General features: G+C 46.6%; 2 pseudogenes across 2 annotated transcripts; one reads left to right on the plus strand and one right to left on the minus strand.

Annotated features, from left to right (window-relative positions):
* Nucleotides 1-6,178: 6,178 nt before the first annotated feature.
* On the minus strand, nucleotides 6,179-15,543 carry LOC309663521 (nucleoporin p58/p45 pseudogene; annotated as a pseudogene). Its single transcript has 2 exons — nucleotides 15,313-15,543; nucleotides 6,179-9,078 (listed from the first exon to the last, which is right to left on the minus strand). The product of its transcript is annotated as a nucleoporin p58/p45 pseudogene (transcript).
* Nucleotides 15,544-22,723: 7,180 nt separating this feature from the next.
* On the plus strand, nucleotides 22,724-26,413 carry LOC309663523 (nucleoporin p58/p45 pseudogene; annotated as a pseudogene). The gene is made up of 2 exons: nucleotides 22,724-22,747; nucleotides 23,402-26,413. The product of its transcript is annotated as a nucleoporin p58/p45 pseudogene (transcript).
* Nucleotides 26,414-72,089: the final 45,676 nt, after the last annotated feature.

Consider the following 72,089-nt stretch of genomic DNA (forward strand, 5'->3'; position numbering starts at 1 on the left):
TTTTGGAAGGCAAGGACAAAGTCTCATTTATCTCTAGGCCTCAGCACAGCCCATCCCCATCATCCATGGAATTTAAGGAATTCTAATGCTCTAAATTGGCATCAGGGCAAGGCTCTCAGGCAGGAATGACAGATATTAGAGTAGGGGGAAGGACATTAGAGTTCTTTCCCCTAAAAATTAGCCTTAATATCCATAAACATTAGTTAGCACTTTCATAAAGAAATAGGGAGTGGGAAGAATGGTGGATTCAATGTCCCAGGAGCAAGAGCATGTCCCAGCTTTGCCAGGAGTGGCTGTGAGGCCTGGGCCCACCTCTTTATCTCTAATGGGTTTAATGGGTCTAATTGTACTGCTCTTTCCTATCTCCTACGACTTTCAATGCCTCAAATGAAATCATCTATGTGAAAGGCATTGAAAATGGCACACAGTGATGTTGTTAGTGACTCTACCAGACTAGACAGAGCTGGAATCAGGTTAGATAAGAACTTCTCCTTCCCAGGAGGAAGGCTGGACTACAGAACCAGCCTGACATTCACCACACCGCGATGGCCAGGCAGGGTGCAGGGTACAATGCTTTCCAATCTTCCCTGACCATCAGAATCACCCGAGGGGCTTGTGAAAATATATAGATTTGCTTGGAGAGTCCTCTTTCTAGATCTCTGAATCAGAATCTTCAGGGAATGTGGAAATGAATCCCCGAAGGAGAAAGTAATTATCAGCCAGCTTTGGTGCTAGACAGACCTGGGTTCTGTTTAAATTGCTTAACAGTGGTTTTGTGACATTGGTCATATTACTTCTCTGAGCCTTGGTATCCTTATCCATATAAAAGGAGGTGATAGTATAGGACGGTAAGGATTTAAAATAGCAGTTTTAAAGTGCTTGGGACCTAGCAGAAACTCAATTGCTATTGTTGTTTGTGAGATAGAAACCCAGTGACTCAGTGATTAACACAACCTCAGTTTGGCCAGCTATATGATTTCGTTTGGAAGACTAAACAGGACGTAGATGGAGGACTTTGCGGTAGCTCAAGAGGCCCAGGTTCCTTCCAGCTGCGTCCTCTCACACCCTGCCCATGGCCGCCCACCGTGGGCCTCTGCCTTCTGAGTCATCCCCACCTGTGGGGGGGTTCTCAGCTTTTGCAACCCCCCTCCTGGTCAGATTGAGAAACCCTTCCTCATATTTCACTTGCATTTGTCTAAACAACTCCCCTCTCGAAAAAAACCCAACAGCCATTTCCTCTTATTTCCAGCCCAAGATAATAGCTGCCCTGGAACCTCTCATTACCATTAACTGCATCCGCTATGATCTCAATTTCAAGCGCCCCACGCTCTGACCACCATCTCTCTTTCCAGCTCAAGGACCCTGCCGCCAACAACTCCGTGCCCACATTGGGACTGCCCATCTGTGAACTGTCTTCCCTGTGTCTCCCAGCCTCGATTCCCTCCTTAACCAGCTCAGATCCATCATTAGAATCACTCCATTCCGTTACCCCTCTCTGCCTTGTGGTACTCAGCAGGCAAAACTGCAGCTCTGCACCCACATACTGAAAAGGAGGAGAAAAACACGCAAGGCACTGACTGATCTCACTCTGAGTTCAGAAGACTTAGGTTCCTCTCCTCCATTCATGTTAACATTCCCATCCACACTTTCTCCAGTCTCTTCAAAACTCCAGCACCTGCTCCACAGCCTCACTCTCAGCCTTGACTTTGCTTCCTATGTCACTGAGCAAAGAAAAGAACTGCCACCTGTATCTCCACTTGGCTATCTAATAGCTGACCGCTTCTCAAAATTTATGTGCAAACAGATCACGTGGGGATCTTGTTAAATGCAGATTCTGCTGCAGTAGGGTGGGTGGGGCCTGAGAGTCTGCATTTCTAATGTGTTCCAGGTGATGCTGGGCTGCTGGTGTGGGGACCACTCTCTGAGTGGTGAGGTCATGGGCATCTCAACCTTAATAGGTCCAACATTTAACTCCTAATCCCTACCCCCATCCATAGCCCAGTCTGAATGAGGATTCTCGCGGCTTCCTCCTTCTCCATCAAGGATGCAAGATGCACAGGAGGGGATGGAGGGAGGGATATCAAAAGGAACTCCAGCTTTGTGAGTGCTGTCCAACAGAAATATGGTGTGAGCCACATGAGTAATTTAAAAATTTCCAGTAGCCACACTTAAAAAGTAAAAAGAAACAGGTGAATTTAATTTTAGTAATATATTTATTTAACCCAACATATCTAAAAATGTTATTTCAACATTTAATCAGTATAAAAAATTATTAATGAGATTTTTTTCATGCCAAGTCTTTGAAATCCAGTATGTAGAGTACACTTACAGCACATCTCAATTTGGATGTTCAATTTTCATCAGAAAGATTGAATCTTTATCTAGATTTTATAAAATGTAGAGTTGAAAAAGTGAATTGACATACAAAGTTTGTTCCAAACATATTTGAGTGTTTTCCAGTAACTGGAACAAGTATCGATTTTTATATTTAAATTTAAATGAATTAAAATTAATATTAGATTTCTCAGTTGCACTAGCCATATTTTAAGCATTCAGTGCCTAGTGGCTACCATATTGGACAGCACAGACCTAGAGCAATTACACTGTGGTCATCAGTTGGGAGAAGACTCTTGGGGTCAGGGTCTATGCTGTAATTCATCTCAGAGCCCACCACCTCAGATGCATGGCCTAGGGCCTGAACTCAGTACTTTTTCCTGGAAAGAATTTATTCCCCAGTCAAAAATTGACCTCTAGGAAGACACGATCAGTTTCCAAACATGACCACTAGGGGGCAGGATCTGGCTATCATCCCTTGGCAAGGAAAGGGGGACCCTTAACAATTTTCTAGGTGGAAGATCATTCAGCGCAGCGTTTTTCATGCTGCTGGTCATGACCCATTAGTAACATCAATTAAGTGGGTGATACCTACATTCAAAAAAAGACTAGAAAAAAATGAGAATATAAGCATTGCTATTGTTCTGTGTAACTTTGTTTCAGTTTTATTTATATATGTATTGTGTATGGGTCTCCATGTAAAAAAAAAAAATGTCTTTCTTAACTGTGAGTCACGGTCAAAAAAGTCTTAAAATCACTTTAATCTCCCTTGTCTACAGATAATGCAACCAAAGCCACAAGTTGACCAGTGTTGAAGCTAGAAAATGGGGACATGAGAGCTCCTTCTCTTTTCTCCTCTTTCTTCACATGTTTTACATTCTCCATAATAAAAAGTTAATTTAAGAAGAAACTGAGCTCAGAACAGTGAAATGTCATCTGATGGGCTCACAGTTAGGAATGGCAGAGCCAGGACTCAACCCAACCCTTTAATACTAATTTAGCAGGTATTTCTGAGGGGCAGACTATGTGTCAGGTGCTGTGCTAAACAACGGGGAGACAGGAGTGGATGAAATAAGCACAGCCCCTGCCCGCCTGGAGCTTGCAGACCAGTCGGGAAGATAGACATTAATCACTAACCTCACAAGTAAATGTACTGTTACAAACAATAATACCTGCACTGAAGGACAATGGACTCAGCACCCAAGAGAACAGCACACGGGGACCCCGCTTAGATTGGAGAGGCCAAGGCAGCTGCTCTGAGAAGCTGGCATCGAAGAGCAGCCTGAGTCACACAGGCTGTGTGTGTGTGTGTGTGTGTGTGTGTGTGTGTGTGTGTGTGTGGTATGGGTGTATATATGGTGTGTGTGTGGTATGTGTGCATATACTGTGTGTAAGTGTGTATAGTGTGTGTGTATGGTGTGTGTATGTATGAGTGTGTATGATATGGATGTGTGTATGGTATGTATGTGTGTGTTTGGGAGTGTACATGGGTGGTATATATGTGAATGTGTGTATATGTGTATATATGTACATGTATCATATGGGTGTGTTTATGGTATACGTGTGTATGTGATATGTGGGTATATGTATGAATGGTGTGTGTGTAGGGGTATATGTGTATATAGTGTGTGGGTATAGGTGTATGGTGTGTGTGTGTGTGTGTGTGTGTGTGCAGTGACAGGCATGCTGTTATTATTCCCTGAGTGAACAAGCTATGTGAAGGCGGTGGAGGCTACTCGAAAGCTGAAAGAGCTTGGGGTGTTCCAGAAATTTCCAGGAGACTCGTGTGCCTGGAGAGTGGTGAGCACTGGGCATGGCCTAAGAGGAGACGGGGGAGGTGGGCAGGGCCAGATCTGCAGGACCTCCTGGGTCTTGTTAAGGATTTGGAGTTTTACCTTATAGGGAAGCCATTGAATCGTTTTGAATAGGGGAGGGACATGATTTGGGCTGTATTTTAAGAAAACCCTCTGGTTCTGAGTGGAGAATGGGTTGAGGGGTGGAGCATGGGAGCAGGGAGGCCGGTTAGGAGCTGTCTCAGTGAGTGGGTGAAAAGTGGTATCCGGCCTTCACCTCTGAAGGGTCAATACGCCCCCAAACCCACATATCTTCTTTGGCCTCATTTGGCTGCCTACCTTCCATTTGTCCCCAAACCCATCTCCACCCTTCTCCACTGTGCTCAGGGCTGGCCTGGGTGGACACAGCAGGGGGCCCTTTGTCCTCCAGCTTCAGCTGGGTTTGGCCAATGGAGAGCCCCACAGGAGAGGGTCGGCCAGGAGCCAGTGGGGCTGGGGTATTTGTTCGTCTCCCGCCCAAAGGGTCATCCCACAACCAGAGGTCAGAGGTCACAACTGCGGTCAGGTGGCCCTGTCCTCGAAACTCTGTCCCTCCAAGTTCCATAACTGCTCACTCCCCGCACCTGTCAGGACCTAGAGGTGGTGACACAGTCCCACTGTCCCTAGCCCTGGAGAACTGCACTGTCCCTTGTGTTTCCTATCCCCTGCCCATCACCTGTAGAGTAGTCCTTCCATAAAGTTCTCCTCCGGTTACCACTCTAACCGAACCACTTCCTACCCCACTCCCTACTCCACTCCCTACCCCAGCTGGCAAAACAGTTTCAGTGGAAAGAGCCTGGACTCGGGTCAGATAAAACCAGGACTGGACCTGGCTCTGTCATTTACTAGCTCTGTGTGGGGTGGTCACAGCCTCTCTGAGCCAGTGTGTTCATATTAATGTAAGGACACCATTATCTTAGGACGCTGAAATAACACATGCGAGGGCTTGGTGCATGCCTAGGGCGTAACAGACAGTCATACACGCTAGTTCCGTTCTTCTTCCTTGCCCCGCACCGAGCAAACACTTATGCCTCTGTAATGGGTCGGCGCTAGGTGCTGGGGTGATGGGCACACCAGGAAGCACAGGGCACCACTTCTGCCTGCTCGGAGGCCACAGTGGCTCCCCCAGCTCAACTCCTCCTAATTCAAAGTGGAAAGTAGTGAGGGTAACATTTCAAACCATTCATTTCTTTTTTTTTTTTTTTTTTTTTTTTTTAAGATTCAAAGCAACTGACACAGTAAATTTTATTGTTTACATAATGACAGGCTCTGGACAAAGTGGAGACAATGGACACAGTGACGACACATTTAAACTCCTGTCACAAATTGATCTGTTACAAATTCCCAATGGTCAACATATTAAAATGTAAAATATATAAAGAAAAAAACACAAGAAATGTAAATATCCAGACTTTTGCAGCACAATGCAATGTCCTTTTTAAAAAAAGTTTGTTGTAATTGTGTATTTAATTCTGACAGTAATTCAAAACACAAAACCACATGTTTTCCTACCCTTCCCCAAAACCTGGATCTGGGGACCGCAGTATTAGGGAAGTATGCAAAAATAAAAACAACTTTCATGCTCAGAAACAAAGCATTTTCCTTATTTTAATGCATCAAGGCGCAAAAATTTCAATTCCAAAAGCCAATCATCGCTATATGCATATAAATAAAACAGATTTGACAACACTTTTATAATCAAACCCAACTAACGTTATACTAAAATATATGTGTGTGTGTGTGTGTGTGTGTGTGTGTGTGTGTGTATGTAATACCTATTTTAGAAAAAAAGGTGCCTTGGTGAAAATGATTCTGAAAATATTCACTTGATGCACATTATGTACAAAACCTTCTATATAAAAAAATTAAACTATTTTCAATGAAATTCCACGTTCACATCCCATCTGAAAACTGCACTTGAAAGATAAAATAGGTCTACCTAACGGTTTCTGTCTGAAATCATGGCTAAGGCAGTTCTCTTTCCAAGGGCTCTCTTTTTCACCCACTCTCTGTCACATACTAACACAAATGACACACAGATGCAACCTGACATGTCTATATATCTTATTACCTGGAGCTCTCTGTTCACTGTTAAAACGGGGGATAGTTTACTGTTGCTACAAAGAATACTTTTTTTCTTAAAATATACTGTTCCTTTATTCCAAATTAAGCACTTACTTAAGACATAGAAGAGGCTGATAAGCGACTCCATTTGGTGTCAACATCAATAGCCCTGTAAGAAAGAACTCTCTATTGGAACAGCGAGAAAAGTTTCCACTGAAATAATAGTCATCCTTCACCTGCATAGAATCAATTTGGCTTAATAGCTCTTTGCCCCCAGAACACCAGTCTGGAGTTCAAATATGCTCTTGAAGGTTCATCTCAGATATGAGGATACATAGGATAATAAAGTTGTTGAAATCGGTTTGATGAGTCTCAGCAGCCCTCATCTGGAGTAGCTGCTAAGATTAACATGGCAACAAAAACGGGCAAGACTGGGGGCAATGAAGTTGAGTTGGTCAATATTTACACCAGTAACCATTTCACTAAGTCTTTAAGCAAATACCTACAATGACTTGGTACCTTTAGCTCCTTGTTCTACAAGCACTGAGGATTTGAAGCATAAAAGGTGAAAAATGGAATACCCTTAGAAAAGGGGAACAGTCTGAGGCAAAAGTTGTAGGTCTGTAAATATATATTCTATATGCACACACAATTGTGTGTATTATCCTGTATATATTTTACATACATATTCACAAGATGCCCTGCAGTGTAGTTCAAAAGGCCTTTTATCAAGGAACAAAGTGATTCTGGTACAGGCCCTAGAGTTCATACCACCTATATAAGAAACAAATGTGCATGTATTCACGTAATGTAAACCTTATCAACAAAAACATTGCTAAAACACTAGGTTAAATAGTAGTAGGATTTACCAATCAGCGATGTAATATTTCTTACACTGAGAATCAAAATAATGAAAAATACACAACTAGGTTTCAAATACACAAGAGAAAAGTTGTTTAGCATGGCAAACAAGAACAGAGTTCAAATTTCAGAAGTAAGGAAAAACTATCAAAACTTCGTAAATCTCCTGGGATGCAATTTAGTTACTGCATCAACTTTAGAAAAATAGACTCAGAGAATGAACGATGCTGCTACGGATTCTCTCAACACATCAACCCATATGTTTATCTTTTTCCTCTTTTGTTTCCAGCTGGAGGTTTCTTCAACTGAAGGAGTTGTCCTCCTGTTTCAAAACCTGCAGAGGCAGGATTGGACACCCCAAATGTCAAACCAGCTGATGCCGTGATGCCAGGGTTGCTGAAGTTAAACCCAGATGTACTTGAGCTGCCAAAGCCTGCACTAAGACTTCCTGAGGGTTTATTTGTTGTTCCAAATCCAAATGTGGAGGCCCCTGTGGTGCTGCATCCAAAACCAGAGCTAGCTGCAAAGCCTCCAAGGTTTGAAGAACCTAGGCCACTTGACTGCAAGCCAGTGCCAATACCTGAGCCGAATGGCGCTCCAAAACTAACTCCCAGAGATGGCTGTGGCCCTGTAGCAGGCTGTTGCTGCTGTGTAAGTGTTGCAGCCATGGCAACGGCTGCTGCGTTTGGCATGTTGCTGAAAGGGGTGGGTCCAGTAGTGACTCTGGGCGCATTCTGCCACTTCTTGGCTTCTGCTCGCCTGGCTTCAAACACATCCACAGCGTCTCCCAAGAACATTTTCCTGTAGCCAAGGTACTGTTCTTTGAGCACCTTCACATTTTCATGAATAGACTGAAGTTGTGCAGCTAAAGCTACAAATGTTTGATAAATTTTCTGCATAGCCATTGACAAATCTTGAGGGGTGATATGTGAATTGTTCGCTTGGGTGGCAAGATGGTTTTCCAGTTCTTCAATCTGTTGTCTGTACTGCTGGAGCTGCACCTCAAACTGCTGAGCCAGGATTCTGAAGTAGTCAGCAGGAGCTGTATTTTCATGTTGGAGTCCAGGTGGTGTTTTCTGGGTTCTTAAAGCTATTTCATCATTTTTTAACTCCTGAGCAGTTTCTATTTTCAGTTTGTCAATACTGAGAGTGTTCCTCTGCAGCCCACTGGCAGCCAGCGACAGAAGCTGCTTCAGAGCTTTAATAACTTCCTGCACTTTAAGCATCGCTTTTGAAGACATTCTACTAATTTCTTCTTGAACTTGTTTTTGTTCCTTCACAAATTTCTGCAGGCTGTCCACGTCCTGGCAGATGACGGCAGGCAGAGTCTCGTCCTTCAGTGCTTTACTATCCTCTGGTCTTGTTCCTGTTTTATCACTCTTTTTATCCGATGAGCTGCTAAACTCTAACCCTCCAAGGCCTTCGTTGCCTGCAGATGAAGTAGCTGCTGCAGTTCCCAGAGACAGACCTAAAGCATTCTGTCCAAGTCCTGCAGGAGTCGACGTCAGAGCAGACGAGAGCGTGAGACCGCCAGCCGAGGCAGACGTGATGGGCAGCGCAAACGGTGTGGCGGACGCCGCGGGTTTGCTGAAGCCTAAGCTGAAGCCTGCCGTGGACGCAGACGTGGTGGCCGGCGGGCCTGTGTTCGTTCCTCCTAGAGTGAACCCAGTGGCAGGTTTAGATCCAAAGAGCCCGGTTCCAAAACCACCAGAAGGAGCAGATGTTGTCACTGGAGTCGCGTGCTCCCCAGAGTCCCAAAGCTGAGCCCCACAGAAGGGCTAGACGCCGCGGTCCCGAAGGAGAAACCGCCGCCCCTGCCGCTCCCGCTGGCGGCCACGGTGGAGGAGCCCAGCGTGCTGCTCCCGAAGGAGACCCCCCCCGGACATGGCTGCGGGCTCGGCGCGGTCGGCAAGCTAATGGGTCGGTTCGCCGCTCCCGCCTCAAGGCCCAAGCGGGCCGGGCAGCATCGCTCCCGCCCAGCCGCGACCTTGCGCGAACGCGGAGCCCAGCGGCCGCGAAGACCGGCCCGAGGATGTGGAGATGGCGCAACGCAGGTAACCAGCGCCCGCCCGCACGCACCTCCCCATTCATTTCTTTTTGACTACTAGGTGGCAGGCATTTTTCCAGAGTCTGGAGGTAGATTAGTGACCAGGCATTGCAAAGAGTTGTGGTGATCAGAGGGGCTTCAAAGAGGACGTTGCATTTACTTTTAGCTTTAAAGGAACTGTTACTTAAAGGTAGGGGCATATCAGTCTCCCTGGTCCTGAACTTTACCCTCCTTCCTTCCTCCCCCTGGGAGAGCCTGCAAAATTCCCCAGACTGAGAACCTGGGCCTTAATTAGTTACAGTTACTCCTGGAGTGTCTTAGATCATGTGTGCTGGGGTGGAAGGCATCTTGAGAAGTGAGCCTTAAAAGACTTCTCCAGGTGTGGTAAGGCAGGTGTAAGGGGGCAAAAGCACAGGACAGTGACCACTGCAGGCTGACTGAAAGCTGGGGACATGGAAGGGAGAGGTGGGAGCACAAAACACTAGAAAACTGGGTTGAGACCATATTGCTAAACCAAGCCATGTGAATTTAATGCTGCAGATACTGGCTTTGAGCAGGGGGCAGACACAATTCAGAGCTGGGCTTCCAAAGCCTTTGTCTGATAACCTAAGTAAGGTGGACAGGGGCTGGAGGTGCCCACGATGGACCACGTGTTGGGACTCAAGTGCCCAAATTTGGGTGATGGCTGAGCACTCACGAGGACCAGACCTTGAAGTTGCAAGAATGATACATGGTACAATAACATCAGTGAACATTTAGTAAGTACCCGTGATGAACTTGGCACTATGTCCTTTACTTGGGTAATTGTGGTTAATCCTTAGTAAATAGCTCGGTGCAAACTATCAGTCCTTTTTGCAGAGAAGAGTCTAAGCCCCTCACCCCCTACACCTGCCCCACCACCCTTGGAGATGACCAGAAAGAGGATGGGCATTTAGGTTTGGAACTCCAGGGGGAAGCTGGGGTGGACATTTCTCTTTGGGAGTAATGAGTGATATCAAGTGATTGCTGAAGTCAGGGGAAGCAGTGAATGTGAGGGACAGCAGCAGAGGGGGAAGCATCTAGGGATGCGAGAAGAGAACCAGAAGACACTGTCACAGGGAAGGCGAAGAAGAAAGAAGGCTCTGCCCGGAGGTTAAGTGACAAGGACTGAACATTGACAAATGCGTTTGAGGTTCAAGGGGTCAGAGCCAAATTCGGATGGAATGGTGAGGGCAGAGGCTCAGTGGGGTGGCCTGAGAATAGATGGGAAGTGAAAGTAGAGGCAGCAAGGAGGACACTTTCTTTGTTTTAATAAAATAATACTTTTAAAATTAAAATAGTATTACCTTCTCATCATAGACGGTCAGAAAATATCTTTTTATGCAAATGTGATTTTTTTTTAAGTTTTATTTATTTTTGGCTGAGTTGGGTCTTCGTTGCTGCACGTGGGCTTTCTCTAGTTGCGGCAAGTGGGGGCTGCTCTTCATTGCGGCACGCGGGCTTCACATTGCAGTGGCTTCTCTTGTTGCGGAGCACGGGCTCTAGGCGTGCGGGCGTCAGTAGTTGCAGCACGCGGGCTCAGTAGTTGCGACATGCAGTCCCTAGAGCACAGGGGCTTCAGTAGTTGCCGCACGTGGGCTCAGCAGTTGTGGTGCACGGGCTTAGTTGCTCTGCGGCAGGTGGGATCTTCCCAGACCAGGGATTGAACCCGTGTCCCCTGCATTGGCAGGTGGATTCTTTTTTTTTTTTTTTAGCAGGTGGATTCTTAACCACTGCGCCACCAGGGAAGTCCCCAGAACATATTTTTAAAGTATAAAAAAAATAAAACAAGTGATACCACATGAACCCATCAATTGAAGATCATCACTGATAGCATTTTAGACATTTTTATGCATTTTTGCTTATAGCAGTCATATCAATTACACAAAATTTATACTGCTTTTCCTCCCACTTTAGATTAAAATGTAAAATTTACCCGCAGTACTAGTTTGGGTGCTTTTGGCTGCAAGTATCAAAAAACCCAACTAAAAGTGGCTTGAACAATAAGGACAATTTTTATCTCACATAACAAGAAGTCCAGGGGCCAATCCAGACTGGTTAAGTTAGGGGCTCAGTTATGTCTTCAAGGACATTAGTTCCATCCCCACTTTTGCTCTGCCATCTTCAGCTGTTGGAATAGCCTCTTAGGCTGCTTACTCACAGTCCTAAAATGCCTGCCATAGTTCCAGGCATCACAGGCAAATGACAGCACCCTGGAGCACGAAAAGAGCATAGCCCTGTATATCCCGTTTTTTTGTTTGTTTTTTAAAAAAATAAACTTATTTATTTATTTATTTTTGGCTGCGTTGGGTCTTCGTTGCTGTGCGCGGGCTTTTCTCTAGTTGCGGTGAGCGGGGACTACTCTTCGTTGTGGTGTGCAGGCTTCTCATTGTGGTGGCTTCTCTTGTTGCAGAGCAAGGGCTCTAGCCACGCAGACTCAGTAGTTGTGGCATGCGGGCTTCAGTAGTTGTGGTGCACGGGCTCAGTAGTTGTGGCACATGGGCTTAGTTGCTCCGTGGCATGTGGGATCTTCCCGGACCAGGGCTTGAACCCGTGTCTCCTGCATTGGCTGGCAGATTCTTAACCACTGCGCCACCAGGGAAGTCCCTATATCCCGTTTAGACAACTAGGAAAGGCCTATTTAGAAGGCCTCCAACCTATTTCCCTCCCCATCTCAACCTGGAGCAAATCACCGTGTGACCTTGTCCATCCGCAGAGGCCAGGCGCTTTCCACTTTCTCAGACATTCTCAAGACATTCCCAGCCTAATTCCCCATTCACCCCCCTCCCCTCCCCACCCCCTGCAGACAGGCTCTGCTCAGGGGCCCTTTCTCTACTCAAACCTCCTCAACTACCACTGAGAAGGCAAAGGGGCAAAAGGGAAACTGAGGCATGAAGCAGGAGGCACACATAGGGGAGCACACACTCCGGATCCCAGCCTCCTCAGGCACACCCTGTTCCTCCTGGGGGAAACTGTCATGCCCTGCCTCCTGCCACTTAGGGTCCCTTTTCACATGCTCCTCTCCCCGACTCCTTGAGAACGGCGACCAGACTCTGCTCATATCAGTGATCCCACAGTCTCGACCCAGGGCAGTTAGGGGGGGGTCACTGAACGAATGAAGGGATGTGGGATTTCCTGATGGGTACATGGGCAGGATAGACTTGGAAGACAGGAGTAGAAGCATGTAAGGAAGCTCCAAAAAAAAAAGTGAGGGACTTCCCTGGTGGTCCAGTGGTTAAGACTCCATGCCTCGGGCTTCCCTGGCGGTGCAGTGGTTAAGAATCCACCAGCCAATGCAGGAGACACGGGTTCAAGCCCTGGTCCGGGAAGATCCCACATGCCGCGGAGCAATTAAGCCCGTGCGCCACAACTACCGAGCCTGTGTGCCACAACTACTGAGGCTGGGTGCCACAACTACTGAAGTCCGCGCACCCTGGAGCCCATGCTCCGCAACAAGAGAAGCCACCGCAATGAGAGCCCCATGCACCACAACGAAGAGTAGCCCCCAGCTCTCCGCAACTAGAGAAAGCCCGTGCGCAGCAACGAAGACCCAAGGCAGCCAAAAATAAATAAACAAGTAAATACATTTATAAAAGAAAAAAAAAGACTCCGTGCCTCCACTGCAGGGGGCACCGGTTCGATCCTTGGTCAGGTAACTAAGATCCCACGTGCCGCATGGTGCAGCCAAAAAAAAAAAAAAAGGAAGTTGACAAGCTATCTGGGCGCCTATTTAAAAAAAAACAAAGGAAGCTCCAGAAGGAGCCATGGCCCACCGCCATGTATCCTCCCTCCCACCCATCCCTCATGCTATAGAATGAGCAATTGCTAACATTTCCTGAGCACTTACTACAAGCCAGGCCCTATGTAGAATTTCATTTGATCCTCACAGGAGCGCTGTGAGATAGGCACTATCACCAGGCCCGTTTACAGATGCAAACAACTGAGGCACAGAGAGGCTGAGTTATTTGTCCAAGGTCACGTGGCTACTAAGGCACAAAAGCTAGGATTCAAAAGCAGATTGTCTGTCCCCACATGCTATATGCTTAACTACTACACGCTGCCTCCCAGGCCCCGCAGAGTCCCAAATGTGTGTGTCTGCCTCAGACTAGCCCAAATCAACCCTGCATTGCGCCCAGTTATCCCCATCCCAAGACAATGGTGGTTATGTTTGAGGAAAGCCCTTAATAACGCTGTCAAACACCAGTGAGTATTGTTATTAATGATAACATCAACAACGACTCCTCTCCCAGCCATTGCTTCCTATCTCCATCATCCACTTTCCAGCCTCCAGTAGAATCCTCTACTTGTGGTCCTCTCAGCCACACATTTAGGGTGGAGTGTGCCCATGCGCTCTGCCCCTCCCATCATGTCCTGACCCATCCTGTCCCCCTCCCTCTCCATCCTTCCTGGAGGCACCCTCACAGCATTGACACCTGCCCATTTCCCTCAGACCGTTTCCTGCTAACACCCCCTGTCCCTCCCAGCAGCCAGTGGCTTCTCCCCCAAGGGACTGGACTGATTGTTTCCCAGACCCTGGAGGGGCAGGATCTGGGATTCTGATTCCAGGCACGCCCTTCTGCTCTGCAAATTTGGGGAGTTGGTTCCAAGGCAACCTTGAAATCCAGCCACAGGAAAGCCCACAGAATACTGAATTCCAAAGAAGCTCTCTGAGAATTCCAAGTTTGAGGATTTGGAAACTCCCAGACCCCAAGTTCTAGGAATAGCCAAACCCTCAGGATACTGAGGTGGCGACCTTGGGAATTTTGATCTCAGGACTTCTGATTCCAGTCTCTTGTGGAACCTTTATTTTTCACTTCCTCAGGCCATTTGTGTGATTTCAATGTTACCAATTTTGAAAGCTGGAAGTAGATTTAAAAATCCCTCCCCAAATAGAGCAATAAAATTTCTATAAATGTTGTAAGGAGAAATTTTTTTTTAATCCTAAATATGCAGATATTTGAATATTTGTAAATCTCATTATTTTAATGCAGAGCAGTGGTGACTTAGTCAGAGCATCACTGAGAATGTGACCAATGTTTGGGCTATTAGAGATGCGAATGCCCCAAAAGGCACATGTGCAAGATTCCCCCCCAACCTATGTTTTTCCAGTTTTCCCCCCACTGGGCCCTTATATCTCTTTGTCTTAGAGTGAGTGTGAGCACAATCCTAGGGGTGAAGCTTCTGGGATATCTGGGGTGGTCGGGGAGGAGGGGTGAATTGTACAATGTCTTCTCTGAAACTCAGGAAATTCCCGGCTTAGGTCCTCCCCCGAGCCTGGCCTGGGGCCAGGGCTCCCATAGTTCCCAGGCCCAACATCACTGTCCTTCAACTGGGGCCTGAGGTCCTGCCCCCTGGCCCTGCTGGTAATGGGAAGGGGATAGAGACCCTAGGAAGCCTTCCTCTTGTGGCTCCTTCGCTGACTCTTAGTGTTTCTGTGGCAGAACAGGGCTGGTCGCCAACCTTGCTTGGCCCAGGAAGGAGTCGAAGTAGCTGGAAGGGAAGAATGAGGACTGGGGTGGGAGTGGGGGGTGGTCAGAAAGGAAAAAGTCATTGGAGGTCAGTGAACCAGCAACAAGTCAGGCTGAGTGATTAGGGTCGGATTTCACAGCCTGAGGCTTATGACTGGGGCCAGGATTGGTGGGGGAGGGGACTGAAGGAAAGGGACAGACTGACCGACAGAGTTGGGACTCTCTGTTGGGACAGAAGAGCTTACATTGAATGGTAGGGAATTGAGCGATGGGGAGGGGGACAGGGACACATGGAAGGGGTTAGCGGTTTCACGTGAGACTTGGACGGTCTGAGACATGCCTTCTCACCAGCACCTGCCACTGGAGGAACTTGCGGGGGTGGCGGGAGCCCGGGCTCCTGCACCTGCTCTCTTTTTCCAGCTCCCTTGTCTCCAGCCCCTCATCTGGCTCTTTTCTCCAGATGTCCTCTCAACGCCCCCTTTCTCTGGCTACCCTGGCCTGCTCCCCACACCCCCCCCCCCCGCCGCAAACTGCTTTCCCCAGCCCAGCCCAATTTTCCACCCCCAACTTCTCTTCCTCAGTCCCCCCAGATCAGTGGCTTCTCCAGCCTGCCTCTCCGATCGCTCTTCTCTGGCCCTGGATCCCCTAGCCCTAGCCCCGTCAGAACCCCTAAACCCTCCCCCGGCACCCTTCTCAGTCCCCCTTTCCAGCGCGACCGCTTTCCCGAGCCCCGCATCCCGCCGGAGCCCGGCACGAACCCGATTCGGAAGAGCAGCCGCTGGCTACGCGCCGTGAACAGGCTGCGGAGGGTCCGCCGCGCTCGGCAGCTGCTGGGGCTCACGAGCAGAACGAGGACCAGGAGCAGCAGCCCGCAGCTGGCGACCCACAGCCACGACGAAGGCCAGCCTTGCCAGGCCATGCTGGGGGTAGGCGCCCGAGGCCGCCCAGGGGGCGGGGCGGGGCGTTGCTAGGCGACGGCTCGGCCCAGGCCCCCACTTGGGGAACCTGAGGGGTTGGGGCCACGCCCCCTGCACCCGCAAGCTGGGGGACTGGGGGCGTTCTGGTCCGGCCCCTCCATTGGCTCGCGTTCGCACCCGCCCACTCGCCGCCCCTGGCCTGGTGCACGCCCGGAATATCACCCGGCTGCAGGCGGCCTGGCCCCGCCCCCGGCTGGCCGATCGGGAGGCGTGGCCGGAGCCGGCTTCTGATCTGCGCTAATCCCGGTATAAAATCGCTGGAGTCCGGGGCTCGGCCCCACACCCTCCCACCTTCCCCCAACGGGGAACTCTGAGAGAGGCCCTGGAATGGGCCTCTTGGCGGGAAACCGTAGCCTCATAAACTTTTTCAGCTGGAAGGAACCTGGGAGATCACATGGGTCAGCTGCCATTCATTCTTTTTATTCATTCACTAAATTACTTTTCTGTGTCCTCCTTTGTGCCAGGCACTGTGCCAGGCTCTGAGAATGCAAGGGTCAAAGACACACAATCTCTTCATTCCTGGAGCCTACAATCTAGAATCCAGCAGAGAAACAAACCAAATGAGCAAACAAATATAATTATATATGTATTTATCTATACTTACATATACGTGTATATATACACATACATAGCTACCTGTGTGTGATTACAAATTGTGGTGCTATAAAGAAATCGAACAGAAGGGGCAATGATATGGAGGACAGAGAGGGCCAATTTAGATGGGGGAGGGCCTCCCTGAGCAGGTGACATGTAAGCCATGCCCTGAAGGATAAGAAGAGGCCACAGAGGCTGAGGGAGTGATTCGACCAAGATTATACAGCAATGGATGGCAGAGGCAGGACTAGGACCCAAGGTATCCCAAGACCAGTGGGGTTTCCACCTCATTAACCACCGCCCCTCCACACCATGCTGCCTTACCAATGAGTTCTAGAAGTTGTTAAGGTCAGTGGGTTGGAAGGAATTGTAAAGACAGGTGTGGTGACCTCTACAGATTTGGGCAAACCGGAGCTAAGGTTGGGCTCTTTCTGGCTCCAGCTCTAGCCCTAGCCCAGCACAGGGAGGGAAAGAAATCTGCAAACAGTGAAGGTAGCTATCTCCCCAGCGGGGAGATAGTTGGGGAGGGAAGCAGGGGAGGCACTGCTCTTGTTTTCTTCTCTTGCTTTTTGGGCTTCGGCCTGTGCTCTGGCCTGAGAGAGGCTAGATAACCTGACCCCCAAATCACACTTTTTCTCTCCCTCTGATGTACCCTTATTAGATAGCTGAATCTAAAGACTGAGTCCCCAGTGTGGAGAGTATAGAGGTATAGGATCATTACACACAATGAACTGGAGGCCTCATTCCTCCCCCCGCCCCAAAAAAGCCAAGAGGTGGGTTAAATTATCCCCAATGAATTGTAATCCCAACACCAAATCCTGGGTTTCATTCAGTAACCCCAGACATGAAGTTTCTCTTATGTGGATACATCTTAAAGGCCGGAGCTATAGCCTGCTCCCTCCCTGTCTCCTTACCCACAATTCAGCTTCTTCTCAGTGTCTGGCACATAAAAGGCTCTCAATAAACAAAAATCAGATAGAATTGAATTAAACCCCTGTGTATGCCGCAAAAGAGGCGGGAGTGAGAAGACTGACAAGCTAGTTTGTAGAAGGCCCTTCCGGGCCAAGGGAGCTTGCATGTCTCTAAATCCGTGTCTATACATGCAAAGTGAAGAATTACAGAACCTCATCAAAAGTCACTGTGAACACACTTTTCTGCAGGTAAGGCTGTGCCAGGCATTATATTGAGAAATTAAAACACAGTCCCTGTCATCTGAAACAGGAAATGCAGGCTCAAGCATGAGCCTGCAGAGATACAGAGACGACTGAATCCTAAATCTAATCTCATGCTACACACACATTTACAAGATTATAGCTAATCATCCAAGATACATTTTAGGAAATGCAGGGAGCTGGACAAGGCTGGGGATAAGGAATGAGAGTGGGTGTTTTGGGGGACTCATGCAGGGCTAGGAAGCCACCCTCCCCTCCCCCGGCCTGTTCTGGAAGACTTCCAGAACGAATCTGCTCCAAATCTGCTTTGGTTTCACCTCCTCTCCCATGAGAATCTTCTGCCCCAGCCAGACTGATGCTTCATTATTCACCCCCTCCTACACTTTATACCTGATAATACCTCATTGCTTGCAGACATTTGGCTTGGGGGGCACTGTCAGGGTTAAGGTCTGCCTCTGTTTGGCAGATCTTTTACTTTGCTGAGATCTCCTCTCATTATCCACAGTTGTTATTGGAAACCTCAGGCCCAGCTCCAATTCCTTTGCTTTCAACAAATATGCTTTTTAGGGTAAATAATTTCTGTGCCCACCCACCCCTCCACCCCTTTTCTCACTCTATATAAGCAAACTCGAGTACCTCCTTGCCTAAAAAACTTCTCTTGGGGCTTCCCTCGTGGTGCAGTGGTTAAGAATCTGCCTGCCAACGCAGGGGACAAGGGTTCAAGCCCTGGTCCGGGAAAATCCCACATGCCACGGAGTAGCTAGACGCCTGTGCCACAACTACTGAGCCTGCGCTCTAGAGCCCGCGAGCCACAACTATGGTGCTCACGTGCCACAGCTACTGAAGCCCACGCACCTAGAGCCCGTGCTCCGCAACAAGAGAAGCCACCGCAATGAGAAGCCCGTGCACCACAACAAAGAGTAGCCCCCGCTCGCCGCAACTAGAGAAAGCCCACACGCAACAACGAAGACCCAACGCAGCCAAAAATAAAATAAAGAAATTAAAACAAAACAAACTTCTCTTGACCTTGGGTCCCTATCTAGATTCTGTTCTGCCTTTATCTTAACACAATCTAGTTTCCTGAAAGACTGTTTCCGTGGGTGTGGTAGACTGATTGCATTTCGGTTCTCAATTCTTCATCTCTCCCTGAAAACACACCCTTCACCATGTGACTATGCACCATCTCCATGGAGGTGAAATATTTCTCCCGCACCACTGATGTTGGGCTTGACCTTGTGACTTGCTTTGGCCAATGGAATGATACAAGCAGAGGTCTTAAATGTGCTATTACAGTTGAACTTGGTCTCTGTAGCCATGCCTTTCACCATGAGAACATCCCTCGGGTAGTTAGTTGCTGGTTTAAGGAGAGTGAAAGACACATGGAAGTGACCTGATCCCACTCACAGCTTGGAAGCCAGCCCAGCCTAGATGAGCTGAAACTTAACCTGCCCACAGGGGCACGAATGAGAAGTACATGCTTGTTGTTGTATGCCCCTCAGTTTTGGATTTGCTTGTTATGCGGCATTATTGCAACAATAGCTAACACTGACAGTGGGAAGCAGAAAGATTAGTTATTAGTGGTGCTGAAAGCAAGGTGCTTAGATAACTGATTAGCTATTTGGAAAAGAGCAATTTAGACCCATGCTTCACAGAATACACCAAAATAAATGCCAGGTGAATTAAAGTGCTAAGGACATAAAATTAAAACATAGCAAATTAGAAGAAAATTAAATACATGTCCAATCTCTGGACAGTGGAAGACTTTCTAGGGCTAAAAGCAATATAAGTGTTTTTCTAATTTTCTTTAATAGGCATATGTTACTCTTAAACCCAGACAAAAAGCAACTGAAGACTTAACAAGGGACAGAATTACTCTTCTGGTTCCTTAAAAAAAAATTTAACCTTTATGTTATGAGATAATATGAACAAAAGAAAAAGCCAAAAAAAAAATTTTGTGGAAAATACTTGTCTCAAATTTGTCAAAAAGTTAATCTACTTAATATATAAAGACCTTAAATAAATGAGAGAACACAGACCCCCAATTAATAAAGGGATAAATGGCTAATATATACATGAAAAAATGTTAAACCTCAAAAGAATCAAGGAAATGCAAGCTAAACAATGAGATAAGATTTTCATCTATCAAAATAGCAGAGATTAAAGACAGTAATACAATTCTGAAGGCGTCTAAGAATATGGGAAGATGAGTATTTATACATTACTTCTGGAGGTATCAACTGGCACAGTTTTCTAGAAAGCAATTCCCAACATGCATCAAGGCTTTAAAAATATTCATATCCTTTGACTCAGTAATTCCTTTTTAGCCACCTGCCCAAAAGATCTGCCCCAAATATATCATTTGAAATGTACACAATGGTGACGTTGTAAACAGCCAACAGGTCCGGCAGTAAGGGAAGAGTTAAGGTTCTGCGAACATCTGTGCAGCTTTAAAATGGTGTTTATAGTTAAAACCCAATGTATTGCATGATCCTGGACCAGAAAAAGGACGCTGGGGGACAACTGGTAACATTTGAGTAAAGACGGTAAAGGGATTTTTAGAATTGTATCAATGTTAATTTCCTGGTTTTGATACTAACACTCTAGTTAAAAGTAAGAAGTGAACATTTGGGGAAGCTAGGTGTCAGGTGTATGGGACCTCCTTGTACTTTTTTGCAACTATTTTGTAAGCCTGAAATGACTTCAGAATAAAAAGTTAAAAAAAAACAAAACAGAATACACACATATAGAACAGTGTTCATATGTCGATAAACACTGTTTTTAAAAAACAATACAAGGGACTTCCCTGGTGGTCCAGTGGTTAAGACTCTGCGCTTCCACTGCAGGGCGCATGGGTTCAATCCCAGGTGTGTCTGAGGGGAGGAGATCCCGCAAGCCAGCGAGGCCAATAATTAATTAATTAATTAATTAATTAATGCTTGACATAGTGCCTGGTACAACTAAGCATTCAATAAATTAAAAAAAATAGAGGTGTGGCAGATCCTGTTGGATGATTAATACCCATTCTCCAACTCTCCCTTTTTTCCTTGCTAACCCCTGTTTTGCCTATGAACAGTCATAGCTTCCAAGTGAGCCCCTCCCCAGCCCTGGTGGGTGGATCCTGATTGGTCCAAGCCAACTGGCGCTCTCATTGCCCTGCCAAATGATTGGTTAGACCGAGGAATATGACGCAATTCTTGACATCAGATAATAATAGCAAATATTTTTAGAGCACAAATCATGTGCCAAGCATTGTTCTAAGTGCTTTACACAGATTGTCAGTTCTCATGACAACCTTATGAATCAAACACGGGTATAATTCCCATTGGCAAAGAACACCAAGGCACCAAGAGATCAAGTCAGTTGCTCCAGGTCACACGGTGATTTGCTCCAGGTTGAGATGGGGAGGGAAATAGGTTGGAGGCCTTCTAAATAGGCCTTTCCTAGTTGTCTAAACGGGATATAGGGACTTCCCTGGTGGCGCAGTGGTTAAGAATCTGCCAGCCAATGCAGGAGACACGGGTTCAAGCCCTGGTCCGGGAAGATCCCACATGCCGCGGAGCAACTAAGCCCATGTGCCACAACTACTGAGCCCGTGCACCACAACTACTGAAGCCCGCATGCCACAACTACTGAGTCTGCGTGGCTAGAGCCCTTGCTCTGCAACAAGAGAAGCCACCACAATGAGAAGCCTGCACACCACAACGAAGAGTAGTCCCCGCTCACCGCAACTAGAGAAAAGCCCGCGCACAGCAACGAAGACCCAACGCAGCCAAAAATAAATAAATAAATAAGTTTATTTTTTAAAAAAACAAACAAAAAAACGGGATATACAGGGCTATGCTCTTTTCGTGCTCCAGGGTGCTGTCATTTGCCTGTGATGCCTGGAACTATGGCAGGCATCTTAGGACTGTGAGTAAGCAGCCTAAGAGGCTATTCCAACAGCTGAAGATGGCAGAGCAAAAGTGGGGATGGAACTAATGTCCTTGAAGACATAACTGAGCCCCTAACTTAACCAGTCTGGATTGGCCCCTGGACTTCTTGTTATGTGAGATAAAAATTGTCCTTATTGTTCAAGCCACTTTTAGTTGGGTTTTTTGATACTTGCAGCCAAAAGCACCCAAACTAGTACTGCGGGTAAATTTTACATTTTAATCTAAAGTGGGAGGAAAAGCAGTATAAATTTTGTGTAATTGATATGACTGCTATAAGCAAAAATGCATAAAAATGTCTAAAATGCTATCAGTGATGATCTTCAATTGATGGGTTCATGTGGTATCACTTGTTTTATTTTTTTTATACTTTAAAAATATGTTCTGGGGACTTCCCTGGTGGCGCAGTGGTTAAGAATCCACCTGCTAAAAAAAAAAAAAAAGAATCCACCTGCCAATGCAGGGGACACGGGTTCAATCCCTGGTCTGGGAAGATCCCACCTGCCGCAGAGCAACTAAGCCCGTGCACCACAACTGCTGAGCCCACGTGCGGCAACTACTGAAGCCCCTGTGCTCTAGGGACTGCATGTCGCAACTACTGAGCCCGCGTGCTGCAACTACTGACGCCCGCACGCCTAGAGCCCGTGCTCCGCAACAAGAGAAGCCACTGCAATGTGAAGCCCGCGTGCCGCAATGAAGAGCAGCCCCCACTTGCCGCAACTAGAGAAAGCCCACGTGCAGCAACGAAGACCCAACTCAGCCAAAAATAAATAAAACTTAAAAAAAAATCACATTTGCATAAAAAGATATTTTCTGACCGTCTATGATGAGAAGGTAATACTATTTTAATTTTAAAAGTATTATTTTATTAAAACAAAGAAAGTGTCCTCCTTGCTGCCTCTACTTTCACTTCCCATCTATTCTCAGGCCACCCCACTGAGCCTCTGCCCTCACCATTCCATCCGAATTTGGCTCTGACCCCTTGAACCTCAAACGCATTTGTCAATGTTCAGTCCTTGTCACTTAACCTCCGGGCAGAGCCTTCTTTCTTCTTCGCCTTCCCTGTGACAGTGTCTTCTGGTTCTCTTCTCGCATCCCTAGATGCTTCCCCCTCTGCTGCTGTCCCTCACATTCACTGCTTCCCCTGACTTCAGCAATCACTTGATATCACTCATTACTCCCAAAGAGAAATGTCCACCCCAGCTTCCCCCTGGAGTTCCAAACCTAAATGCCCATCCTCTTTCTGGTCATCTCCAAGGGTGGTGGGGCAGGTGTAGGGGGTGAGGGGCTTAGACTCTTCTCTGCAAAAAGGACTGATAGTTTGCACCGAGCTATTTACTAAGGATTAACCACAATTACCCAAGTAAAGGACATAGTGCCAAGTTCATCACGGGTACTTACTAAATGTTCACTGATGTTATTGTACCATGTATCATTCTTGCAACTTCAAGGTCTGGTCCTCATGAGTGCTCAGCCATCACCCAAATTTGGGCACTTGAGTCCCAACACGTGGTCCATCGTGGGCACCTCCAGCCCCTGTCCACCTTACTTAGGTTATCAGACAAAGGCTTTGGAAGCCCAGCTCTGAATTGTGTCTGCCCCCTGCTCAAAGCCAGTATCTGCAGCATTAAATTCACATGGCTTGGTTTAGCAATATGGTCTCAACCCAGTTTTCTAGTGTTTTGTGCTCCCACCTCTCCCTTCCATGTCCCCAGCTTTCAGTCAGCCTGCAGTGGTCACTGTCCTGTGCTTTTGCCCCCTTACACCTGCCTTACCACACCTGGAGAAGTCTTTTAAGGCTCACTTCTCAAGATGCCTTCCACCCCAGCACACATGATCTAAGACACTCCAGGAGTAACTGTAACTAATTAAGGCCCAGGTTCTCAGTCTGGGGAATTTTGCAGGCTCTCCCAGGGGGAGGAAGGAAGGAGGGTAAAGTTCAGGACCAGGGAGACTGATATGCCCCTACCTTTAAGTAACAGTTCCTTTAAAGCTAAAAGTAAATGCAACGTCCTCTTTGAAGCCCCTCTGATCACCACAACTCTTTGCAATGCCTGGTCACTAATCTACCTCCAGACTCTGGAAAAATGCCTGCCACCTAGTAGTCAAAAAGAAATGAATGGGGAGGTGCGTGCGGGCGGGCGCTGGTTACCTGCGTTGCGCCATCTCCACATCCTCGGGCCGGTCTTCGCGGCCGCTGGGCTCCGCGTTCGCGCAAGGTCGCGGCTGGGCGGGAGCGATGCTGCCCGGCCCGCTTGGGCCTTGAGGCGGGAGCGGCGAACCGACCCATTAGCTTGCCGACCGCGCCGAGCCCGCAGCCATGTCCGGGGGGGGTCTCCTTCGGGAGCAGCACGCTGGGCTCCTCCACCGTGGCCGCCAGCGGGAGCGGCAGGGGCGGCGGTTTCTCCTTCGGGACCGCGGCGTCTAGCCCTTCTGTGGGGCTCAGCTTTGGGACTCTGGGGAGCACGCGACTCCAGTGACAACATCTGCTCCTTCTGGTGGTTTTGGAACCGGGCTCTTTGGATCTAAACCTGCCACTGGGTTCACTCTAGGAGGAACGAACACAGGCCCGCCGGCCACCACGTCTGCGTCCACGGCAGGCTTCAGCTTAGGCTTCAGCAAACCCGCGGCGTCCGCCACACCGTTTGCGCTGCCCATCACGTCTGCCTCGGCTGGCGGTCTCACGCTCTCGTCTGCTCTGACGTCGACTCCTGCAGGACTTGGACAGAATGCTTTAGGTCTGTCTCTGGGAACTGCAGCAGCTACTTCATCTGCAGGCAACGAAGGCCTTGGAGGGTTAGAGTTTAGCAGCTCATCGGATAAAAAGAGTGATAAAACAGGAACAAGACCAGAGGATAGTAAAGCACTGAAGGACGAGACTCTGCCTGCCGTCATCTGCCAGGACGTGGACAGCCTGCAGAAATTTGTGAAGGAACAAAAACAAGTTCAAGAAGAAATTAGTAGAATGTCTTCAAAAGCGATGCTTAAAGTGCAGGAAGTTATTAAAGCTCTGAAGCAGCTTCTGTCGCTGGCTGCCAGTGGGCTGCAGAGGAACACTCTCAGTATTGACAAACTGAAAATAGAAACTGCTCAGGAGTTAAAAAATGATGAAATAGCTTTAAGAACCCAGAAAACACCACCTGGACTCCAACATGAAAATACAGCTCCTGCTGACTACTTCAGAATCCTGGCTCAGCAGTTTGAGGTGCAGCTCCAGCAGTACAGACAACAGATTGAAGAACTGGAAAACCATCTTGCCACCCAAGCGAACAATTCACATATCACCCCTCAAGATTTGTCAATGGCTATGCAGAAAATTTATCAAACATTTGTAGCTTTAGCTGCACAACTTCAGTCTATTCATGAAAATGTGAAGGTGCTCAAAGAACAGTACCTTGGCTACAGGAAAATGTTCTTGGGAGACGCTGTGGATGTGTTTGAAGCCAGGCGAGCAGAAGCCAAGAAGTGGCAGAATGCGCCCAGAGTCACTACTGGACCCACCCCTTTCAGCAACATGCCAAACGCAGCAGCCGTTGCCATGGCTGCAACACTTACACAGCAGCAACAGCCTGCTACAGGGCCACAGCCATCTCTGGGAGTTAGTTTTGGAGCGCCATTCGGCTCAGGTATTGGCACTGGCTTGCAGTCAAGTGGCCTAGGTTCTTCAAACCTTGGAGGCTTTGCAGCTAGCTCTGGTTTTGGATGCAGCACCACAGGGGCCTCCACATTTGGATTTGGAACAACAAATAAACCCTCAGGAAGTCTTAGTGCAGGCTTTGGCAGCTCAAGTACATCTGGGTTTAACTTCAGCAACCCTGGCATCACGGCATCAGCTGGTTTGACATTTGGGGTGTCCAATCCTGCCTCTGCAGGTTTTGAAACAGGAGGACAACTCCTTCAGTTGAAGAAACCTCCAGCTGGAAACAAAAGAGGAAAAAGATAAACATATGGGTTGATGTGTTGAGAGAATCCGTAGCAGCATCGTTCATTCTCTGAGTCTATTTTTCTAAAGTTGATGCAGTAACTAAATTGCATCCCAGGAGATTTACGAAGTTTTGATAGTTTTTCCTTACTTCTGAAATTTGAACTCTGTTCTTGTTTGCCATGCTAAACAACTTTTCTCTTGTGTATTTGAAACCTAGTTGTGTATTTTTCATTATTTTGATTCTCAGTGTAAGAAATATTACATCGCTGATTGGTAAATCCTACTACTATTTAACCTAGTGTTTTAGCAATGTTTTTGTTGATAAGGTTTACATTACGTGAATACATGCACATTTGTTTCTTATATAGGTGGTATGAACTCTAGGGCCTGTACCAGAATCACTTTGTTCCTTGATAAAAGGCCTTTTGAACTACACTGCAGGGCATCTTGTGAATATGTATGTAAAATATATACAGGATAATACACACAATTGTGTGTGCATATAGAATATATATTTACAGACCTACAACTTTTGCCTCAGACTGTTCCCCTTTTCTAAGGGTATTCCATTTTTCACCTTTTATGCTTCAAATCCTCAGTGCTTGTAGAACAAGGAGCTAAAGGTACCAAGTCATTGTAGGTATTTGCTTAAAGACTTAGTGAAATGGTTACTGGTGTAAATATTGACCAACTCAACTTCATTGCCCCCAGTCTTGCCCGTTTTTGTTGCCATGTTAATCTTAGCAGCTACTCCAGATGAGGGCTGCTGAGACTCATCAAACCGATTTCAACAACTTTATTATCCTATGTATCCTCATATCTGAGATGAACCTTCAAGAGCATATTTGAACTCCAGACTGGTGTTCTGGGGGCAAAGAGCTATTAAGCCAAATTGATTCTATGCAGGTGAAGGATGACTATTATTTCAGTGGAAACTTTTCTCGCTGTTCCAATAGAGAGTTCTTTCTTACAGGGCTATTGATGTTGACACCAAATGGAGTCGCTTATCAGCCTCTTCTATGTCTTAAGTAAGTGCTTAATTTGGAATAAAGGAACAGTATATTTTAAGAAAAAAAGTATTCTTTGTAGCAACAGTAAACTATCCCCCGTTTTAACAGTGAACAGAGAGCTCCAGGTAATAAGATATATAGACATGTCAGGTTGCATCTGTGTGTCATTTGTGTTAGTATGTGACAGAGAGTGGGTGAAAAAGAGAGCCCTTGGAAAGAGAACTGCCTTAGCCATGATTTCAGACAGAAACCGTTAGGTAGACCTATTTTATCTTTCAAGTGCAGTTTTCAGATGGGATGTGAACGTGGAATTTCATTGAAAATAGTTTAATTTTTTTATATAGAAGGTTTTGTACATAATGTGCATCAAGTGAATATTTTCAGAATCATTTTCACCAAGGCACCTTTTTTTCTAAAATAGGTATTACATACACACACACACACACACACACACACACACACACACATATATTTTAGTATAACGTTAGTTGGGTTTGATTATAAAAGTGTTGTCAAATCTGTTTTATTTATATGCATATAGCGATGATTGGCTTTTGGAATTGAAATTTTTGCGCCTTGATGCATTAAAATAAGGAAAATGCTTTGTTTCTGAGCATGAAAGTTGTTTTTATTTTTGCATACTTCCCTAATACTGCGGTCCCCAGATCCAGGTTTTGGGGAAGGGTAGGAAAACATGTGGTTTTGTGTTTTGAATTACTGTCAGAATTAAATACACAATTACAACAAACTTTTTTTAAAAAGGACATTGCATTGTGCTGCAAAAGTCTGGATATTTACATTTCTTGTGTTTTTTTCTTTATATATTTTACATTTTAATATGTTGACCATTGGGAATTTGTAACAGATCAATTTGTGACAGGAGTTTAAATGTGTCGTCACTGTGTCCATTGTCTCCACTTTGTCCAGAGCCTGTCATTATGTAAACAATAAAATTTACTGTGTCAGTTGCTTTGAATCTTAAAAAAAAAAAAAAAAAAAAAAAAAGAAATGAATGGTTTGAAATGTTACCCTCACTACTTTCCACTTTGAATTAGGAGGAGTTGAGCTGGGGGAGCCACTGTGGCCTCCGAGCAGGCAGAAGTGGTGCCCTGTGCTTCCTGGTGTGCCCGTCACCCCAGCACCTAGCGCCGACCCATTACAGAGGCATAAGTGTTTGCTCGGTGCGGGGCAAGGAAGAAGAACGGAACTAGCGTGTATGACTGTCTGTTACGCCCTAGGCATGCACCAAGCCCTCGCATGTGTTATTTCAGCGTCCTAAGATAATGGTGTCCTTACATTACTATGAACACACTGGCTCAGAGAGGCTGTGACTACCCCACACAGAGCTAGTAAATGACAGAGCCAGGTCCAGTCCTGGTTTTATCTGACCCGAGTCCAGGCTCTTTCCACTGAAACTGTTTTGCCAGCTGGGGTAGGGAGTGGAGTAGGGAGTGGGGTAGGAAGTGGTTCGGTCAGAGTGGTAACCGGAGGAGAACTTTATGGAAGGACTACTCTACAGGTGATGGGCAGGGGATAGGAAACACAAGGGACAGTGCAGTTCTCCAGGGCTAGGGACAGTGGGACTGTGTCACCACCTCTAGGTCCTGACAGGTGCGGGGAGTGAGCAGTTATGGAACTTGGAGGGACAGAGTTTCGAGGACAGGGCCACCTGACTGCAGTTGTGACCTCTGACCTCTGGTTGTGGGATGACCCTTTGGGCGGGAGACGAACAAATACCCCAGCCCCACTGGCTCCTGGCCGACCCTCTCCTGTGGGGCTCTCCATTGGCCAAACCCAGCTGAAGCTGGAGGACAAAGGGCCCCCTGCTGTGTCCACCCAGGCCAGCCCTGAGCACAGTGGAGAAGGGTGGAGATGGGTTTGGGGACAAATGGAAGGTAGGCAGCCAAATGAGGCCAAAGAAGATATGTGGGTTTGGGGGCATATTGACCCTTCAGAGGTGAAGGCCGGATACCACTTTTCACCCACTCACTGAGACAGCTCCTAACCGGCCTCCCTGCTCCCATGCTCCACCCCTCAACCCATTCTCCACTCAGAACCAGAGGGTTTTCTTAAAATACAGCCCAAATCATGTCCCTCCCCTATTCAAAACGATTCAATGGCTTCCCTATAAGGTAAAACTCCAAATCCTTAACAAGACCCAGGAGGTCCTGCAGATCTGGCCCTGCCCACCTCCCCCGTCTCCTCTTAGGCCATGCCCAGTGCTCACCACTCTCCAGGCACACGAGTCTCCTGGAAATTTCTGGAACACCCCAAGCTCTTTCAGCTTTCGAGTAGCCTCCACCGCCTTCACATAGCTTGTTCACTCAGGGAATAATAACAGCATGCCTGTCACTGCACACACACACACACACACACACACACACCATACACCTATACCCACACACTATATACACATATACCCCTACACACACACCATTCATACATATACCCACATATCACATACACACGTATACCATAAACACACCCATATGATACATGTACATATATACACATATACACACATTCACATATATACCACCCATGTACACTCCCAAACACACACATACATACCATACACACATCCATATCATACACACTCATACATACACACACCATACACACACACTATACACACTTACACACAGTATATGCACACATACCACACACACACCATATATACACCCATACCACACACACACACACACACACACACACACACACACACACACAGCCTGTGTGACTCAGGCTGCTCTTCGATGCCAGCTTCTCAGAGCAGCTGCCTTGGCCTCTCCAATCTAAGCGGGGTCCCCGTGTGCTGTTCTCTTGGGTGCTGAGTCCATTGTCCTTCAGTGCAGGTATTATTGTTTGTAACAGTACATTTACTTGTGAGGTTAGTGATTAATGTCTATCTTCCCGACTGGTCTGCAAGCTCCAGGCGGGCAGGGGCTGTGCTTATTTCATCCACTCCTGTCTCCCCGTTGTTTAGCACAGCACCTGACACATAGTCTGCCCCTCAGAAATACCTGCTAAATTAGTATTAAAGGGTTGGGTTGAGTCCTGGCTCTGCCATTCCTAACTGTGAGCCCATCAGATGACATTTCACTGTTCTGAGCTCAGTTTCTTCTTAAATTAACTTTTTATTATGGAGAATGTAAAACATGTGAAGAAAGAGGAGAAAAGAGAAGGAGCTCTCATGTCCCCATTTTCTAGCTTCAACACTGGTCAACTTGTGGCTTTGGTTGCATTATCTGTAGACAAGGGAGATTAAAGTGATTTTAAGACTTTTTTGACCGTGACTCACAGTTAAGAAAGACATTTTTTTTTTTTACATGGAGACCCATACACAATACATATATAAATAAAACTGAAACAAAGTTACACAGAACAATAGCAATGCTTATATTCTCATTTTTTTCTAGTCTTTTTTTGAATGTAGGTATCACCCACTTAATTGATGTTACTAATGGGTCATGACCAGCAGCATGAAAAACGCTGCGCTGAATGATCTTCCACCTAGAAAATTGTTAAGGGTCCCCCTTTCCTTGCCAAGGGATGATAGCCAGATCCTGCCCCCTAGTGGTCATGTTTGGAAACTGATCGTGTCTTCCTAGAGGTCAATTTTTGACTGGGGAATAAATTCTTTCCAGGAAAAAGTACTGAGTGCAGGCCCTAGGCCATGCATCTGAGGTGGTGGGCTCTGAGATGAATTACAGCATAGACCCTGACCCCAAGAGTCTTCTCCCAACTGATGACCACAGTGTAATTGCTCTAGGTCTGTGCTGTCCAATATGGTAGCCACTAGGCACTGAATGCTTAAAATATGGCTAGTGCAACTGAGAAATCTAATATTAATTTTAATTCATTTAAATTTAAATATAAAAATCGATACTTGTTCCAGTTACTGGAAAACACTCAAATATGTTTGGAACAAACTTTGTATGTCAATTCACTTTTTCAACTCTACATTTTATAAAATCTAGATAAAGATTCAATCTTTCTGATGAAAATTGAACATCCAAATTGAGATGTGCTGTAAGTGTACTCTACATACTGGATTTCAAAGACTTGGCATGGGGCTTCCCTGGTGGCGCAGTGGTTGGGAATCTGCCTGCCAATGCAGGGGACGCGGGTTCGAGCCCTGGTCTGGGAAGATCCCGCATGCCGCGGAGCAACTCGGCCCGTGAGCCACAATTACTGAGCCTGCGCGTCTGGAGCCTGTGCTCCGCAACAAGAGGCCGCGATAGTGAGAGGCCCGCGCACCACGATGAAGAGTGGCCCCCGCTTGCCACAACTAGAGAAAGCCCTCGCACAGAAACGAAGACCCAACAAAGCCATACATACATACTTACATAAATAAAAAGAATGTAAGCAGAGAAGAATAGCATTAAAAAAAAAAAAAAAAAAAAAAAAAGACTTGGCATGAAAAAAATCTCATTAATAATTTTTTATACTGATTAAATGTTGAAATAACATTTTTAGATATGTTGGGTTAAATAAATATATTACTAAAATTAAATTCACCTGTTTCTTTTTACTTTTTAAGTGTGGCTACTGGAAATTTTTAAATTACTCATGTGGCTCACACCATATTTCTGTTGGACAGCACTCACAAAGCTGGAGTTCCTTTTGATATCCCTCCCTCCATCCCCTCCTGTGCATCTTGCATCCTTGATGGAGAAGGAGGAAGCCGCGAGAATCCTCATTCAGACTGGGCTATGGATGGGGGTAGGGATTAGGAGTTAAATGTTGGACCTATTAAGGTTGAGATGCCCATGACCTCACCACTCAGAGAGTGGTCCCCACACCAGCAGCCCAGCATCACCTGGAACACATTAGAAATGCAGACTCTCAGGCCCCACCCACCCTACTGCAGCAGAATCTGCATTTAACAAGATCCCCACGTGATCTGTTTGCACATAAATTTTGAGAAGCGGTCAGCTATTAGATAGCCAAGTGGAGATACAGGTGGCAGTTCTTTTCTTTGCTCAGTGACATAGGAAGCAAAGTCAAGGCTGAGAGTGAGGCTGTGGAGCAGGTGCTGGAGTTTTGAAGAGACTGGAGAAAGTGTGGATGGGAATGTTAACATGAATGGAGGAGAGGAACCTAAGTCTTCTGAACTCAGAGTGAGATCAGTCAGTGCCTTGCGTGTTTTTCTCCTCCTTTTCAGTATGTGGGTGCAGAGCTGCAGTTTTGCCTGCTGAGTACCACAAGGCAGAGAGGGGTAACGGAATGGAGTGATTCTAATGATGGATCTGAGCTGGTTAAGGAGGGAATCGAGGCTGGGAGACACAGGGAAGACAGTTCACAGATGGGCAGTCCCAATGTGGGCACGGAGTTGTTGGCGGCAGGGTCCTTGAGCTGGAAAGAGAGATGGTGGTCAGAGCGTGGGGCGCTTGAAATTGAGATCATAGCGGATGCAGTTAATGGTAATGAGAGGTTCCAGGGCAGCTATTATCTTGGGCTGGAAATAAGAGGAAATGGCTGTTGGGTTTTTTTCGAGAGGGGAGTTGTTTAGACAAATGCAAGTGAAATATGAGGAAGGGTTTCTCAATCTGACCAGGAGGGGGGTTGCAAAAGCTGAGAACCCCCCCACAGGTGGGGATGACTCAGAAGGCAGAGGCCCACGGTGGGCGGCCATGGGCAGGGTGTGAGAGGACGCAGCTGGAAGGAACCTGGGCCTCTTGAGCTACCGCAAAGTCCTCCATCTACGTCCTGTTTAGTCTTCCAAACGAAATCATATAGCTGGCCAAACTGAGGTTGTGTTAATCACTGAGTCACTGGGTTTCTATCTCACAAACAACAATAGCAATTGAGTTTCTGCTAGGTCCCAAGCACTTTAAAACTGCTATTTTAAATCCTTACCGTCCTATACTATCACCTCCTTTTATATGGATAAGGATACCAAGGCTCAGAGAAGTAATATGACCAATGTCACAAAACCACTGTTAAGCAATTTAAACAGAACCCAGGTCTGTCTAGCACCAAAGCTGGCTGATAATTACTTTCTCCTTCGGGGATTCATTTCCACATTCCCTGAAGATTCTGATTCAGAGATCTAGAAAGAGGACTCTCCAAGCAAATCTATATATTTTCACAAGCCCCTCGGGTGATTCTGATGGTCAGGGAAGATTGGAAAGCATTGTACCCTGCACCCTGCCTGGCCATCGCGGTGTGGTGAATGTCAGGCTGGTTCTGTAGTCCAGCCTTCCTCCTGGGAAGGAGAAGTTCTTATCTAACCTGATTCCAGCTCTGTCTAGTCTGGTAGAGTCACTAACAACATCACTGTGTGCCATTTTCAATGCCTTTCACATAGATGATTTCATTTGAGGCATTGAAAGTCGTAGGAGATAGGAAAGAGCAGTACAATTAGACCCATTAAACCCATTAGAGATAAAGAGGTGGGCCCAGGCCTCACAGCCACTCCTGGCAAAGCTGGGACATGCTCTTGCTCCTGGGACATTGAATCCACCATTCTTCCCACTCCCTATTTCTTTATGAAAGTGCTAACTAATGTTTATGGATATTAAGGCTAATTTTTAGGGGAAAGAACTCTAATGTCCTTCCCCCTACTCTAATATCTGTCATTCCTGCCTGAGAGCCTTGCCCTGATGCCAATTTAGAGCATTAGAATTCCTTAAATTCCATGGATGATGGGGATGGGCTGTGCTGAGGCCTAGAGATAAATGAGACTTTGTCCTTGCCTTCCAAAAGGAGAAAGAGGCATATTTACTCCAGGCCAGGTTAAATGCCTCAATTCAGTAATACAAAGCCTTCTGGAAAAGGGCAGCTTCTTTGAGAAAGTTAGTGATAAATGAAAAGACCTCTCTTGGGTGGAGTAACACATAAGCTCTAAGTAACAGGGCATATGGCAGGAGGAATGTGTGGAACCAGTTAGTGGAGCCCTGGGGTTGGGCAGCAGAGAAGTTTCTCTGGATCCTCTGAAACCAAGTCCCCCTAAAACTGAGTTCCCTTACTGACTTTATGATTAACCTCTCTATCCAAAACTTCATTCCCTTTCTTGTCCCCTCTGATTTCAATTCTATGCTAACCGAACACTAATCGAGTCAGATGACTAAAATTGCTGTTGTCGGTAACATCGTTAATATACTAAAATTGTTATTATGGATATCATCATTAACATACAAACTCAGGTTGTTTCTTCTGGGCATGATGAGCTAATGGACCCTGGAGTCATGGATCACCTGGGCAGAGAATTGTAAACAAGAGACATCGCGACTCCCAAAACTATGATTAAGAAATGTCACAGAAATGTCATAAAATGATGATTAATCCCCGTCTCTTTGTGCTTCCCCTTTAAAAAGCCCCCTAACTCAAAGACCAAGTTGGAGTGGATTTGAGGCTTGCCTCCCACTCCACTCCCTTGCTTGGCGCCCTGTAATCAACCCTTACTTTGCTGCAAACTCCAGCTGTCAGTGTTTGGCTTTCCGTGCCGTGGGCAGGCGAGCCCTTTGCTCGGTTTTACCCCCACTCCAGTCAAGTTTTCCCACCCACTCCCTGGGGTCCATCTGGGCTCCAGGGAACCACTCCACCCCCTGTCATCAATCACTAAACTTAGGCTACTCCATCCCTAAAATAAACATCAGCCTGATGCCTTTCATCCCCCAACCTTCCTGCGGCCACTGACTTGACTCTCCTCCCAGAGCAGGGTCACCAGAAAAATACATGACACCCACTTAAATCTGAACTTCAGATAAGAAACAAATAAATAGTGTAAGTATTTCCCAACATTGTATGGGGCAATGGGACATACTTATGCTAAAAGTGATTTGTTGTTTGTCTGAAGTTCAATTTAACTGATCGTCCTGCATCTTTCTTTGCTGAAGCTGGCAACTTTACCCCAGGGGTACCACCAAGCTTCCCCCGTCCTCCCAACCTCCCTCTAGATGGCTGTTGACAGTCTCTTGGCTCCCTGTTGCCCTAGGGTAAAATTTCAATTCCTGGACCCCTGCTTCCTTGCCCAGCCCTATTTCTTACCACTCTCGCCCCACTCCACCCGCCCCATCCAAGATTGCTGGGACAAGGGGCCCTAAGCTCCTTGCTTCAGATGCTGTTCTGTCTGCCTGGAGAACCTGCTTCCCTGCCCCTGCACGAGCTAGGCTGATTCTTAAACATCCACCAACATGGAATCAGGTGTTACTGCCTCTCCAGAGTCTTTCTTTCTTTCTTTTTTTTTTCCCCAGCCGCCATGTGGTGCGGCTTGTGGGATCCTAGTTCCCCGACCAGGGATCGATCTGGGTCCCCTGCAGTGGAAGCCTGGAGTCCTAACCACTGGACTGCCAGGGAATTCCCCCTCAAGAGTCTTTCTTGAAACATCCCTCACTCCCACACCATGCTCCTTTTTCTGGGATCCCACAGAACCAAGTGAACACTCCTCTATCCCAGCACTGGTAAAATTGACAAAATTGTAATTATCTGGTCTTTTACTCTCTCCCTTAGATTGTGAGTTTCTTGAGGTCAAGGGCTGTGTCCTTCAGTTTTGTCATCTTTAGAACCGGAAATTCCTGTCTGCTTGGCAGACAGTAGGGCCTTAATTAATAATCTGCTAAGGATTCTGCAGATAAGGCCCTATCCCTTTTATCCAGGCATACAATGGGGTCCAGAGAAGGAGACATCACTATTGACTACCTATTGTGAATGGTCACCCTGGGCCTGGGGCTTCTGATGTTCTTTTAGGATTATCATTGTCAAGAAAAAAACATTGCTTGCCATTCCAGTTCTACAGGATCAAGCCATTGGTCACTGCAGTCACCCACCAACAGTGCACCCTGAGGGGAATTCCGGGTGGGGGAAAAAAAAAAACAACAGGAGGCATTCTGTGCTTTGGATATCAGTGTCCTTAGATAGTTAAGATGCATATCTAAGAAAAAATTTTAATGACCCCAGATTCTTGCATCTTCCCATACATAGAACACTAAAATCATCAACTTGAGATATCTGTTCTTTGTGATCAGCAGTAACCTTTTTATGCTTGAATACATGTTTTTCCCAGCAAAAAAGATCCTGTATATTCCGGCTCCTCCTTAATCTCTTTGGAGCAGTTTCTCAGAGCTATCTGAGAGGCTATGGTCCTTAGTAAGGTCCCCGAATAAAACTTAACTCACAAGTTTTACGTTGTGTGTTTTTCTTTCAGTCAACACAATCTTGATTCCATGATCAGAAAATGGGCTCAGGAGAAAGAACATGGAGCAAGGCTTGTGTTGGGCTTGTCTGTGTGCATCCCCACGGCCCACTTTCCCAGGGGGTGGATGTGATTGCTGGCTGGAAAATGAATCCGCTTGAAATCATTGTAGCAGTTCTAGAAAGTGGAGCGTACTTTCTGGAGAAGGGGCCCAAGTGCAGGCAGCATGAAGGGATGTCAGGAGACGCGGCCAGATGCGGCAGGGCTTTGCAGTTCATGAGGGCTCTGTCCTGTGATCCAGGGGTAAACTGATATTGAGCAGAACTGTACTTGCCCCGGTGCGTTCTTGCTCCCTTTGGGAGGGGACTTCCTAAAGTGAGGTCTTTGACCCCAAACCGAACTTACACTGAAGGGTTGGGGTGGCTGGGGGAGTTAGCCCACCATAATGTCCACCAGTGCCCCTGAGTAACTCCTACTTAAGTTATATACAAACAAACATACACAGTGTGTGTGGAGGGGGCAATTTAAACAACACCTTTATTTTAATTGGTCTCAATACAGTCCAAGTGGTAACCTTGCTTACTATGCTTTCTAGTAGTAAACACACTGCTTTCACTTATGTTTAGTATGCAAATGAGCTTCCAGATGAGTCCACAGGTTCCTCCTTCCTAAGCCTTGCTCTGTGAAAGAGCAGGACTGGCCGCTGGAGATAATAATGTAAAGAAAAGTGCTTAGTGATGGGTTTGGAATCCCGAGGTTGTCCAACCGCATTCATTTCAAGCTGTGTTTTGTCAAGTCACACCCCTCCCCATTCAAAAAGGAAAAGTGTCAACAGGCTGTGAACAACATTCAGTGCAGTGCAGATCTGCAGCTACTAGCACGAGATAAGCACCTTAAACAAAGCCGTTCATCTACCGGTAGCCTTGGCGTAATGGAAAAAAACCATGGACTTTGGAACTACGTAAACTCCGGCAACGTTTCAAAACTTCCCAGAACCTATTTCCTTGCCTGTAAAATGGAATGACTAGTACATTCTACCGTTAGTGGCTGTGAGGGTTGAGACTACAGGTGCAAAGCCCCCGACACAATGTTGTGCACTGATTGTAGTGATCTACACCCCAGGATTTCTGACTCTAAAACACCTGCTTTCCTGGTTGAAGTAACTTCAGGCAGGCAATGTCTTAGTTCCCAGGGGCAGAGGTTCTAAGTTCCATCTATCTCTGCATTTGGACGTTTGAAGTTTAAAACTTGAAAAGTACATTTGGCTTCAAAGCATAGACTTGTCAAGGATGTTCATCACTGATTTATGTTTCATAATGAGAAAAATGGGAAACAATTTAAATGTCCTTAAAAGTAGGAAACCGATTTAATAAATCAGCAATAGCTGTGTGATAGAATACTTTGTGGCTTTAAAATTATGCTTTTGAAGAATATTTAGTGACAAGAAAAATGTTCGTGCAAAAATGTGAAGTAAAAAAAAAAGCGACAAGCAAAACATCGTATAAAACAAGTCAAATACGTAGATATATATAGGCAAAGAAGCATCAAAAGCAAGCGCTTGCCGCTGGGAGTCGGGAGGAGTGGGAAGAAGTGATCTTTTCCTGTAGTTTTGAGTTTCCAACAATGATCACGTAATGCCTTAAAATCCAAAGACACTAGGAAGTCCTCAGGGACTTGGGAGGAGCGCGAACAGGGCAGACGCGGGCGGGACCGGGGCGGATGCGGGCGGGACCGGGGCGGACCCCAGCGCCCGGCTGGGGCCTGCGCGACGGGGCGGGGCGTGGAACACCAGTCCAGTCCAGGCCGGCGAGGGGGTACTCAACTTGCGACAGCGGGAGGCCGGGGACGCACCGTCGGGAGCGGCAGGCAAGCCAGGGGCCCGGGGCCGGCGGGAGTGGGGGGCCGCGGGCCGGCGGGGACCCGGCCAGGGCTGGGGCGGCGCTGGGATGGGGTCGCAAACTTTCTTGGAGTGCGCAGCGGGCCAGAATGGGGCTGTGTCTCCCTCACCTTTGGCGTTTCTCTTTCCCTGTGCGCCCCGGGCGGGCGAGTGGCGCCTGTTTAGCCTTGGGAGCCGAGCCGCGGGTTGTGGGCACAATCGGGCCAGAGTCTGAGGGTGTCCTGTCCCCCGCTTCCTGGCGCGTATCTGTCGCTGGGCGTGTCCACAGTGCCAGCCCCAGGGTGGCCAGCTGTGAGTGGGATAAAGGCTGTCACGGCCTTAAGCTGGTGGGAGGGGGAGGGGAGGCAGCCCAGGGCCTGGCCTGGCCTCCGCTTGGCTCTGCACGCCCTGGTGGCAGCTTTGGTGTAGACAGGTGACTGAGTATTTGAGTGAGTTGGGGACCGGGTGGAAGCCATGAGCAGCCCCCATTCTTCGCGTGGGGAACCTGCCACCTCTGTCACCACGACTTTGCCTCAGTCCACCCCCTTCTAGCCACTGCCCTCAGACTGGATTCAGAAAGCTACCCGGAAGTATCAATACTATCCTCCACATGGCCTCTTCGGGTCGGAGTAAAAACCAAACAGGAAAATGGGAAAGGGGAAAACCGTGGAGACAGAGGACAGCGGGAGGGGCAGTGGAGGAAGGCTGCTGGGAGGCTCGGCCCTGATCTTGCGGGTTCTGCACCAGCTCTTGTCCGCTGGGGGTCACTATCCCTTCTGACCCCACGGTGGCCTCTGTGTGGTATCCAGGGGTTGGGGTTCCCCCTGAGGAACCTGGACATGGGATGAGGGGGGTAGGCCTGGGAACCAGGGTCAGAGGCAGATGTCATGGAAGGTCCCTCGGGTGTCCAGTTCTCTGGGGCTCTGAAATATTCATCTCACTGGTGAGCTTTGGTTTCAAAGCTGGCGCCTTTGGCTTGGCCGGTGGTGGCAGGAGGAGCCAGGTGCTTCCTTGGGGCTGCTTTGTCAGGGGCAAGGGGGCAGCCATGCTTCCTCCTCACCTGCCTGCTCTCCCCACCTCTCCAGCCATGAGGACCCCGAGACCCAGTTTCAAACTTAGAAAGTAGTGGTGGGACCACACGGGGTCAAGTGCCCTGGCTTCCTGTCATCTTGTGCCGTGACCTCAGGGCCTCACCTGTAAAAACAGGCACCTCAGAGAGGTAATGACAGGGTACCCCTCAGGTGTGGGGAGAACCTCACTTCATGAGCTGGGGTAATAGCCACCTCAGCTCAGCCTCCTCCCAGGGGAATGGCTCAGCTGGAAGAGCACTTCCATCCCCCAAACTTGTCACCCTGTACCCTTCAGAAAGAGCAGAAGCCCCAGGCAAGGGACACACACTGGAAGGGCCAGAGTGGAAGCTCATACAGCAACTTGGGGAGAAGGTCTCTGCTAACAGTATGGTTAACCCTGATGTGGGCTTTCTGGAGTATTCTGTTGGGAATGCTGTGGAGGAGATGGCCTTGACAGAATCTTCCAACCCTGATTCTGGGGATCTAGGCCAAAACCTGGGCCTTGTTTTAAAGTAGAAATGATGCCCAGAAGTCCACAGGCCACAGTGCCAGGTACCTAGAGGGTCAGGGAGGAGGATGAGAATGAGTCCTTATTCTCATATGTAACGATTGGTATTTTTTCCTATTACATGAAGGCGATGTTAGGGGATCGCAGCCTCCTGGCTCTGTGCTGGAGATGTCCCCCAGCCCTTGGCAGTGAGTCCCGTTTTGGAGATTATAGCGGCTCTGGGGACAGGGGAGAGGAAGGCCCCTCGCAGAGGATCCGGGCGTTGAGCTGGCTCTGAGAGTGAGGGGGCATGCCTGGTACTGAATGTGACTATTCTGAGGGGCTGGGGGTGAGGACAGGGGTTTTACGATATGAGGAGTTAGGACATGAATCATCCTGAGGTCAATCTGTAAATCAAAGGTGGCCTGGCCAGCACGCCACAGGATGGTAACTAGGTGTGCCCTGATAACAATGTTCCAGGCTTAAGGATGTTTGAAGGAACAAAGGTGAACACGTTTGCTGAGTGCAGAACTTCTCAGAGGCTTCCTATGCCATTGTGCCTTGTGAATTTCCAAAAGGGGATATGGGTTGTTTTTCAGACTTATCTGTTCTGAGCTCATCCATTAACATCTCTTGGGGCAGTGCTCTTTAGAGCAGTCTGGGAAATGCCTGGCTGGATGAGTCTAGCTTTCCACTCTCTGGTTCGGGTAACTAATCCCTCTTCCTTTCCCCGATGTGGGCTGATTTGGGGGGAAAGGAGGCCAAAGGAGGTCATTTGCCTGGACCCCCACAACTAGGTAGTGACAGAGTTAGAACTTGAACCCAGATCTCTTGACTTCCTGCCTCGTACTCTTTCTCTTCTGCAGCGTGTCGCTGTTTCTCTGCAGGCTCTGTGGTGAGTGAGACCCAGGAGATGCTGGCCGCAGGGTCCAGAGGGCAGTCTGGGAGGAGAGGGAGTTATGGCTACCCTCAGGCCCAGGTCATGCCCTGTGCCTCTGCCTCTGTAGCCATCGTCCAGACCAGTTTCACATCCGGCGGAGATTCTTTAGGAAGCAAGTCATTCCGCCCTGAAGCCTTCTGCTCTGGTCTGTTAGGCTGTTCGTTCAAAAGCAGAGACTCTTAGAGTCCGAATGGACTTTGATCTTTTGGTTCAGTGCACTTGCTTTACGGATGAGAAAACTTGAGCCCAGAGATGTGCGGTGGCCAGCGCTGACTCACACAGTGGAGTCAGGACCAGAGCCAGGACAAGAACTCAGCTCCCTGCCTCCTAACCCGGGGCTCTGGCAAAGATCGACTTTCTACGAGGGAAAAGGAATTGGTGTCAATGAGAAAGGTCTTCACTACCTCAGCTGGCCCCACGTGTTGGTATTGGCCTTATTCACACAGGTGACTGGTGGGGGCTTCAGGGGCTTTTGCTCCAGGCAGGTGTAAAAGCAAAGGGCACTCTAAGTCAGACGTCAGATCCGGGTTCAGACCTATCTCTGCTGTTCGGCTGCTGTGGGACCTTGGATCGGGTTTTCTCTGAATTTCAGTTTTCTCATCTGTAGGGTAGGGATAAGGATATGCCCCTCATAGGGCCCTTGTGAGGAGCAGACATCCTTGGTACCCAGTAGTAAATACACAGTACTTGCTACTCTAAGTGGTTCTCTTCCTTCCCTGCCCACCGCAGGGAGGGGTTTGTCTCCCTTCTCTGCTGTGGGTTGTTAATTATCTGTCTGACTTTCCCCCTTCTCATCTTGAAGTTCAACTGAAAAGGTAGGAGAAGACGAAACACAAAGGAGATGGATGGGGCTGTGCTTCTGAAGCTGCATCCAGCCCTGGTTATTGCTGTCTGCTTTCCTTATCTGCACTCCCCAGCTGTTCTGACCACTGGCTTGGCTGGGGTCTCCGAGTTCACCTGCACTGATGACACTGCTTTGCTCCCCTGGAGAAGGGTGATGGGGGGACTCTAGTGCTTGGGTCTTCCCATGCCCTCCAGGGTGGCTTCCCCTTCCTGGGAGGCTGGAGCCACCTTCTCAGTTTCTGGTTGGAGAGAGGCTACCCTGGTTAGAGACCGGGGTGGGAGGGAAGTCATGGGTTGGCAGCCTTATCTGTTTCTGAGCAGGAGGGCATGGAGAGCTGGGGGGACGGGGACTTGTTCTGGCTCTGTCTCAGCAATGCGTGCGCTGGCATCTGTTACTCTGAGTTCTCAGACAGTGGGCAGGGCTGGGAATGAAAGTTCCAAACCCATGACCAAGAGGGCCTGTCACGGGCTGGGCAGGAACTTTCTTGGCTCTGGGGTTTCCTGGTCTGTCAAATGACCAGATGATTTCTAAAGTTCATTCCAGCTCTGACGTTTCAGTTTTTAGATCCTCTCGGCGTCATCCTGAGAGCTGCTAATGACCCTAATGGGAGCTGGAAGAGGTGCAGAGCCCAGATCTTGGTCCAGACAACGGTAGGATTAACCGTGTCCTGGAAGAACCTTTTACCAATTTCCTATGCTTTGCTCTGTACACAACCCTGCTCTGTAACTAGTCCAGTGTCAAGGGTTTATTTCTGAGGAAATATATTCCAAACTCCTACTGAGCGTCCAAATGTGCTGAAAAGATATCCTAGTGTGAGTTCGCAAGGGCACAGAATCTTCTCAAGGCACCAAAACATTGCAAATAATATATTGCTCATTCCTATGGTGCTGATCTCACCTCCATCTGGTAAAGATAACTCATCCTAATAAAACAGCCGTGTGGCTACATCGTAAGCTCTCTAAGGGTAAGGACACAAATCAAATCAATCTTGCTTCCATTGGATCTGTACCACCGAAAACCACTCTCAGCACAAAGTAATTACTTTAAAAATATGTGATCAATTAATACAATATATTGTTAGTATTACTGTTTAAGTTCTAGATTTTCTAAACATTTTATTTACTTTTATTTCAATTCTCCCAGTCCAGATCTAACAAGTTGCCTTATTAATGTATGAAAAAGAAAAAAATCCTATGTGTTTACTTATTTAACAAATATTCTGTGATTTTATTTCTGTGCTAGGTGTCTGCTAATTAATGAGTCTATAAAGATGAATTCAAGAGCTAAAATACTTCAAAGGCTTAGTGTCCTGAGGAAATCAACACATAAATGAACAATTACAGCACAACCAAAATCTCTTACTCAGTTCTCAGGCTGCTCAAGAAACTGTACACGTTGGTTTTCTGCTTGTGTCCAGGAATTGGCGAACAGTACTGAGATGAGTGATAAGATTGCAGTTCATCCTAACGGAAGGTCTGGTCTCGCCTCCTAAAGAAGGTGTGTCCGTGTGGCAGCCCTGCCCCAGTGCCTGTGAGGATAGACGCATCCCATCCACCACCACCTCCAGTCACCCGGACCTGGACCTGGTAAAGCATCCGACAAGAAAGAAGGAAGTTAGTGGCGCTGTTTCAGGTGGAGCTTCAGGAGGTGATAAGCGCGTTAAATTTATAACTCAGTGTTTGCTGGTAAGATGCCCTGGTCTTCCATCCCCGAGGGCTCATGTTCTTACCATGCTATATATCTTCTGTCTGCCTTTCTACTTACATCCGAAAGCTGTTGGAAATATATAATGAGATAAGATATATGAAATGGTTTTGTGTGTGTGTGTGTCCATAAGTTTGACATTTTCCAATAGTACAGATTTGATAGTTTTATTTTTTCTTTGACATTTCCATTAAATCAGAGTGAAAAACTCACACTGATTCTTCTATTTAAATGTTGATACTTTTTAAAGAAAGTCATGCAAAACATTTGTAGTGAAGTCATACTTAGTAAGGAGATCAAACTTCTGTTTCCATGAGATTAGGCGGGTGGAGAGTTGTAGGCATTTTAATAAAGCCAGATACGTTTCAGGGCAGTTGGCTGATATTTGCAGAACTCCTTTTGGCTTTGGGAATTTCTCCTAACAGTTTAACTCTATGTCTTATAACAGCAAAATATCAGCAAATCAATCTTTTTGGCACAGTTTCCTTGCTCTCCTGGAAAGGGAACAGTGTTACAACAGTTACTGGTTGTAACAGCTGCTGTCAAAGGCCCAGGAATTTGACATAAAATACCTGGTGTTGGAAAACTAAAGTGAAAACATAAAGCCCTTGTTTGTTAAATGGAAAAGGTCAAAATGCTTGTGAGGATGTAAACAAAAAACACATATTAGAACATCAGGCAAGTAAATCAAGGGTTAGGGACCTTCCTTGCTCTGAAGGATATTTAGCTTCAGTGAAGTAAACTTAAGGGTACTCAACGTGAAAGAGAGACATTTCCTTAACTTGTCCCATGGTTAACAGAAGCGGCATAACAGAATCTTCCTTCAAACATCAGCAAAAAGCCTATTTCTCCCCTAAAATGCTGACCTGAGCAATAATAATTAAACAAGCCCAGGACTTAGGCTTTTTCTGTGGCTACTAAATAAGACAAATTAAATCAGCCTTCAACAATCCGTGTCGAAAAAGTAAACTATATTCCCAAACTGAGAAGGTTTGTTATCAAAAAGCCTGAAAGGTATTGTCGGTTCTGGGTAAACTGTACGTCAAATTCAGTCATTTGGAAAATTGTAACCACTGAACTGGGAAATCCATCCCAGCGATTGGGAGACTTGTGCTCACTGTAAGCTCTGATGCCGAAAACTGTCCACGCTGCTGTGGGGAGACCAAGGTCTACCCACGCTCACGCCGTTTCCGTATTTCAGAAAGGAGCTTCTACTCTGACATTTCAGTGGAACTGCCAAGTGAGAACTAATCAGGAAGAGAACCCAACAGCAGCACTGCCGCCCTGGACCTCGGAGGACGCCCCCGAGACAGCCGTCCCTTCTCCAGGAGGCTTCGCTATTCACTGTTCCCCGTGATGGGAAGAGACACTGATTCCCCATCTCAGCTAGATCACGACGATGGTCCAGAGAGTTGCTCCACGCTCCAGGGCAAATCCCTAGCAGTGCAGAGGATGCAGTGAAGTCAGGATAACCCTCAAAGCAGAGTCAAAGGGGCTCTCTCTCTCTTCTGGCCCTTACATCTGGCCTTCCTCTGTCCAAAGCATCACGGCACTTTTCAGTATCAGTAAGACCTCTGAAGGGTTAAGTCTCCTCTCTTCCCGGCTTCAGAGTTCGGGTGAGTGAGGCTCAGCGACCCTGGACGGAAGCAGACTAAACTCTGCCAAGAAACAATTACGTTTTTCCTCCCCAAAGACAAAATAGCCCAAATCAATAAACTTCCTTCCTATGATCCCCTTTGCCCAGTGAAAGAACATCTATTTCTGTTAGTCTTATTTGCAAAGAATTACTGAACAAACAAATCAGTGATTTTATCATAAAACGTAGGGAGAGAAAAGTCACAAAAATTGGGGGAATAGAGAATAGCAAATCCATCAGATTCTTTCTAGTGAGGCTTTAAAACATAATATTGGACATTTAATTTATCCCAACTTTTTGGAAGAGATGCAAGTGGTAATAATACGTATATATTGCACATGTAATCAGACCAACAGCAGCAGGAGGTGTGAGGGCTGCTGACATCTCCTGAGCACTTGCTCCATGACATGCTTATTTCATGGCTAAGTGCTTTGCCTGCACTGCTTCATGTCAATATTTGAAAATCTCTAGGAAGTGGATTCGCCTCCATTTTACAGGTGATAAAACTAAAGGAGAAGATGTGAAATACATTAAGAGCACAGAGCTGATAAGCAGTAGCCCTAGGAAGCAAACTCAGGCCCGACTCCGTACAACTTACCAGATATAAACTGTAGAGTCCGTGGTGAGAATAAAGTCGGCAGTGTGAAGTGTGGCGAAGGTCAGATAGTCAATTCGATTTGTCTCCCCTGCTGAAACCTTGGGTCCCTACACGTGCTGAGAGAGAGGAACAAAGAGGGAGATGGCTGAGGCAGTCTGGAGTCTGGAGGGCAGGCCAGCAGCCGGGATTGGGTGTTTCAGGGAGAATTTCTTCTTTGGGAGACCGCAGCTTTTGCTCTCAAGCCCTCCCACCCACATTACGGAGGAAAGTCTCCTTCACTCAAAGTCCGCTGGTTGTGGACAAAGGGCCTTCAGAGCCACAGCCTGAGCGACGCTAGGCCTGCCCTCCCCAGGCTTCCTCGCTGGTCCTGGTCGGGCGTGCTCGATGACTTGTTCTCAGCTGGGGGCAGCGGAGGGCAAGGAGCCGGCTTGTGACGAGGTCCATCGGCAGCAACAGCGGAGGATTTGCGAGTCTGCCGTCTGGTCTGTGTCTGGACAAGGACTGTCTGGACACGGCAGAGAGGGATACGGACGTGCCTTGCGGTGTGTCTGTGTTTCTCCACCCCAGGCTGAACTTGAGAAGCCGAAGCCGCTGCAGGTGCCCTGCGAGTCTGCACACCTGTAGTCAGAAAAAGGCCTCACCTGCCACTGTGAGATAGTCCTGCCTCCAGAGTAATCAATAAATTAGACTATGGGGCCCCTTGAAATAAAGGAGCCCTTCTCCGGCTGGTTTTAGACTAATAAGTGTTTGCATAAATCTAATATTCCTTGAATTCCAAGAACATTTACAAAAAAAAAAAAAACGGAACTGCTAACACTTGAAGTGTACTAGACTTCAATGAAAAAAAATAAAAAGAACAAACTTTTGAGAAACTGCTAGCATGGAAGTACTTTTTCCTATAAGAAATCGATTCAAACGAAGATAAGCCTTGGACAGATCAATTTGGTTTGATAATTTTGATTTAAAAAGTCTGTGCAATATATTATAATTTTTCATTTAAGCTGTTATGAGGTCTGAGTTTTCTCATGACAAATCTAGATAATTTAAATTTTCTAAATTTCTTACACTGATTTACTCTGGATAAACTAATAATACACCTATATCATCTTTAAGATTAAAAAATATGTACACTTTTAATTAAATACAGTTATGATTCCGACATACACTTTTATGGCAAGAGTAAGTATGTATTGTGGTGCGTGACCTTCAAAATAGTTGTCAAGGTCATCAGTTAAGCAAAGATCTTGGAACAATAGAATTCAGTTGGCACTTGTTTTTATATGCTGTAAACGGGCTCTACCTCTGGGTCATGCTAATGAATGCATTCACTTTTCTGTTTCACGTAGGTATTAAAAAAATGGGTTTGGCTGTAAAGAATGAGATTAAGTGAAGGGTTGTCCACATTCCAGGGCCTTTTTGCTGACCTTCCCATTTGTGCATCTGAAGCGCTCTGTGGTTTTCAGAGTCCACACAGCCACGTGGCTCGCGGCCAGCGCTCTGCTTGCTTCCCCACCAGCAGCCTCAGGGGCACCAGTTAAAACTCAGGTAGGGAGAGTGGGAGGGAGACGCGAGAGGGAGGAGAAATGGGAATATATGTATATATATAGCTGATTCCCTTTGTTATACAGCAGAAACCAACACACCATTGTAAAGCAATTATACTCCAATAAAGATGTTAAAAAAAACCCCACCAAACTGAATTGGACAACCATAGCTCTAAAATTTCCAAAACTGAATCGAATGCTTGTTTTGACTGGTGTTTTGAGGCTTCCAAATATTATCAGGAGCCTAAAATTGCCTCTCTGCAAACTAAGATTTTAAAATTAACTGAGGTAAACGAATGATTAAAGAAAAATAAAATGGCTTCCAAAGCTTCAAAAAAAAAAAAAAAAACTCGGACCAGCTGTGCAGGGTCCAGCCTCGGCCACGGATGAGTCGCCAGCTTCTGTGTTTCAGGATGAAGTTCTCGCCAGCGTGTTCCTCACCACAAATGACTTGATGTCGGTGTTAATCTGGTGTCTGGAAATCAGCACCTTGATGTATGTTGTGGATTGATCTGTGTCTCCATAAGAGATGTTGAAGTCCTCGCCCCTAATATCCGTGGATGCAACCTTATTTGGAAACAGGGTCAATGGAAGTACTGTTAGCTAAGATGAGTCACCCTGGAGCGGCGTGGGCCCTAATCCAGTAGGTCTGGTGTCCTTACGAGAAGCCGCGTGAAGCTGGAGCTATGCTTCCCAGGAGGGGTCCCCAGGAGGTCGGAAGGGGCGGGTCTCAGGGGGGCGTGGCCCTGCCTACACCTTGACTTTGGGCTTGTAGCCCCCAGACTTATAAGACCTTAAGGTCTGTTGTTCTAAGCCGCCCAGTGTGTTGTGCTTTGTTAAAGCAGCATGAGGACACAGAAGGCAGAAGACAACCATTTAGAACAGGTGCCTTTTAACGAAACTTCCCCTCCCAGAGCCTGGGGTGCAGAAGTTTTCTGCTTTCTTTAAAAGGTATTGCACAAAACCCTTGAAAGAGATTCAGTCCAGGGCTTGTTCCCAAAGAAAATTTTGGGTAAACAACTTCCATTCTTTATTTTTAATGTCTGCTCTCTCTCTACGGGTCTCCTCCTCCTCATTTCTTACATCTGTGATGTAAATTTGTAAAGCTGGAGGGGTAAACTTCCACCCACCAGGCCGTGGATCGTGCAGTAGAAATGACTGTTTCAACATGACCACCGTATGAGGGACCATGAATTACGTTATGGAAAAGGTTAGCTCCTTCCCTAAAGAAAGAACAAGCTGTGATGAAGAGAAGTAATATCCGTTAACTACGTTTTCCATATTCACACATAAAAAAAGAGTTATTTAAAATAAAATTCAAAGTAAAGGTAATTAGTACAATTTGAAAATAAGAGAAGTAAGGGCATAATAGACTAACGGTTGGGTAAAAGAAAAATAATAACGAGATCTAAAGTAAATGAACTTCAAGATAAAAACCTAGGAACTCAGTAAATAAATGATACAATATTATAATTAAATAGTTAGAATATTAATGAGAGAAAAATTAAAATGAGAGCAGTGGGTAGAATTAAAGATTAAAAACAGGAGTTAAGAACCTTACAATTAAGAAGGATTAAGGAAAACATATCTGAAAAAAATAGAATAAGAAATCTGAAGATTAGAGAGATCAGTATATTAATTGAAATCATATTATGAAAAAGAAAGATAACATAGCATAAGCTGACAATACAATCTATAACAAGAGCAGAATGATAGCTTTAATGGTTGCTTAAAGAACTAAAACATTGTCTTAGCAAAAACAAGGTGCCAGATGTGGTGTCATTAGTGTCAATATCAGACGGTGGCAGAGGGGCCCATGACCAGATCTGGGCAAGGATGCCCGTTCAGGGCCAGTGTGAGTGGTGTCAGGGCTCTTTTCCTCTTTTCCTCTGGTGAGGCCCACACGCGTGTACATGCAGCCAGATCAGGAATTAAATCTTCATTGTGTGAGGGATGCAGATTTGGGGGTGGTGGTTAATACTGTAGACCTACCCTGACTGAAATAAAAAATGGGACCACAAGTGGGATGTCCATTGAGGGTGATCCAAAAAAATTATTTTAAAAGCATGGAGGGAAGAAAGCAAGCCGCAGGTGGAATAATTGGTCCCCAAACACATGCACGTCCTGCTCGAGGCCTGTGGTTACGTGCGTAACGTGGCAAAGCAAGTGAAGGTTGCAGACGGAACTGTGGCCAGTGGTCAGCTGACCTTGAGAAGGGAGGTCATCCCGGACTGTCAGGGAGGGGGTGCGGGCAGTGTGATCACAAGTCCACGTATGTGATGAGAGGGCAACATGTCAAAGTCCAGGTGATGCAGGTGAGGCAGTGCTCCTGGCCCAGGTGGGAGGAGGGCCAGGACGCAGACAGCACGGCAGCCCCTGGCAGCTGGACCTTCCCCTGGCACCTGTGGAAGGAGGGCAGCCCACCAACACCTGGCTGTTAGACTGTAAACCCCCTTGGACCCTGGCCTGCAGAACTGTAAGAATTAGATCTGTACTGTTTCAAAGCTGATGGAGAAAGTAATTGAGAGGACCCACGAGTTGGTCCCGGGCAACTGGGGCTCCTCACCCCTGACCTTGGGATGTTTGCACCATCCCCACCCTAGACACAGCCTCGAGGTCGAGGCCGTCTAGACAGTGAACCTGATGGAACCCAGGTAAGCCCTCTATAAACTTCTAAAATCTGGCTGGTGGGTGCAGATAGCCACTTGTCTTGCGGTCCAAGGCAAGCCTCATAAGTAAGCCCCCCGCTGGTTACACCTGCCACCCCCCAGTCTGGAGGTCTGCCAGTTTCTTCGGTCTCTCCCTGTCCTCTTGGGGATGGGGCCAGTTTATGAACCAATGAAAGCCACCGAGGTTGTGGCAGTCTGTGACAGAGACCACGGGAAATTGTTCTGCAGTGATGAACACTTAGTAAGACCATCACTTACAGAAGTTGGAATGTAGATAATTTTAGCGGCCAACCTGTGATGCACAGCCTGGCAGGGAGGGGGTTAATTTCAATGGTGGGATGGTACCCTCGGCGTCTCCTCAATTACACGTCTGTCTCCAGGAAATGGGCTAAAGATGTGCTTCCCACACACCTGCTGGGTGGCCCTAATACCAGAGTGTAGCTATTGTCGCAAGGAGCCCCAAATAAGAAGCTCGCCAAGAGTTTGAAATAGTTGATTGTAGAGGAAACCCTGAGCCTGAAGAAGGTCTGCGAGTGCCAGAGAATTTAAATGATGCTCGATCACTCTCCCACAGCGGGGCAGGCTTGGGGGAGGCAGGTTGGGGGTCACAGGCCGCGCCAGAGGTGAGGATGCAAAACCAAAGGCGTCCCCGAAGTGCAGCCGCAGGTCGCATGCAAAAGGGAGTGTCTGTCAGGGAACAAAATGGGGACTCACTGAGGACCCGTCCTCCCGGGCGGAGGGCCCTGACCTGGGCGCTTCTCCCTCGGAGGGTGCTCAAGGCGGTGAGTTTGCTCCTGTCCGGCTGCACGGAGAGGAAAGGAGGGAAGGGAACCTTCTCCGTAAGAAGCAGATCCAGGTCTGCAGGCCGAGAGCTGCCGCAGCAGGACCTGAACGAGAGGCAGCAGCGTGAAACCTCCTGATGCCAAGTCGGGCTTCCATCCCCAGGGTCTGAGGGGCCGTCCTGCTGTCCTGGGACGTGCAGGAGCCCGTTCGGCCTGTGAAAGCATGGGAAGCTGTGCCGCGCACCTGGGTGACTTTGGAATTGGTCACTGCTCCTGCCGGCCAGGGCACAGGGCCGGTGCCCACCTGGGCAGGGAGGGGCCACAGGACTAACCGTGGACGCTGAGCGTTGGCAGAAGTGGTCGGGGTTCCTTTAGGACGAACCTTTGTTGACACTGCCAGACTCAGTCTGTCCTCACCTCCAGGCCTGTCTTCACTTCCAGGGCACGTGAATGTGTATGTGTGTGCATCTGTGCGTGTTCATGTGTGTGCGTGTGAGTGTGTGTGCATAATTTACACTGACACAAGATCATTTTTAATAAGTACCAGCCTAAAGGTGTTTACAAATGGCTACAGAATGAGGGAAAGAGCTAGCACAGAAGTATCTGGGAGGAGGATTTCTTGCCTGAATTTATCCTGAATATCTATTCTCAATTTACAGAGCAAATGTATTAGCCATTTTATAGTTATGTATTTTTTCTAATAAAAGACCTCTCATTTATTTGTACTTTGGGCAATATTTGCCTGCAGGACAGAGCTGCGTGTTATAATCTACAACCATATATCTTATGCTTTTTCAGCTGGACTTAGGCAATTATAAAAATATACAAAATGAAACAAACCCACAACAACAAAAACCCTCTAGGGCAGTAAAATAGCACTCCTCCACACTCACCTTAACATATTCCTACTCGGCATGTAAAAAGCGTGTTGAGAAATAACCGTGCTTCATAGTGATGCAACATCTGAAAAATCAAGCTGATGGCAATTTCTAGCTCAAGAAAAGTATAGCTCAGTCCTTTCTATTTTTTCCACCATCTTAACCAAGGAAATGGGGGGAAAATGATTTTTAAAAGGTAATTCTTAAAATCAGTTCAAAAAATATTATCAGGCAATTAAAGAACATTAAAGATCTCCAAATTAACAAACTCCTACGGGGGTTGGTGTTCTGCTTATAAGCTCATCAACTCTTACAGAACAGGCTGCCTTTGTGAGCTCCAGCCACAGCTAAGTAGGAGTTATACTCACAGCAGATCAGAATTACTTTCAATAAAGTAGAAGGGGCTCTAATACAGAGTCTGAGAATTACTATTAGGAAAACTTGTTTGCAAATCCCACGCCAAATAGATAGTTTTTTGTGTCTGGTTGTATGCCAGAGGCTAATTTTTGCTAAGGCAAACAATACTTTCTTCTACTGAGTTTTCATGTTGTAGTTTACTGAAGGGCGAATTAGCAGAATTATCATAATACGTAATGAAATGAAGAGCCCATTAAAAGCAAAGGATTGTGGGCAACACTGTAGATTGATTTCTTTTTAACGTTACAGCACACTTTCTGAGGGAGAAGTCATTTGTGTTTAAGGGGAGAGGATGTGACACTTCTCGGAGTCAGGTCAGGACTCCCAGTCTATCTGTGATGGCAGCTATTATGTCTACAATACGACTAATTGTCATAGCAATTGATGAAATTGGTAATAATTGTAGTGAGTAAATTTACTGAGCTCCTTTTATATTCCAGATGACACCAGACATTTGACAAATTAGTCATTATAACAACTCTCCAAAGTAGGCGTTAGGATTTGGGCTTTGAAATCGAAGTTCAAGGAATAAAGTACGTCGATTCATTAGTCAGGCGCACAGACGGCACGCAGGGCTCCGTGCTAAGGCCACACACTGTGCTCCAACCGCAGGCCCCTGCTCACCAGCCCTGGGCCAAAACAGGCCTCCACCCCTCATCTGTAAAATGGGATGAGACTGGCATTGAGCTCACAGGGCTCCAGAGAAAATACCGTGAGCTCATCCACAGATGACACTTAGCTTCTGGCCCATTGTATAGAAAGCTCAGGAGAACCTTAGTTGCCCCTAAAATCAATTATTGTTACCATTGAAGGTATTCTGTGGGGTGGTGACATTAGGTCCATGCAGCAACAATTTCTGTCCTCCCCAGCACACCACTATCGTGCATCACACCTAACACTCTGCAAAGTTTTGAAAGAGCAGTGCAACATTTCGGGCTCCACTTTTTTAATTCAAATCATTGACCACTTAAGAAAAGGAGTTAAGCTTCCACGTTCTGAAGCCTTTTCACAAAAACTGTAAACACCTTTCAACATTCAAAATTCATGTCCTCCTTCTTTAGAAATAAATTTGCAATGAGTTTTCCATTGTTCTTTATTTGTTGCACTGACTCATTTTACAATCAAAGTTCCCATTATCTGAAATTCTGAAGTATAGTAATTGGGAAGAATGGCAGCAACAGGCAAAAAGATCGCTGGGCAAGCAAAGCGATTGTTTATGAGACAGATTTGAAGACTGGGTTTGGATTTTTTTTAATGTGTGGGAAGGATGAACAACAATGATAAATTTTGTACAGGATTTTCTGTGTAATTTGTTAATACTAAGTGATATACCTGTTTCAAAGACGCTCCTCAGGCATCCACAAGGAGACAAAGTGAAAGGGATTTTAATCACAAGGTTGCTATAGCAGCAAAATTCATAGATAAACTAAAGATTTATCATTTATTTATCTGGCAATTAGATAAGTAAAATAGTGGAATTTTATGAAGTAATTGAGATAATGCATTGTTTATATGTCATATTAAAGCAGCTCAATCTCAAAAAAAACAACAACCCAATCAAAAAAATGGGCAGAAGACCTAAACAGACATTTCTCCAAAGAAGACATACAGATGGCCAAGAGGCATATGAGAAGATGCTCAACATCACTAATTATTTGAGAAATGCAAATCAAAACTACAATGAGGTATCACCTCACACTGGTCAGAATGACCATCATCAAAAAATCTACAAACATTAAATGCTGGAGAGGGTGTGGAGAAAAGGGAACCCTCTTACACTGTTGGTGGGAATGTAAACTGATACAGCCACTATGCAGAACAGTATGGAGGTTCCTTAAAAAACTAAAAATAGAACTAGCATACGACCCAGCAATCCCACTTCTGGGCATATACCTGGAGAAAACCATAATTCAAAATGACACATGCACCCTAATATTCATTGCAGCACTATTTACAATGGCCAGGTCATGGAAACAACCTAAATGTCCATCAACAGAGGAATGGATAAAGAAGATGTGGTACATATATACGACAGAATATTACTCAGCCATAAAAAGGAATGAAATTGTGCCATTGCAGAGATATGGATGGATCTAGAGACTGCCATACAGAGTGAAGTAAATCAGAAAGAGAAAAACAAATATCGTACATTATTGCATATATGTGGAATCTAGAAAATGGTATAGATGAACTTATTTGCAAAGCAGAAATAGAGACACAGATGTAGAAAACAAATGCATGGATACCCACGGGGGAAAGGGGGTGGGATGAACTGGGAGATTGGAATTGACATATATACACTATTGATACTATGTATAAAATAGATAACTAATGAGAACCTACTGAATAGCACGGGGAACTCTACTCAATGCTCTGCAGTGAACTAAATGGGAAAGAAATCCAAAAAGGAGGGGATATACATATAGCTGATTCACTGTGCTGTACAGCAGAAACTAACACAACATTGTAAAGCAACTATACTCCAATAAAAAATAAAATAAAATTTTACTAGGTTTAGAAAAATAGTTCTAAAAACATAGTAAGGTGGAGAATGTTAGAAATAGAATGATTTCTATAGCAAAATACCACACACACACCCCCCACTACATAATTCTAAAGAAATACATATATAAATAAATATGCATGTAAGATAGGGGATGGGCATGGAGATAAAAGAAGAGGAATTATTGTGATATAAAGAAAGTCCCTCAACAAACCAATGTCGATTATTTAAGAGGAGTTGTGTATTACCAGCTCAAGCCTGTCAACCTAAATCCGAAGCAATAAAAACAATCCTAGAATATGACAGGGTGATCATTCACACATTTTCCATCCTTTTAGAAATTCCACTGAAACAGAACTATACGTAGATTAGAGAAAAATTATAATCGTAGAAATAAAATAATAAACAAGTAGTGATGTACATGTCAGTAAATAAAGGCTGGTAAATCTCTCAGGATTGAATGTGGGAAAAGGAAACTTTTGTGCGTTGTCAGTGGGTATGTAAATGGTACAGCCACTGTGGAAAACAGTATGGAGGTTCCTCAAAAAATTAAAAATAGAACTACTATAGGATCCAGCAATTCCACTTCTGGGTATTTATCTGAAGAAAATGAAAACTCTAATTCTAATAGATATCCACACCCCAGTGTTCATTACAGCACTATTTACAATAGGCAAGATATGGAAGCAACCTAAGTGCCCATAAACAGAAGAATGGATAAAGAAGGTGTGAAATATATATATATATTTATATATGCCCGAATATTAATAATGGAATATTACTCAGCTATAAAAAAGAATGAAGAATGAAATCTCACCATCTGTGACAGGATGGATGGATATAAAGAGTATTATGCTTAGGGAAATAAGTCAGACAGAGAAAGACAAATATGTTGTGTTCTCACTTATATGTGGAATCTGAAAGAAAAGCCTAAAGCAAAACAAATGAACAAACAATACAAAATGAAAAAAGACTCATAGACACAGAGAAGAAACAGATGGTTGCCAGAGGGGATGGGGGTGGGGGAATGAGTGAAGTAGGTGAAAGAGATTAAGAAGGACAAACTTCCAGTTATAAAATGAATACGTCATGGGGATGTAATACACAGAACAGGGAATATAGTCAGTTATATTATAATAACTTTACAAGGTGACGTATGGTTACTAAACATAGTGGTGATCAATTCGTAATGTAAATAAATGTCAAATCTCTTTGTTGTGCATCTGAAACTACTATAATATCGTATGTCAACTATACTTCAAAAAAAATGAAAAAAAGGATGTTAAAAAAATTTAATGGGAGAGTAAAACAACTGAGTATTTGCATTTGGTATATTTGGCATATATTTTATGACATTTTTAAAACATATTATTTTATTTTTATCAAAAGGACTTTTAAAATAAAAATAAATCTACTCTCACTGTCATTTTTAAAAGAGAAAGGGAATTGTCTCTTTTAAACCTCACAATCTCGTGTTGAAAAATGCGTGTCCTCCAGGCTCAATATGGAGGGGTTTCAGAGCCGGGGCTCCAAACGTGACTACTGGGTGTGACTCCCTCCCTGCCCTCAGACCAGGCGACCTCTGCAAATTACCTGCATCCTTCTTCCCAGGTCACCTCACCAGGGAAGTGGAAAGTGAGGGACCAGCTCCGGGACCAGGTGGGGAGTAAGCATCACGGCTGGGCCACGTCTGAGGTGGGAGTTACTTCTGTGGTGGTGATTTGTATAAACAATCTCAAGAGTATTTATTCAGTTGGGTGGATCTATGGGTAAATTAACCTTCGGAGGTTCACAGGGGAATCAAAGCTTGTCAATATCTTGTAGCCACTCACCATGGATCAGAGAGTTCAGAGTTTCCCGAGATGCTCCAAAATCTTTGTTTTTGGAGAAAATCCCAATTGATATTCACTCTCTGTGCAAAAACATTCATGATGTGTTAAATACTTGCCACTTTTCCCATATTATATATATATGTGTGTGTGTGTGTGTGTGTGTGTATAGAGAGAGACTTACAAAATACTGATATTTTAATGAAAGTCAAAGAAAATAAATGACTTGAAATAAAAATCTGTATTTTACATAAAATTTCATAAGGAGTTGTAAGTAATAGTCCCCAATGAAACAGTATGCACACTAAATCATGTTTGGAAACTTGCTGTAGAGTTCAGTTGAATATAAATTCACATGTATTTTTTCCAAAGGAAAAAACGTGTTTCTGTATAGTGTTTATCATGTAGTATTCACCATATGTATACTACATATAAAGCTATATGGTACTGATAGCATATAGAACTGTATTGATATACAGGTACTAGTTTTTCTCTTTGAAAAGTGAAAACTACAAATTTTATGAAGGATGAGATAAAAGTATTCTTCATAATCACATACATTTCCAAGGCAGCCACCATCCCCACGTCTATGGAAGTACAGATGCCAACGCGCGTACACACACCTCCTTCTCAGGCGCTGGTACCCTGACTGCAGCCAGGCTGCCAACACGCCTCTCCTCGCCCGGAGGACTTGGGGTTCTCCTGAGCCTGCCCCAGAGCACGCCTTACTTACATGCATGCTCTATTACGTAAATGCTACTACGTTTTCTCATAAAGTGTATTATTCAGTATGTACATTTTATAACTTTGTTTTCTCTTAACATATTGTAGACTCTGTCTACTAGACATAAATGTAAATATACCTCATTCTTGGTAACAGCTTCATAAAAAATGTGTACGGATGACATTTTACTTAATTAATCCCTTTTTATGTTTAAAGATGGTGTTCTGATATTCTTCTGTCTTAGTAAGGCTGTAATGAGCAGTGCTGTATCTGTGTGTGTGTGTGCACAATTCTTTTTATCACGTACTATGATAAATTCATACATGTGGTATTGCTGAGTCAAAGGCTTACATATCAACCTCTCAAGCCCTGGTTTTCTTCCTCAGATTGGGACTATGATACCAGCACTGAAAGTTATTGGAATGACCGGGTAAGTGCACGGCTGCCCACAGAGCTGTCCTGTGAGCAGATAGGGACGGTGCCTCTTCCGCCGCTGTGCCTTCTGAAGACGCAGAGACCAGGCCTTCTTCTCCAAAGAGGAGCAGGGAAACACCACTGACCTGGCTTAGGAGCAATGGAACTGAAAGTATATGTTTCCCTTTGTCCAGGTTAATCCTGACTGTTGGCCCCTTTCTTAAAATTTCCAGGAAAAAGAACTCTGGTTTTCATTTTCTGAGGATCAACTTGTAACTGGGCCTTGAAGTAACTACAAAGACTTCGTCATTTTTCATTAATTGATTTTTCAGGTTGATATTCACTCAAGTTTGATCAGATCCGTGCGGGACCCTGAATGTCTGGGTGGAGGGGGGCTGTCAGGGAGCCCTGAAGGAGGCTGACTCCTGGTGGCAGGTGGATAAAGCCAGCTGGAGAGGATGGAGGAGAGCCTGAGGTGGGGAAGTTAAAGCTCTTTGAGAATCTGGTGTGGGAGGGAGCTGAAAATGGGCAATTCCTCCGGAGGATGAGGGAGGGGGTATGGGGGGGAGGAAGGGATACTGCAGGAAAAGGGGAAAGTGACAGGTTCCTTAGCAATTGGGGTGGGGTGGACTATTCCATAAGGCAGGGCATGTCCCCTGAGACGGGCAGCAGGAAGTGTCTGTGGAGGGAACAGAAGGTGGGCGGATTTGATTATAGGGTGGGAGACACATGAGGTAGCTCCTATCTAATTGTTTCTAGTTTCTCTTTGAATTAGAGAGAATATCTGCAGCAGAGTGAATGGAGGTGGAGGGAAAGGGGGAGAGAGAGAGAGAGAGAGAGAGAATATGGGAAGGAGGGAGGAGGGAAGTTGTTTTAGAGCCTGGAAGTCAAGCCCACCAGGAGGGGTGGCCGAACCACAGGAGTGACTGCGTGCCTGCTTGAGATGTGGTCCTGGATGGAAACAGACCGGTCGGCAGGGCTCTGTGGTTTTCCCTCATGGGGTTCAGGTGTTTGGGGAAAGGTAAGGGACAGGTGGATAGTTGGGCTTAACCAGGTCTGTGGTTTCACGAGGCAAGTCATGACAGCGAGAAAAACTGGGGGAAGTTAGGAATGTTTGTAAGAGACTGAGGACAGTGGTGGATTTTATAATTTAAATGGAATAAGGAAGAAATTGAAGTCATTTTTGAGGGAGGGGCCAGTGGTTGCCAGCAGATTATTTGGCTGTAAGTGTAGAGTGAGACACAGGGGACGTGCAGAGGAAATGAGCTGGCGGGAGGGGTACTGACAGTGGGACTGCAGGTGGTTGGTTCCTGGGGCTGGTGGGGCAGATGTGGGCGGTGAGGACCATGGCGTTGAGGGAGGGGAGACTGAGGAGACTGGACAGAATCTCGGGCATCCCGTACTCACTTGCCAACTAATGCCAAACCCCTTGGCTCCCGCTGTTTCTGCTTACGCTTCCTGTGTTGTATTCTGCACACTGGACCGGAGCATGTGGTCTGTGTCACCATCGTGTTGGTCCCGTGTAGCACAAGCCTGATACATAACACAAGTCCAGCGCATACTTTTTAATAAATAAGGAAGGAGGTAACTGAATGATTATCTTATTAAACTATGAAACAAAAGAATCCCATATTCTTGGTTGTAGGTGGGTGTTTTACTAAAGCACTTTCTTATAAAAAAAAAAAACCAAAACCTGTAGATTGCAAGCAATTTTCTGCAAGAAAAAGTAAATAAATCAGAAGTTCAAACTTTTCAAAATTCATACACTTTGTACATTTCTAATGTACTTATTAAGAAAAAGAAAGTATTAAATGAGAAACTAGCCTCATAATTGTTTTTGTCACAGCAAAAGTTGAGGAGAATCGTATCGTGTTGCTCAAATTTCTATTCATTTTTCTTAAGCCTATGAGAATCAAAGTATCTTTGTGTTCAGAAACAAATTCTCTCCTCAGAGCCTCTGTACACTTATATAACTGAAGATAAGATTTGGGACTTGGTTATGAGTCAAAACTAAATATATTCATGGTTTATTTCTATTTGGAGACCATTCTAAAAATTCAGGTACATATTTGAATATTACAATGCCTACTCGATATATTTAATATCTTCTCCAAATATTCTTACTCAGGTAAGGATACGGTGACATAATCAGTTTTGAGTTCACTCATACATTCTCAAAGATATTTAACACGTTAGCTAAGAACCTGATTTGGGAAGGACATTTTTATTACATGGGTAATAAAATGTCTGTAATCCCTCAAATAAGGGAGGCAGTAATTTTATGTCCGTGACCCACTAGACTCTGAGCTCCGTGAGGACCTGGTGGTCTTACATTCATCACATCCCCAATATCTACTAAGGCATCTAGACATCGGTCAGCAATCAATTGTTGTTGAATGTGTGAATGATTGAAAAAAATATTGACTATTAAAAGCGGTAAAAGGGGGCTTCCCTGGTGGCGCAGTGGTTGGGAGTCTGCCTGCCAATGCAGGGGACACGGGTTCGAGCCCTGGTCTGGGAAGCATCCCACATGCCGCGGAGCGACTGGGCCCGTGAGCCATAACTACTGAGTCTGCGCGTCTGGAGCCTGTGCTCCGCAACGGGAGAGGCCACGACAGTGAGGGGCCCGCGCACCGCGATGAGGAGTGGCCCCCGCTTGCCGCAACTGGAGAAAGCCCTCGCACAGAAACGAGGACCCAACACAGCCAAAAATAAATAAATAAATTTATTTTAAAAAAAAAAAAGAGTGTTAGGTAACACATTAGGAACTAGGTGGCTCTGTGCCTATAATCTTAAAAAAAAAAAAAAAAGCGGTAAAAGATATAAATATTTACATACAGTTATAGGCATTCACTGATCACCTGCCTAAAACCCACTCTTGGACCGTGACTTAAGAGCCCTTGCGTTATCCTGCAGTTGCACAGGCCCCAGGACCCTGGTGCTATAGCCCTGGTCAGTTTCTGAGTCCTCCGAGGATGGGCCGATTCTCAAGGGCCCCCAACAGCCATGGCTCCCCTGGGCGAGGTTTCCTACAGGAATCCCCCTCCACTGCTGTGGAATCTTTCTCTCCTTTCTCCTTCTTCTCTTCCCTTCCTCCCTCCCTCCCTCCTTCCCTTCCCGTTCTTTGAGTAGCATATTAGTGTCGATTATATCACACCATCCTTTTTAAAGTGAAATGTCACTTTTTCCAAAAAAGCTCAAAAATAGTACTCACTTCAACTCCTTAACACACAAATATTAACAAATTTCCTAAACAATATGAATTTAGCAGTAAAATTTATTATCTGAAGACTGGGAAAAAGTGATACCTGCTCTACAATGTAGTTCTTGTAAGTTTTAGTTGTAATTCATATTAATATCAGGTTTAAAAATAGAAATATGGTAATGATCATGTGATGCTCTTTTTCTTAAATAATTATTAGTTTTTTTACTCTTTAGTGAATTTCTAGTTTAGACAACATCGAGAAATTATGGCGTATGCAAACACACTTCTTTTGTAGTAAATATGGTTTTCAAAACACACACAAGGAGCTTCCCTGGTGGCACAGTGGTTAAGAATCCACCTGCCAATGCAGGGGACACGGGTTCGAGCCCTGGTCCGGGAAGATCCCACATGCCACGGAGCAACTAAGCCCGTGCGCCACAACTACTGAGCCTGCGCTCTAGAGCACGCAAGCCACAACTACTGAGCCCAGGTCCTGCAACTACTGAAGCCCGCACACCTAGAACCCGTGCTCCACAACAAGAGAGGCCACCGCAATGAGAAGCCTGCACGCCACAATGAAGAGTATCCCTGCTCGCCGCAGCTAGAGAAAGCCCACACACTGCAACGAAGACCTGACACAGCCAAAGATAAATAAATAAAATAAATTTTAAAAAAATCCCTCAGTTTAAAAAAAATAAATAAAAAAAATAAAAACACACACTAGTTTTCTGCTCATAGGAAGATGGAGAAAGCAGCATGGAAGTACCTCGAAAAATAAATAAAATTATTATTATACCCAGCAATCCCACTTCTGGGTGTATAACCAAAGGAAAACAGGGTATTGAAAAGGTATATGAACTCCCGTGTTTATTGCAACATTATTCACAATAGCCAAGACATGGAAACAACCCAAGTGTCCAGCAACGGATGAATGGATAAGGAAGACGTGGGGGTGTGTGCCTGTGTGTATGTATATGTATTGTGATATATGTCAGATATATATGTATATATGTGATATATATGTGCCTATGTGTATATGTATGTATATTATATGTACGTATAATGAATATCATTCAGCCACCAGAAAGAGGAAATCTTGCCGTTTTGCAACCACATGGATGGACTTTGAGGGCATTCCGTTAAGTCAGAGGAAGGCACATGCTGTATGATCTCACTTCAATATGGAATCTAAGAAAGCCCAACGCAGAGAAACAGAGTAGGTGGGTGGGTACCAGGGGCTGGGGAGTTGGGGTCTGCAAAGATGTTGATCACAGGGTACAAACTGTCCAGTTATAAGATGAATACATTCTGGGGGTCTAATGTATGGCATGGTGATTCTAGTCATCAAGACTGTATTATACACTTGAAAGTTGCTCTGAATATTTTCCCACTTCTGAAAAGAAATGGTAATTATGTGACCTGGTGAAGGTCAGCTAACCGAGGGTGGTAATCACACGGCGGTATAAGTGGATCAAGTCAACACTCTGTACACCTTAAATTTACACACTGTTATCCATCCATTATTTCCCGCTAAAGCTCGAAAAAACCAGGTTGCCGTCAGAAGGAGCAGCGTCTCTCGTGTCTGTTCCACCGCCACTTGCCCGCCATGCGTCAGGCGTCCCACTCGCAGAGACGGGTCACGCCGGTGCTGCCACCTCGGCCTTCGCGCTTTCCCGCCTCGGAAGGACAGCGAACGGGCTTCCGCAGATGAAAGGCCGCGCGCGTCTGCGCCCCTGAGAGTTTGCGGGACCGGGAGACGCGGGATGTGGAAAGGGAGGAAAACCCACGCCCTTCGTAAAGGTTGGTAGCTTGGGGTGTGTGTGTGTGTGTTTTCCTGAGATTTATGCCAAACTTTCATTTACGCTTGAACGAGGATGACTTGAGTCTACGCAGCCTGATACTGTCCTGAGAGAGCAAGGGACTCGCCGACCGGCTGCTGCCCCACTGCCCGGAGGTGCGCCCAGCCCCGCGCCCCGGGGCGTCGCCGGGTCCGCAGCGAGGACACGGGCGCCGCCGAGCCGCCAGCCCGGGGCGCGGGTGGGGCGCGCGGGCGCGAGAGGCGTCCTTTCCTCTTCTGGACAGTCCCCAGGGTCCAGCACCAGCTCCACGTGACGGGGAGACCCCGGCGGAGGGGTCCCCAGGGACCCGGCAGGCAGCTGCCCTGCGACCCTCCGAGGGAGGGGAAGGCCCGGAAGCACCCGACTGCGGACGGGGGGACGCCCCAGGTCAGATCCACCGGGGAGCAGGGGCGGGGAGGGGCCGCCGAGCGGCAGGAGCGCTCGGCCCCGGCCCGGGGGAGCGGCAGCCCCCAGAGGCTATCACCTCTCCCGCTCTCCCCCGGAGCGCCGCAGCCCGGGACGCGTCCCGCCCCTCGGCAGCCGCGCGCCCCTCCTCTCCCGGCGCGTCGCGTGGGCGGCGGTCACGGGCGGTGGGCGGTGCTCAGGGCGGTGGGCGGTGGTCACGGGCGGTGGGCGGTGCTCAGGGGGGTGGGCGGCGGTCACGGGCGGTGAGCGGTGCTCACGGGCGGCGGGCGGCGGTCACGGGCGGTGGGCGGCGGTCACGGGCGGTGGGCGGTGCTCAGGGCGGCGGGCGGTGCTCACGGGCGGCGAGCGGTGGTCACGGGCGGTGGGCGGTGCTCAGGGTGGGGGGCGGTGGTCACGGGCGGTAGGCGGTGCTCAGGACGGTGGGCGGTGCTCACGGGCGGCGGGCGGCGGTTACGGGCGGTGGGCGGCGCTCAGGACGGTGGGCGGCGGTCACGGGCGGTGGGCGGTGCTCAGGTCGGTGGGCGGTGGTCACGGGCGGTGGGCGGTGCTCAGGGCGGGGGGCGGTGGTCACGGGCGGTGGGCGGTGCTCAGGACGGTGGGCGGTGCTCACGGGCGGCGGGCGGCGGTTACGGGCGGTGGGCGGTGCTCAGGTCGGTGGGCGGTGCTCACGGGCGGTGGGCGGTGCTCGGCTGCTCCCGCCGCAGCCCGCGGAGCCCGAGCCGAGCCCGAGCGGCGCCGAAGCGCAGAGGGGCGCGGACGTGGCGACCGCGGGGCCCTAGGAGGCTCGCGCGGGTCCTCGGCGCTGAGCTCGCGCGGCCCGGAGCGCTGGTCCCGCCGAGTGGGCGGCGATGAGCGCCGAGGGACCCTTCCCCCCGGCTGCCCCCCGCGGGCGCCCCGGCCGCCTGCTAGTGCCCGCGAGGGTGAGTGCCGGACCTCCCGGCCGTTTTTTCTGCGCGCGCCCCTCCTCTCCCTGCGCCCCCTTCCCCTCTGCACCCCTTTCTCCCTCCAGGCCCTCCCCTTCTCAGCGCCCCTGTCTCTCCTCCGCGACCCGTCTTCCCTCCCCGTGCCCCCTCCTCATCCTCCGCCCCCTCCTCACCCGGCGCCCCCTTCCCTCTTGCGTCCCCATCTCCATCTCCCGGGGCGGCTCGTGCGGGCGGGCGGGCGCAGACCCCCTGACCCTCCGTCCTCCCGGCCCAGCATCCCAGACGGAAACTTGTAGGGTCTGCCTTTCCCCGTCGTGAAGGTGCAGCGGCTCCGTGGCCCGTGGGAATCAGGTTCTCCAGGGTTGGGGGTTGGGGGTTCGCCCCTCCTGTCTCCCTGCGAGCGGCTCCTGGCCTCGGGGGCCGCGGCGGGCGTCCTCCTGAGCTCCTCTCCGTCTTGGGGGGGGCCTCTGCCCGGGCTGGGGTCCCCCCCCGGCCGAGCGCCCCGCTACTTAGGGGACAGCTCAGCTCTGGACGCCCAGTTCGTGATACCGATTCGTGCGTGCGTGTCTGTGTGACATCTCTTCTTATCCCTGCCCCAGACGACTCCCCTCCACCCTCTTACTTCTAAATAACTTAACTGTTGGGGGAAAACAGAAATGTGGCTCAGTCAAAAACGAAAAGTTCTTGGAAGCCTTCGCGTCGCCACCCCCAGCATAACCGAGTGTTCTGGAAACAGTTTAGGAACCGCAGCCGAGGCTCCCCGACTGATTGACTAATCCGGCTGGAACCGCCTCCCTTCGGGTTTGTCCTCACAGACTCCCTAAGCCCGGGAGCGACAGTAAAAACCGGCGTGTGTCTAGCAGTCCTTTTCAGGATAACAGAGAAATGTTTCGGAGACTATGGGTTGAAGGCTTTTATAAATTCCTGTGTGTCAGGATGCTTCTAAACCAGGGCAGTACTAATGACTGTATGATTTTCTTAAAAAAAAAAAAAAAAAAAAAGCTTATGTAGAGACAGTTGCTTCTTCCATCAAGTTATACAATTCTGGGGTGTTTCCACAAAATCTTGAAATTAAATTTCATGTGAAGTTCCGTGCTGATTGTGTAAAGTACTTTGTCACGGAGCAGTTTTCCTTAAACCGGGAAGACGTGCTTGGGGTAGTCGGAAGTCAAGTGCTTAAGAAAGAGGCTGGGAGTTCTGTCACTGCCTGGAGTCTTGCGGCCATGCGCTCGCTGGTTAGGAGGTGCGCATCTGCTTGAGGTGTTCTTGCAGCCGTCCTGTGTGTAACCACCGTAATTATAGTGGAAGAACCAAGTGGATTGATCATACTGCATAATTGACTCCGTGGACGAGTTATTGGCAATAACTTAAGTTTTTAAAAAATATGTCAACTGCAGGTTCTCAAATAAGTACTCTCCAGGGTGCTAAATGTTGACTCCATTAAGATACTAAATTGGGGGCTCAGAAAGGGGCTCCATACCCCATTTGCTGAGGCTGTAACTAGTGCTTATTTGTAATAAGAACCTTGATTATAAGATGCATCCTATGTGCCTCATACTGGGTTTGAAACGACTTTCTTGTATGTCATCATTTTTCTAATTAGAAGCACTAAGTTCTCCTTCGTAACTGAAATGATGAAATAACTCTGTAAACTCAATGATGTTATGGACAGTTACTGATAAGAAAAGCAGCAAACCTGCATGCTTGTCTAGATTCCAAGGATTCAAGTGAAAAATTTATGGCCATCAGAGGTCCACAGTGCAAAGATGTTTAGGGCCATTTTCCAGCCAAGGTTCCAGCCATGATTGTGTTCCAGCCAGGAAGTTCTGTCAGCACCAAAGGACAAGTGTTGGAATAGTAACATGGATCCCGTAATAGCAGGAATGGTCCCTCCGGTGTCCTAAGTAATCAGGTGTGCTCAGATGCTGCGTGCTCCGGCCTACAGCAGAGCTCAGATTCTTGCTCATTTATAACAAATCTGTTAACTGTTCTGTCTACACATGTGTCTTTTAAAACGGGAACATTCATAGCTCACAATCATGGCTGGAACCTTGGCTGGAAAATGGCCCTAAACATCTTTGCACTGTGGACCTCTGATGGCCATAAATTTTTCACTTGAATCCTTGGAGTCTAGACAAGCATGCAGATTTGCTGCTTTTCTTATCAGTAACTGTCCATAACATCATTGAGTTTACATAGTTATTTAATCATTTCAGTTAAGAAGGAGAACTTAGTGCTTCTAATTAGAAAAATGATGACATACAAGAAAATCGTTTCAAACCCATTATATTTCTAGTTGTAAACATTTTTTTGAAGTCAGAAAAACAACATGTTCTTTACGACTGCTGGTTTGAATCATGAGAATTTGGCCACATTTGAATGTCTCTTGCTCAGGATTGGAACTTCTTTTTCTCTTTCGTTTTAGGTAGCCGTACCCTGTTACATGTATTCCCTAAGTTGAGCCAGTTCGTATACCTGTGTCCCTGAGTCTCCTGTGTCCCTGTGGTTAAACCCCTGGGTGGAGAACCGCCAGTGCAGTGTGTAAAGGTGTCCTGCTTTCCTGTTCAAACACTGCTGTTGGTTTGTGCTGAACGCAATTTTCTGTTTTTAATTAACATCACTGCTTCAGTCGAGGGGCTGGAAGCCTGGGAGAGCCAGTCATATGTGAGTTCTCACGGTGAGCTTGGCGACTGGAAGGTGAGAGCATGTCAGGTCATTTAAAGTATGCATCTAGTAATGTCACCACTTCGTCATCTAGTTAGAGATGTGAGTTGTCGCGGGAGCTAAAGGAAACAGGTAACCTCTGGGGAAGGATGTCCGTTTGTTCTAGGCTTTTGTCACGTGTTTCTCATCCTTGCTGACTCATCTTTGATTTCAAGTGTAGAATTTCTGATGATCTCTATGATGTCATAAGCAAGATTCACATATTTTAAGATGGGGAATTACCTGACTTTACCAGGAGATAGGTTTCCTATCTTGGATAGGTTTCCAAGATCCAAGTTTAAAAAGTGTGCTTATTTATTGAAAATACCAGATGTAAAAATTGCCGTATTTCACCAAACATGTGTAGAACAGCGACCTTTTATATCTACATGCCTGTATAGCTACATAAACATAAATGTGGCTTTTTAAATTTCAACGTTAATTTAGTTCCATGTCCCTAGATGTCCCAGGAGACACACTTACGAAGGGTGACAAGAGGGCAGCACTGATGTGAGTTCGGTCAAGGGAGTGAGTGGCAGACGGAGACGTTGAGCTGCTTTATCGCTGGGTGGAGGGAGGGAGCTCGTGTCAGTGAGTTTATAGCCCGGTTCCCTCTCTGTCACACGGGTACCCCAGCTGCAGAATTATGAGAGCAGCTCGCCTGCCACCACAGGAAGCAGGTGGCGTCGGGCACGTGAGGTCCGTCTCTGTACCCCAGGCCCCCGCGCTCTCCTTCTCAGAGCAGACACTCGCTCTGAGGCACGTGGACACGGGTGATGGGTGGCCGCTCCAGGCGGGACGGGGACGGGGAACCGTGTGTCCCCTGCCTCCCCCTCGCCCGAAGAACCTGTGGTCTGGGTTCTGAGTCACTTCAGACCTGATTCCGACATCCTCAGAAACTCGCTAATTAGAATCTACCTGTATTTTTTGCAATGTACCAAGGCAGGTTCAAGAAATGCTTTTGGGGGAAAAGTGCATGCGAATTTCGTGGAAAAAAGTATTTGTGTTTCGACTGGCGTGTGCTTTTCCTTAGTATCAGCTGGTTACTGCATGTTGTCATTCAGATTGTACCTTTGGAGAGCTTTGGGCTTGTTTTCAGGGAACACTGGATGTCAGTTTCCCCCAGGCCACCGAGGTCCCCACTCATTCTGCGCTGAGCGGCGGAGGCTCGGCGCCCTGGACGCCCGCCCTCCGGCCTCCCCGCAGCCTCACCTCCTTCCTCTCTTGCGTCTGATCTTCAAGGCTGTTGCAAAAGTGTGGCGAATATTATGCTGTTGTGATTTCTCAATTGAAATTATTGGTGAGACAGTTTCTGTTTTCTACGGAGGCTGTAGTTTTACATCCATAAATATTGTTAACTAGCTATCTTTTAATGAAGCAAGGAAGTAGGACTTTTAAAAAGTGAATGTGACTCTTAGCTTGCTTAGCGGACCACTCAGCAGGCCCTGTTGGAAACAGTTAGAAAAGGCCAGTTACGTGTGGGCGCCGAGCTGCCCTGCCGTGGAGCCCTGGCACCGGCGATGACCTTGTGAGAGTTTCCAGAGCGGCTGAGTCTCGGCGCTTTGCACTCAACACTGTCTGCAGGTTATTTACAGTCACACTTATTATTCTGAGTGAATAAATCTGACTCTAAACTGTTGACATTTGACAGCAATTCTAGTTTTGATAGGCGCCAAAATTCATTTGAAATTTGGATGAATACCATTGTATTATGGCGCTGAATTGTACTATTATAAATACGATCATATAAATGGTAAGGTTCAGTATTGTAAATCTCATGGTGTTATTAGCATTCATACTGTTTTATTTCTCGTGCTGATTTTAGTTGAAGGCTGACTCCCCTCCCCTTCCAGTGAGTGGTAATTGCATTTAAGCGTTGACTAAAAGAGAAGTAACTGTAATTATTTGTATTTTAATCGAAGTAGTTTGAATGACAAATCATTGTAAGAATCCAATTCCATTTCTAGAATGAATGTGAATGCTCTCAGCAGGTGTATATTTTATTGTCTGTTTTATGAATTCATATCAGTAAGAATATAACCACATGGATGCACCCAGATTCTACATTAGGACATTTTTGTTCATTGAGCTAGTGTTTAGGAGAATAATCTGTATTTATAAAGTGTGACATAACTGCCAATTATTCCTATCAGGAATTACAACACTTTCTATTGACAATAAATGTCACATTTGACAACGTTCGCACACATTTTGCGTGACACGACTTTCAGAAACTAAGTGCGGTGGCCGTCGGGTCTTCTTTAAAGGGAGACCAGCTTCCCTTGCTAAGTCAGAATCCAAGAGGTGGCAGGGGAGCTGAACCCACCTCCCTGACTCTTTCCCTCCGAGTGTGTTGCCCTGGGAGCTGTCCCTTCGTGGTCCCTGCCCCCAGCTGGCCATCTTCACCTCTGTCCCTGCAACACTTAGGCCACCGTGTCCCCAGACCTGCTGCCCCTCTGGCTTCACCTCCAAGGGGTTTGAGCTGCTGACGGCTCACCTGGCACGCCTCCCTCCCCGACCCTCTGCTTTTCCTCCTTCCGTCTCCGGCTCTTTGGGGACCTGGTCCTCTGCTCTGCCTTTCAGAGTGCGGTGTACAGACCTTCTGCTGCAGGTTCTTTTCTCGCTGTATGTTTCCAGGTGGCCTCACCTGCCTCTGGTTAACCCACTGATGCCCAACACGGTGCCTCGGTGAGCCCCGCTTGGCTGTCCAGTTAACACTTCCAAGATCCTCCGCCTAATCTGAATCCCGAAACCCCGCTCTCTCTCTGTGTTTATATGTCAGACAACGGCAGCACCACCCAGCCAGCTCATGTCTCTGTCTGATGTGCTCGTGCCCTTGAGGCCGCCTCAGGGCCTTTGCTCACGCTCTCGTCTCTCCCTGGACGTTGACCCCGTCCCTGGCCTCTGTCCCAGCCTCCATCAGCCCTGCTCATTCCCAGTCACAGCCGCGCCCCTTCTCTCTTGCTTTCAGAACCCACGTTTGTCTGGGTATCTGGTGCCCGTATGCTTTATGGGCCTCATCCCACCCTCAGGTGTAAATATGGACCAGTCTAAGTCAATGATTGCCTTTGGAAAGGGCATGATTGCAGCTTTGCCAGTGAGGCTGCTTGTGAGTGAGGGGGGAAGTTCCCCTTTCTTTCAGAAAGAGACGCAAGACTGGGTGAATAAATTACATGCCTGGTACGTAACAGCTGATACGCACTGTTGAATCATAAGTATTTATCTGAATTAATGGTATGTCATGCTGTAAGAGGGAGGAAGTTCTGTTTCTGGCTCTTGTACTGAGAATTTATATTTATGATTAGCTATTTTGTAAATTTATTTATTTATTTATTTATTTTAGGCTGCATTGGGTCTTCGTTGCTGCGCGTGGGCTTCTCATTGCGGTGGCTTCTCTTGTTGCAGAGCACAGGTTCTAGGCGTGCGGGCTTCAGTAGTTGTGGCACGGGGGCTCAGTAGTTGTGGCTCGTGGGCACTAGAGCGCAGGCTCAGTAGTTGTGGCGCACGGGCTTAGTTGCCCCGCGGCATGTGGCGTCTTCCTGGACCAGGGCTCGAACCCGCGTCCCCTGCATTGGCAGGTGGATTCTTAACCACTGTGCCATCAGGGAATCCCTGATTAGCTATTTCGGGTTTGAATAAAATTGTGCCTTTATATTTTTATAATTGCTGCATTTTGATATCAATTTTACAAATCAGCATAACTGTTAATGGTAAAATATACCGTATTCTCTTCTCATCTCTATCCTGCTGAATATTATCCTTAATGATTTCTCTTCAGATAATTATACTTTACCAAATGGCTCCATTAGTTGACTCTTCACATTATAATTATCTTAAGTTTTTGTTACGTGCTGAGGAGCATGAAATTACTCCTCAACTGTAAACCTGGGGACATTCGGACCCCTTGAGGCGGCAGCAGTGCTTTGGGGAAGGTGTGTGGGCTCGACATAGGCAGTGCTAGTCCTGTCATCTTGGTGATAGATCCAGGCTGTCATGGCTTGTGTGACAAGGTAGACAAATAGCAGCTTCTGCATTTGTGGCATTAGAAACGCCAGAGGTTTCACTGCCTTCCTGCCGGGGAGGGCAGCCAGGAGAAGTGGCGCCAAGCTGGCCTTTTCCACAGCCGTGAGGGTTTTCCTGAAGGGGTCAGGACTTTATGAAGGTAAACTTAAATGTCATTTGGAAAAGTACTTTGTGGTTACAGATGTGTACGTACCTGCACCTGCGTGCACAGCATTTATGCGTGTACATCATTAACAGAGCAAAGTCTGAGCACCTGTTAGGAGCTGTGCTGGGAGCTGAGAGGACAAAGCAGGACAGAAGGGGTCCAGACACAAGGTGCATGCCGGTGAGCACCCCCCAGCTCCCCCCACCCATGACCACTAGCGGAGGTAGATTCTGGAAGCGCAGGCTTTGGGGCGGGGCAGGGGGGCGTGAGTGGCGGGCGACAGGTGCTTCCTTCCTGCCCCGAGTGGTGACTGCTGCTTGTTGCTGGGGGTACGGCTGTGGCTGTGTGCGCAGGAAAAGAGTGACACACGGAAAACATGATCGCAGATGTTTATGGCTGTTATGAGGGAGAGAGACACGACCTTCCGAGAATACCGTATGTGTTACTCATAAGTGCTCAGCTTGGCGTCTCGGGAGGCTGCCTGGACCATCAGCTGCCCGGTTGTACCCTGGCTCTGTGACCCCAGAGTCTGGGGCCTGGATGCTCTCAGGTGACTCTGTGCGACGGTGAGCAGGTACCAACTTCTTTGTGTGACTCACCTGTAAGGTCGGGAGAAAAATAGGGAGGATACTCATATCTCTAGAATAATGACTATCATTTAATTCTTTTTTTTGAGGGGGATTAATAAGAAAAGATCCAGGTGGGATAGAATTGATTACAAACAGGAGACAGTGTGTGCGTGCATGTGTGTGTGTATGTTATAGCACATTTGGAAAAATCATTTGCTCTTATTAGTTATCTATATTATACACATTAGTGTATATAAGTCATTCCCAATCTCCCAATTCATCCCAACACCACCACCACCCTGCCCCCGCTTTCCCTCCTTGGTGTCCGTATGTTTGTTCTCTATATTTGTGTCTCTATTTCTGCCTTGCAAACCGGTTCATCTGTACCATGTTTCTAGAGTCCACAAATATGCGTTAATATACAATATTTGTTTTCCTCTTTCTGACTTACTTCACTCAGTATGACAGTCTCTGGGTCCATCCACATCTCTACAAATAACTCAGTTTCGTTTCTTTTTATGGCTGAGTAATATTCCACTGCGTATATGTACCACATCTTCTGTATCCATTTGTCTGTCGATGGACACTTAGGTTGCTTCCATGACCTGGCTGTTATAAATAGTGCTGCAATGAACATTGGCGTGCATGTGTCTTTTTGAATTATGGTTTTCTCTGGGTATATGCCCAGTAGTGGGATTGCTGGGTCATATGGTAATTCTATTTTTAGTTTTTTAAGGAAACTCCATACTGTTCTCCATAGTGGCTGTATCAATTTACATTCCCACCAACACTGCAAGAGGGTTCCCTTTTCTCCACACCCTCTCCAACATTTACTGTTTGTAGATTTTTTGATGATGGTCATTCTGAACAGTGTGAGGTGATACCTCATTGTAGTTTTGATTTGCATTTCTTTAATAATTAATGATGTTGAGCAGCTTTTCATGTGCCTCTTGGCCATCTGTATGTGTTCTTTGGAGAGATGTCTATTTAGGTCTTCTGCCCATTTTTTGATTGGGTTTTTTTTTTTTTTAATATTGAGCTGCATTAGCTGTTTATATATTTTAGAGATTAATCCTTTGTCCATTGATTCATTTGCAAATATTTTCTCCCATTCTGAGAGTTGTCTTTTCATCTTGTATATAGTTTCCTTTGCTGTGCAAAAGCTTTTAAGTTTCATTAGGTCCCATTTGTTTATTTTTGTTTCTATTTCATTTCTCTAGGAGGTGGGTCAAAAAAGATCTTGCTGTGATTTATGTCAAAGAGTGTTCTTCCTATGTTTTCCTCTAAGAGTTTTATAGTGTCTGGTCTTACTTTTAGGTCTTTAATCCATTTGGAGTTTATTTTTGTGTCTGGTGCTAGGGAGTGTTCTAATTTCATTCTTTTACATGTAGCTGTCCAGTTTTTCCAGCACCACTTATTGAAGAGACTGTCTTTTCTCCATTGTATATCCTTGCCTCCTTTGTCATAGATTAGTTGACCATAGGTGTGTGGGTTTACCTCTGGGCTTTCTATCCTGTTCCACTGATCTATATTTCTTTTTTGGGCCAGTACCATATTGTGTTGATTACTGTAGCTTTGTAGTATAGTCTGAAGTCAGGGAGTCTGATTCCTCCAGCTCCGTTTTTTTCCCTCAAGATTGCTTTGGCTATCCGGGGTCTTTTGTGTCTCCATACACATTTTAAGATTTTTTGTTGTAGTTCTGTAAAAAATGCCATTGGTAATTTGATAGGGATTGCATTGAATCTGCAGATTGCTTTGGGTAGTATAGTCATTTTCACAATATTGATTCTTCCAATCCAAGAACATGGTATATCTCTCCATCTGTTTGTGTCATCCTTGATTTCTTTCATCAGTGTCTTAAAGTTTTCTGAGTAGAGGTCTTTTATCTCCTTAGGTAGGTTTATTCTTAGGTATTTTATTCTTTTTGTTGCAATGGTGAATGGGATCATTTCCTTAATTTATCTTTCTGATC

Source organism: Balaenoptera physalus (assembly GCF_965194825.1).
Source record: "Balaenoptera physalus genome assembly, contig: SUPER_6_unloc_2, whole genome shotgun sequence".
Taxonomy (NCBI): domain Eukaryota; kingdom Metazoa; phylum Chordata; class Mammalia; order Artiodactyla; family Balaenopteridae; genus Balaenoptera; species Balaenoptera physalus.